We start from the raw sequence: 72,089 nt of genomic DNA, 5'->3' as shown, positions 1-72,089 counted from the left end.
CAGCAGTAAGCTAGATTTAGGAAGAGACTGTTTTGTTCGCACTTCACTGCAGAGGAACATGTACTGCTACTGTTTCACCTGCCTTGCCAAAACAACGTTCTGGTAACTTTCAAAGAGTACTATGTGACAACATTGTTATGATGCTGTTTATCCCTCAAAGAAGAGTAGGGAAGCTTCCGCAGGCGCTAATTGAATTGCTTTCTATAGAAGAATCTGTAGTTCCTTCCACAGAGCACTACGTCAGTGTTTCTCCAAGGTACAGTATTTCACCCAATAAGGGCAGGGAATGAGGTCTTCGTTCCATTTCACTCACTGCACACAAGTGAATTTCCTGCTAATTGTCAATAGTTTCAAGGGAGTGTTTGAATGCCGTGCAGGTTTCCCGGATTCAATGAAGTGAAGCTACCATTGGACGTATTTAACTGATTTTCCAAATCTGATATTCTGGTTTCTTTCAATTACGATAAGGTGACTGATTGCTTATGCGTCTGTTTTTCATGCCAGTAACAGCAAGAAGGCCAAAGGACGTCCCTTTGTGTTCACGTTCCAAACTGAGTGTCCTCCTCATTTCGTATACTTCCATAGACGTTTTTCAGTGAAATAGAAGTTTTCACTGCAATAAGAGCAGGAAGACGAATGATGGGTCTGTTTCACACTCTTTCCCTTATTGATCCTAACCCTAACCCTTACCCTAACACTAACCCTATCCATAACCCTAACCTTAAAGCACACCTACGAACAACAGTAAGTTAGATATAGGAAGAGACTCTTTTGCCCTTACTTCACTGCAGAGTAACTTGTACTGCTATTGTTTCGCCTGCCTTGCCGAAACAATGTTCTGGTAACTTTCAAATAGCACTATGTGAGAACATTGTTATTTATCACTCAAAGAAGAGCAGGGAAGCTACAACTGGTGCTAATTGAGTTGCGTTCTATAAAAGAATTTGTGGTTCCTTCCAGATAGCACTGGTTCTGAGTTTCTCCAAAGTCCAGTATTTCACCAAATAAGGGCAAGAAAGGAGGTCTTGTTTCCATTTCCGTTACTGCACACAGGGGAATTTCGTGCTAATTTTCCATAGCTTCAAGGGAGTGTTTGAATGCAGTGCAGGGTACACGGATTGAACGAAATGAAGTTACCATTGGCTCTGTTTAACTGACTTTCCAAATCTGATATTCTGGATTCTTTCAATTACCACGAAGTGACTGATTGCCCATGCTGCTGTTTTTCATGCCAGGGACGGCAAGAAGGTTAAAGGACGTCCCTTTTACCTAACGTATTAAACTGAATGTCCTCCTCATTCCATATACTTCTCTAGATGTTCTTATGTTCAATAGAAGTTTTCACCCCAATAAGGGCCGGAGGAGGAATGATTGGTCTGTCTCACACTCTTTCCCATATAAATCCTAACCCTACCCTAATCCCAACCGTAACCCTAACCCTAACTTTATCTTTAACCCTAACCCTAATAACCCTAACACTTGCCCTAACCCTTAACCTAGCCCTAATCCTAACCCTAGCCCTAAAGCACACCCACAAACAGCAGTAAGTTCGATTTAGGATGAGACTGCTTTGCACCCACTTCACTGCAGAGTATCTACTACTGCTACTGTTTCACCTGTTTGCCGAAACAACCTTCTGGTAAATTTCAAATAGCACTATGTGAGACCATCGTTTGATGCTGTTTATCACTCAGAGAAGAGCAAGTCAGATACAGCTGGCTCTAATTGACTTACTTTCTATAAAAGACTTTGTGGCTCTTGTCAAAAAGCACTATGTCTGTGTTTCTCCAAGATATGGTATCTGACCAAATAAGGGCAGGGAATGATGTCTTCTTTCCATTTCCTTCACTGCACACAGGTGAATTTCGTGCTAATTTTCGATAGTTTCAAGGGAGTGTTTGAATACAGTGCAGGTTACACCGATTTAAGGAAGTGAAGTTACCATTGGATCTGTTTAACTGATTTGCCAAATCTGATATTCTGGATTCTTTCAGTTACCAAGAAATGTCTGATTGCCCATGCTGCTGTTTTTCATGCCAGGAATAGCAAGAAGGTTAAAGGACGTCCCTTTCACTTAACGTTTAAACTGAATGTCCTCCTCATTCCTTATACTTCTATAGATGTTCTTATGTCCAATAGAAGTTTTCACCCCAATAAGAGCAGGAAGGGGAATGATTGATCTGTCTCACACTCTTTCCCATATAGATCCTAACAGTAACCCTAACCTAACCCACCTAACCCTAACCCTAACCCTAGCCCAAGACTTAACCCAAGCCCTAAGCCTAACCTTCAACCTAATCCTAACCTTAATCCTATCCCACACCCTAACCCTAAAGCACACCAACAAACAGCAGTAAGCTAGATTTAGGAAGAGACTGTTTTGTTCGCACTTCACTGCAGAGTAACTTGTACTGCTACTGTTTCACCTGCCTTGCCAAAACAACGTTCTGGTAACTTTCAAAGAGTACTATGTGACAACATTGTTATGATGCTGTTTATCACTCAAAGAAGAGTAGGGAAGCTTCCGCAGGCGCTACATGTATTGCTTTCTATAGAACAATCTGTAGTTCCTTCCAAAGAGCACTACGTCAGTGTTTCTCCAAGATACAGTATTTCACCCAATAAGGGCAGGGAATGAGGTCTTCGTTCCATTTCACTCACTGCACACAAGTGAATTTCGTGCTAATTGTCAATAGTTTCAAGGGAGTGTTAGAATGCCGTGCAGAGTTCCCGGATTCAATGAAGTGAAGCTACCATTGGACGTATTTTACTGATTTTCCAAATCTGATATTCTGGTTTCTTTCAATTACGATGAGGTGACTGATTGCTTATGCGTCTGTTTTTCATGCCAGTAACAGCAAGAAGGCCAAAGGACGTCCCTTTTTGTTCACGTTCCAAACTGAGTGTCCTCCTCATTTCGTATACTCCCAGAGACGTTTTTCAGTGAAATAGAAGTTTTCACTCCAATAAGAGCAGGAAGACGAATGATGGGTCTGTCTCACACTCTTTCCCTTATTGATCCTAACCCTAACCCTTACCCTAACACTAACCCTATCCCTAACCCTAACCTTAAAGCACACCTACGAACAACAGTAAGTTAGATTTAGGAAGAGACTCTTTTGCCCTTACTTCACTGCAGAGTAACTTGTGCTGCTATTGTTTCGTCTGCCTTGCCGAAACAATGTTCTGGTAACTTTCAAATAGCACTATGTTAGAACATTGTTATTTATCACTCAAAGAAGAGCAGGGAAGCTACAAATGGTGCTAATTGAGTTGCGTTCTATAAAAGACTTTGCAGTTCCTTCCAAATAGCACTGTGTTTGGGTTTCTCCAATGTACAGTATTTCACCAAATAAGGGCAAGAAAGGAGGTCTTCATTCCATTCCGTTACTGCACAAAGGCGAATTTCGTGCTAATTTTTGATAGTTTCAAGGGAGTGTTTGAATGCAGTGCAGGGTACACGGATTAAAGGAAATGAAGTTACCATTGGCTCTGTTTAACTGATTTTCCAAATCTGATATTCTGGATTCTTTCAATTACCAGGAAGTGTCTGATTGCCCATGCTGCTGTTTTTCATGCCAGGAATAGCAAGAAGGTTAAAGGACGTCCCTTTCACTTAACGTTTTAAACTGAATGTCCTCCTCATTCCATATACTTCTATAGATGTTCTTATGTCCAATAGAAGTTTTCACCCCAATAAGAGCCGGAAGGGGAATGATTGCTCTGTCTTACAGTCTTTCCCATTTAGATGCTAACAGTAACCCCAACCTAATCCCAACCCTAACCCTAACCCTAACTTTATCTTTAACCCTAACCCTAAGAACCCTAACACTTGCCCTAACCCTTAACCTAGCCCTAAACCTAACCCTAGCTCTAAAGCACACCAACAAACAGCAGTAAGCTAGATTTATGAAGAGGCTGTTTTGCCCGCACTTCACTGCAGAGAATCTAGTACTGCTACTGTTTCACCAGTTTGCCGAAACAACATTCTGGTTAATTTCAAATAGCACTGTGTGAGACCATTGTTTGATGCTGTTTATCACTCAGAGAAGAGCAAGTCAGATACAGCTGGCTCTAATTGACCTACTTTCTATAAAAGACTTTGTGGCTCTTGTCAAATAGCACTATGTCTGTGTTTCTCCAAGGTACAGTATTTCACCAAATAAGGGCAGGGAAGGAGGTCTTCTTTCCATTTCATTCACTGCACACAGGTGAATTTCGTGCTAATTTTCGATAGTTTCAAGGGAGTGTTTGAATGCAGTGCAGGTTACACCGATTAAAAGGAAGTGAAGTTGCCATTGGATCTGTTTAACTGATTTTCCAAATCAGATATTCTGGATTCTTTGAATTACCAGGAAGTGACTGATTGCCCATGTTGTTGTTTTTCATGCCAGGAACAGCAAGAAGGCAAAAGGACGTCCCTTTCACTTAACGTTTTAAACTGAATGTCCTCTTCATTCCATATACTTCTATAGATGTTCTAAAGTCCAACAGAAGTTTTCACCCCAATAAGAGCCGGAAGCGGTATGATTGGTCTGTCTCACACTCTTTCCCTTATAGATCCTAACAGTAACACTAACCTAACCCCAACCCTAACACTAACACTAACCTTATCCTTAACCCTAACCCTAACCCTAACCCTCGCCCAAGACCTAACCCAAGCCCTAAGCCTAATCCTTTTTTTATTAATTAAAAAAAATTAAAAAAACATTTAGAAATCATTCCATTTTACATATACAATGAGTAATTCCTAATATCATCACATAGTTGCATATTCATCATTTCTTAGTACATTTGCATCGGTTTAGAAAAAGAAATAAAAGACAACAGAATAAGAATTAAAACGATAATAGAGAGAAAAAAAAACCTATACCTCATATGCAGCTTCATACAATGTTTTAACATAATTGCATTACTATTAGGTAGTATTGTGCTGTCCATTTCTGAGTTTTTATATCCAGTCCTGTTGCACAGTCTGTATCCCTTCAGCTCCAATTACCCCTTCTCTTTTTTTTTTAATTAATGGGAAAAAATAAATTAACCCAACATTTAGAAATCATACCATTCTACATATGCAATCAGTAATTCTTAACTGCATCACATAGATGCATGATCATCGTTTCTTAATACATTTGCATCGGTGTAGAAGAACCAGCAACACAACCGAAAAAGATATAGAATGTTAATATAGAGAAAAAAATAAAAGTAATAATAGTAAAAACAAAACAAAACAAAACAAAACAAAACCTATAGCTCAGATGCAGCTTCATTCAGTGTATTAACATGATTACTATACAATTAGGTATTATTGTGCTGTCCATTTTTGAGTTTTTGTATCTAGTCCTGTTGCACAGTCTGTATCCCTTCAGCTCCAATTGCCCATTATCTTACCTTGTTTCTACCTCCTGCTGGACTCTGTTACCAAGGACATATTCAAATTTATTCTCGAATGTCCGTTCACATCAGTGGGACCATACAGTACTTGTCCTTTAGTTTTTGGCTGGACTCACTCAGCATAATGTTCTCTAGGTCCATCCATGTTATTACATGCTTCATAAGTTTATCCTGTCTTAAAGCTGCATAATATTCCATCGTGTGTATATACCACAGTTTGTTTAGCCACTCTTCTGTTGATGGAGATTTTGGCTGTTTCCATCTCTTTGCAATTGTAAATAACGCTGCTATAAACATTGGTGTGCAAATGTCCATTTGTGTCTTTGCCCTTAAGTCCTTTGAGTAGATTCCCAGCAATGGTATTGCTGGGTCGTATGGCAATTCTATATTCAGCTTTTTGAGGAACTGCCAAACTGCCTTCCACAATGGTTGCACCATTTGACATTCCCACCAACAGTGGATAAGTGTGCCTCTTTCTCCGCATCCTCTCCAGCACTTGTCATTTTCTGTTTTGTTGATAATGGCCATTCTGGTGGGTGTGAGATGATATCTCATTGTGGTTTTGATTTGCATTTCTCTAATGGCCAGGGACATTGAGCATCTCTTCATATGCCTTTTGGCCATTTGTATTTCCTCTTCTGATAGGTGTCTGTTCAAGTCTTTTTCCCATTTTGTAATTGGGTTGGCTGTCTTTTTGTTGTTAGGTTGAACAATCTCTTTATAAATTCTGGATACTAGACCTTTATCTGATATGTCATTTCCAAATATTGTCTCCCATTGTGTAGGCTGTCTTTCTATTTTCTTGATGAAGTTCTTTGATGCACAAAAGTGTTTAATTTTGAGAAGCTCCCATTTATTTATTTCCTTCTTCAGTGTTCTGGCTTTAGGTTTAAGGTCCATAAAACCGCCTCCAGTTGTAAGATTCATAAGATATCTCCCAACATTTTCCTCTAACTGTTTTATGGTCTTAGACCTAATGTTTAGATCTTTGATCCATTTTGAGTTAACTTTTGTATAGGGTGTGAGACATGGGTCTTTCATTCTTTTGCATATGGATATCCAGTTCTCTAGGCACCATTTATTGAAGAGACTGGTCTGTCCCAGGTGAGCTGGCTTGACTGTCTTATCAAAGATCAAATGTCCATAGATGAGAGGGTCTATATCTGAGCACTGTATTCGATTTCATTGGTCGATATATCTATCTTTATGCCAATACCATGCTGTTTTGACCACTGTGGCTTCATAATATGCCTTAAACTCAGGCAGCGCGAGACTCCCAGCTTCGTTTTTTTTCCTCAAGATGTTTTTAGCAATTCGGGGCACCCTGCCCTTCCAGATAAATTTGCTTATTGGTTTTTCTATTTCTGAAAAATAAGTTGTTGGGATTTTGATTGGTATTGCATTGAATCTGTAAATCAATTTAGGTAGGATTGACATCTTAACTATATTTAGTCTTCCAATCCATGAACACGGAATGCCCTTCCATCTATTTAGGTCTTCTGTGATTTCTTTTAACAGTTTTTTGTAGTTTTCTTTATATAGGTTTTTTGTCTCTTTAGTTAAATTTATTCCTAGGTATTTTATTCTTTTAGTTGCAATTGTAAATGGGATTCGTTTCTTGATTTCCCCCTCAGCTTGTTCATTACTAGTGTATAGAAATGTTACAGATTTTTGAATGTTGATCTTGTAGCCTGCTACTTTGCTGTACTCATTTATTAGCTCTAGTAGTTTTGTTGTGGATTTTTCCGGGTTTTCGACGTATAGTATCATATCGTCTGCAAACAGTGATAGTTTTACTTCTTCCTTTCCAATTTGATGCCTTGTATTTCTTTTTCTTGTCTAATTGCTCTGGCTAGAACCTCCAACACAATGTTGAATAATAGTGGTGATAGTGGACATCCTTGTGTTGTTCCTGATCTTAGGGGGAAAGTTTTCATTTTTTCCCAATTGAGGATGATATTAGATGTGGGTTTTTCATATATTCCCTCTATCATTTTAAGGAAGTTCCCTTGTATTCCTATCTTTTGTAGTGTTTTCAACAGGAAAGGATGTTGAAACTTGTCAAATGCCTTCTCTGCATCAATTGAGATGATCATGTGATTTTTCTACTTTGATTTGTTGATATGGTGTATTACATTAATTGATTTTCTTATGTTGAACCATGCTTGCATACCTGGGATGACCAAAGCCTAATCTTAACCCTAACTCTAACCTTAACCGTAGCCCTAACACTAGCCCTAAAGCACGCCCACGAACAGCAGTAAGCTAGATTTAGGAAGAGACTGTTTTGCCCGCACTTCACTGAAGAGAATCTAGTACTGCTACTGTTTCACCTGCCTGCCAAAACAATGTTCTGGTAACTTTCATATAGCACTATGTGAGAACATTGTATGATGCTGTATATCACTCAAAGAAGAGCAGGAAAGCCACAGCGGTGCAAATTGAATTGCTTTCTATAGAAGAATTTGTAGTTCTTTCCAAATAGCACTACGTCTGTGTTTCTCCAAGATACAGTATTTCACCCAATAAGGGCAGGGAATGAGGTCTTCGTTCCATTTCACTCGCTGCACACAGGTGAATTTCGTGCTAATTTTCAATAGTTTCAACGGAGTGTTAGAATGCAGTGCAGGTTTCCCAGATTAAATGAAGTGAAGCTACCATTGGACGTATTTAACTAATTTTCCAAATCTGATATTCTGGTTTCTTTCAATTACGATGAGGTGACTGATTGCTTATGCGTCTGTTATTCATGCCAGTAACAGCAAGGAGGCCAAAGGACGTCCCTTTGTGTTCACGTTCCAAACTGAGTGTCCTCCTCATTTCGTATCCTTCCATAGACGTTCTTCAGTGAAATAGAAGTTTTCACTCCAATAAGTTCAGGAAGACGAGTGATGGGTCTGTCTCACACTCTTTCCCTTATAGATCCTAAGCCTAACCCTAACCCTAACCCTAGCCCTAACACTAACCCTATCCCTAACCCTAACCTTAAAGCACACCTACGAACAACAGTAAGTTAGATATAGGAAGAGACTGTTTTGCCCTTACTTCACTGCAGAGTAACTTGTACTACTACTGTTTCGCCTGCCTTGCCGAAACAATGATCTGGTAACTTTCAAATAGCACTATGTGAGAACATTGTTATGATGCTGTTTATCACTCAGAGAAGAGCAAGACAGCTACAGCTGGCTGTAATTGACTTACTCTCTATAAAAGAATTTGTGGCTCTTGTCAAAAAGCACTATGTCTGTGTTTCTCCAAGATATGGTATCTGATCAAATAAGGGCAGGGAATGATGTCTTCTTTCCATTTCATTCACTGCACACAGGTGAATTTCGTGCTAATTTTCGATTGTTTCAAGGGAGTGTTTGAATGCAGTGCAGGGTACACGGATTAAGCGAAATGAAGTTACCACTGGTTCTGTTTAACTGATTGTCCAAATCTGATATTCTGGATTCTTTCAATTGCCAGGAAGTGACTGATTGCCCATGCTGCTGTTTTTCATGCCAGGAAAAGCAAGAAGGCTAAAGGACGTCCCTTTCACTTAACGTTTTAAACTGAATGTCCTCCTCATTCCATATACTTCTATAGATCTTCTAAAGTCCAATAGAAGTTTTCACCCCAATAAGAGCCAGAAGGGGAATGATTGGTCTCTCTCACACTCTTTCCCTTATAGATCCTAACCCTAACCCTATCCCAACCCTAACCCTAACCCTAACTTTATCTTTAACCCTAACCCTAATAACCCTAACACTTGCCCTAACCCTAAACCTAGCCTTAAACCTAACCCTAGCTCTAAAGCACACCCACAAACACCAGTAAGTTCGATTTAGGAAGAGACTATTTTGCCCCCCCCCCTTCACTGTAGAGTATCTACTACTGCTACTTTTTCACCTGCTTTCCCGAAACAGCCTTCTGGTAAGTTTCAAATAGCACTATGTGAGAACATCGTTTGATGCTGTTTATCACTCAGAGAAGAGCAAGTCAGATACAGCTGGCTCTAATTGACTTACTTTCTATAAAAGAATTTGTGGCTCTTGTCAAAAAGCACTATGTCTGTGTTTCTGCAAGATATGGTATCTGACCAAATAAGGGCAGGGAATGATGTCTTCTTTCCATTTCCTTCACTGCACACAGGTGAATTTCGTGCTAATTTTCGATAGTTTCAAGGGAGTGTTTGAATGCAGTGCAGGGTACACGGATTAAACGAAATGAAGTTACCATTGGCTCTGTTTAACTGATTGTCCAAATCTGATATTCTGGATTCTTTCAATTGCCAGGAAGTGACTGATTGCCCATGCTGCTGTTTTTCATGCCAGGAAAAGCAAGAAGGCTAAAGGACGTCCCTTTCACTTAACGTTTTAAACTGAATGTCCTCCTCATTCCATATACTTCTATAGATGTTCTTATGTCCAATAGAATTTTTCACCCCAATAAGAGCCGGAAGGGGAATGATTGGTCTGTCTCACACTCTTTCCCATATAGATCCTAACAGTAACCCTAACCGAACCCCAACCCTAACCCTAACACTAACCTTATCCTTAATCCTAACCCTAATCATAACGTTTGCTCTAACCGTAACCCTAGCCCAAGACCTAATGCAAGCCCTATCCCTATCCTTAACCCTAGCCCTAACCCTAGCCCTAAAGCACACCACGAACAGCAGCAAGCTAGATTTAGGAAGAGACTGTTTTGCCCGCACTTCACTGAAGAGAATCTAGTACTGCTACTGTTTCACCTGCCTTGCCAAAACAACGTTCTGGTAACTTTCATGTAGCACTATGTGAGAACATTGTATGATGCTGTTTATCACTCAAAGAAGAGCAGGGAAGCTACCGCCGGCGCTTATTGAATTGCTTTCTATAGAAGAATTTGTAGTTCCTTCCAAATAGCACTACGTCTGTGTTTCTCCAAGATACAATATTTCACCAAATAAGGGCAGGGAATGAGGTCTTCGTTCCATTTCACTCACTGCACACAGGTGAATTTCGTGCTAATTTTCGATAGTTTCAAGGGAGTGTTTGAATGCCGTGCAGGTTTCCTGGATTCAATGAAGTGAAGCTAACATTGGACGTATTTAACTGATTTTCCAAGTCTGATATTCTGGTTTCTTTCAATTACGATGAGGTGACTGATTGTTTATGGGCCTGTTTTTCATGCCAGTAACAGCAAGAAAGCTAAAGGACGTCCCTTTTTTTTAACTTTCCAAACTGAGTGTCCTCCTCATTTCGTATCCTTCCATAGACGTTTTTCAGTGAAATAGAAGTTTTCACTGCAATAAGAGCAGGAAGACGAATGATGGGTCTGTTTCACACTCTTTCCCTTATTGATCCTAACCCTAACCCTAACCCTAACACTAACCCTATCCATAACCCTAACCTAACCCTAGCCCTAACCCTAAGGCTAAACCATACGCTAGCCCTATCCCTAACACTGACCCTAACGTATACCCAAAGCACACCTACAAACAGCAGTAAGTGAGATTTAGGAAGAGACTGTTTTGCCCTCACTTCACTGCAGAGCATCTTGTACTTCTCTTGTTTCACCTGCCTTGCCGGAACAATGTTCTGGTAATTTTCAAATAGCACTATATGAGAACATTGGTAAGATGCTGTTTAGCTCTCAAAGAAGAGTAGGGAAGCTACAGCTGGCGGTAATTGACTTACTTTCTCTTAATGAATTTGCGGATCCTTCCAAATAGCACTATGTCTGTGTTTCTCCAAGATACAGTATCTCATAAAATAAGGGCAGGGAATGAGGTCATCTTTCCATTTCACTTACTGCACCGAGGTGAATTTCGTGCTAATTTTCAATAGTTTCAAGGGAGTGTTAGAATGCCGTGCAGGTTTCCCGGATTAAACGAAGTGAAGCTACCATTGGATGTATTTAACTGATTTTTCAAATCTGATATTCTGGTTTCTTTCAATAACAATGAGGTGACTGATTGCTTATGCTCCTGTTTTTAATGCCAGACACAGCAAGAAAGCTAAAGGACGTCCTTTTCTTAACGTTCAAAACTGAACCTCTTCCTCATTCCATATACTTCTATAGACGTTCATAAGTGAAATAGAAGTTTTCACTCCAATAAGAGCAGAAAAGCGATTGATGGGTCTGTCTCACACTCTTTCTCTTATAGATCCTAACCCTAACCCTTTACCTAACCGTAGCCCTAGCCCTAGCCCTTACCCTAACCCTAACCCTAACAGTAAACCTAGCCCTAACCCTAACCCTGACCCTAACCTATCCCTAAAGCACACATACAAAGAGCAATAAATGAGATTTAGGAAGAGACTGTTTTGCCCTCACTTCAGTCCAGAGTATCTTGTACTTCTCCTGTTTCACCTGCCTTGCCGGAAAAATGTTCTGGTAATTTTCAAATAGCACTATGTGAGAACATTGGTAAGATGCTGTTTATCACTCAAAGAAGAGCAGGGAAGGTATAGCTGGTGCTAATTGACTTATTTTCTATAAAACAATTTGCGGATCCTTCCAAATAGCACTATTTCTGTGTTTCTCCAAGATAGAGTATCTCACCAAATAAGGGCAGAAAATGAGGTCTTCTTTCTATTTCACTTTCTGCACACAGGTGAATTTCATGCTAATTTTCAATAGTTTCAAGGGAGTGTTTGAATGCAGTCAGGTTTCCCAGATTAAACGAAGTGAAGGTACCATTGAATCTATTTAAATGATTTTTCAAATCTGATAATCTGGATTCCTTCAATTACCAAGAAGAGACTGATTGCACATACTGCTGTTTTTCATGCCAGTATTCATGAAATACTGAAATTCAGAATACTGAAAAAAGCTAGTATTCATGCAGGATGTACATCCAAACCAATGCACCAGAATGTCACACAGTTCTCAAAACCCGTTCAGAGACTTTTTCAGTTAGAACAAAGGGTGATGTGTCGGACAATGCTGTTTTATGCTGAAAATATGTATGGATGTGCGTGAACCAACTACATTCCTCAGTTTCTGAAACCCTTTGTTTTAAGGCTAGGCTCAGTGTTAGGGTTAGGGTTGGGATTAGGTTTAGGTTTAGGGCTGCAGTTGAGTGTAGGGTTGGTATAAAGTTGAGGGTTGGGTTGAGAATTGGGGTTGGGGTTGAGGTTAGGGTTTGAGTTAGTGCTGGTCGTAGTGTTGGGGTTGGGGTTAGGGTTAGGGTTAGCATTAGGGCTGGGGTTAGGGTTATGTTTAGGGTTGCAGTAGGGTGTCGGGTTTGTCTAAAGTTGAGGGCTTGTTTTAGGGTTGGTGTGGGGGTTATGGTTAGGGTTTGGGTTGGGATTGATGGCAGGGTTGGGCTAGGATTAGGGTTAGGCATTGTTTTAGGTTTTTGGTTAGGTTTGGTGTGAGGGTTTGGGTTTAAGTTAGGCTTGGGATTGATTTGGGCTCTGGATTTGGCGGTTGGGATTTGTGCTGATATTGGTTTCTGGAGTTTCTGTTTGTGGTTTTGTTTCTGGTTGCCTTCATGTTCTGTTCATGTTAAGTTAAAGTGGGTGTTCTCTGAAATATTGCAGTTTTAGTAAAAAATCTCATGCCACGGAATGGAATCTGGTCCATTCAAAGATTTAAAAACAGGTTTAGGTAATGCTTTCCTTAGCTGTGGCTGCGTGCTCCACAGAAATGCTGTTTTTCTCTGACAAAATTGCTTGAAAGTGAAAGAAGCTGGTAAATCAATGAGGTCTCAAAACACATTTCCAAACTGTTCTCATATTTTACTAGGAAACATTATTTTGTAATGCTGTTTTCCATTAAGAATACTTGGAAATGCATGCAAATATTATGATTATTCGGTTTTTGAAACACATTATGTTAATGTTAGTGTTAGGTCCAGAGTTAGATTTAGGGTTAATATTGGGATAGCATTTGTGTTTAGTTGTGGGATAGAGTTATTCTTAGAATAAAGTGAGGATTTGGATTCTTCTTAGGGTGGGATTAAGGTTGCTGTGAAGCTTTGCGTTGGTGTCGTTTGTTGTTGGTTTTCAGACTGTTGCAGGTTTAGTGGTAGTGCTAGTGTTACATTTAGGTATGAGTTTAGGATAGTGTTTTCTGCAGAAAGCACGTGGTTTCATTCCAAAAAGTGCATGAAAGTGAATGGATCCAATAAGTCCCTTAGCCTCAAAACAGAATTAAGTAAGGAACATGCGTAGCAATTGTTGAGTTTTCTCTGAAAAAAGCTAGTATTCATGCAGGACGTACATCCAAATGAATGGACCAGAATATCACACAGTTCTCAAAACCCGTTCAGAGACTTTTTCAGTTAGAACAAAGTGCGATGTGTTGGACAATGCTGTTTTATGCTGAAAATATGTATGGACGTGCGTCAACCAACTACATTCCTCAGTTTCTGAAACCCATTATTTTAAGGCTAGGCTCAGTGTTAGGGTCAGGGTTGGGATTAGGTTTAGGTTTAGGGCTGCAATTGAGTGTAGGTTTGGTCTTAAGTTGAGCGTTTGTTTTAGGGTTGGTGTGGGGCTTATGGTTAGGGTTTGGGTTGTGGTTGATGGCAGGATTGGGCTAGGATTAGGGTTTGGCTTTGTTTTACGTTTTGGTTAGGTTTAGTGTGAGGGTTTGGGTTGAAGTTAGGCTTGGGGTGGATTTGGGGACTGGATTTGGAGGTTGGGATTTGTGCCGATATTGGTTTCTGGGGTTTCTGTTTGTGGTTGGCTTCGTGTTCTGTTCACGTTAAGTTAAAGTGGTTTTTCTCTGAAATATTGCTGTTTTAGTAAAAAAATCTCATGCCACGGAATGGAACCTGGTCCATTCAAAGTTTTTAAAACAGGTTTAGGTAATGGTTTGCTTAGCTGTAGCTCGTGCTCCACAGAAATGCTGTTTTTCTCCGACAAAACTGTTTGAAAGTGAAAGAAGCTGGTAAATCAATGAGCTCTCAAAACACATTTCCAAACTGTTCTCATATTTTACTAGAATACACTACTTTGTAATGCTGTTTTCCATTAAAAATACTTGGAAATGCATGCAAATATTATGATTATTCGGTTTTTGAAACAGACTATGTTAATGTAAGGGTTAGGCCCAGAGTGAGATTTAGGGTTAATATTGGGATAGCTTTAGTGTTTAGTTGCAGGATAGAGTTCTTCTTAGAATAAAGTGAGGATCTGGATTCTTCTTAGGGTGGGATTAAGGTTGCTGTGAAGCTTTGAGCAGGTTTGGTTTGTGGTTGGTTTTCAGATTGTTTCAGGTTTAGTGGTAGTGCTAGTGTTACGTTTAGGTATAAGTTTAGGATAGTGTTTTCTGCAGAAAGCACGTGCTTTCATTCCAAAAAAGTGCATGAAAGCGAATGCATCCAATAAGTCCCTTAGCCTCAAAACAGAATTAAGTAAGGAACATGCGTAGCAATTGTTGAGTTTTCTCTGAAAAAAGCTAGTATTCATGCAGGACGTACATCCAAACCAATGCACCAGAATGTCACACAGTTCTCAAAACCCGTTCAGAGACTTTTTCAGTTAGAACAAAATGCAATGTGTTGGACAATGCTGTTTTATGCTGAAAATATGTATGGACGTGCGTGAACCAAGTGCATTCCGCAGTTTCTGAAACCCATTATTTTAAGGCTAGGCTCAGTGTTAGGTTTAGGTTTAGGTCTGCACTTGAGTGTAGGGTTGATATAAAGTTGAGGGTTGGGTTGAGGATTGGGGTTGGGGTTGGGGTTAGGGTTTTAGTTAGTGCTGGTTGTAGTGTTGGGATTAGGGTTAGGGTTAGGATTAGGGCTGGGGTTAGGGTTAGGTTTAGGGTTGCAGTAGGGTGTCGCGTTGGTCTAAAGATTAGGGTTTGTTTTAGGGTTGGTGTGGAGGTTATGGTTATGGTTTGCATTGGGATTGATGGCAGGGTTGGGCTAGGATTAGGGTTAGGCTTTGTTTTAGGTTTTTGGTTAGGTTTAGTGTGAGGGTTTGAGTTGAGGTTAGTCTTGGGGTTGACTTTGGGACTGTGTTTGGAGATCGCCATTTTTGCTGTTATTGGTTTTTGGGGTTTCTGTTTGTGTTTTTGTTTGTTGGAGTTTGCAGAGTGAGAACGGTGGAAGTTCGGGTCTGAAGCCAAGAAACCTCGGCCAGGAGAGTGGACCCACCTGTATGTGTGGAGAGGGTGAGTTTACCCTGAAGGGCGAGGATGAGTCTCCCCTCTCATTGCAGTGGAATAGTTGTGCAGCCTCGGGCCTTGGAAAAGGTGTAGCACGCTCCTTGGGGGACTGGGAGAGCCTGGCTGCCACCATGTGGAGGGGTTGAGCGTGTGCCCCAGAAATGGCAGAGAGCCCAGGGGTGGCCCTGATGCCTGGAGAGAGTGGAGCCCAGAGGTGGTCTCCTCGATGTTCCCCGAGGTTGATTTGGAAAGAGGCCGGCCACTGCATAGGCCCTTGGAAGGGGTGGGACTGCCGCTTTCTACAGCTGAAGGATAAATGACTTTCAGACTTGGAAATCCAATGGTGTTTGCCTGCAGATCTTCCTTCCAATTTCTCCCTATGGAAATGACAATCTATATCCTGTGAATATCCTCCTTTGCATCTTGGCACTAGACAACTTGTTTTGAGATTCACAGGTCCACAGCAAGAATAGAATTTCTTGCATCTGTTTAAGGTGATGCTTGAAGTTGCCAAGTTGACAAGGGGTGGACATGTGTTAGTTAGATTCAGTTGTCAACTTGGCCAGGTGAGCACACCTAATCTTGTTGCTGCGGACATAAGCCAACGGTACGTGAACCTCATCTGTTGCCAATTACATCTGCAGTCAGCTAGGAGGCGTGTCTGCTGCAATGAGTGACATTTGACTTAATTGGCTGGTGCTTAAATGAGAGATCGCAACGTAGCACAGCCTAGCAGCTTGGCATTCCTCATCTCAGCACTTGCAGCTCAGCCCAGGCCCTTGGAGATGCAGAAAGAAGTCACCCCGGGGAAAGTTGTTGGAACCCAGGGGCCTGGAGAGAAGACCAGCAGAGACCATCCTATGCCTTCCACGTAAGAAAGAACCTCAGTGGAAAGTTGGCTGCCTTTCCTCTGAAGAACCAACAAAATAAATCCCCTTTTATTAAAAGCCAATCCGTCTCTGGTGTGTTGCATTCTGGCAGCTAGCAAACTAGAACACTACCTAACTATAATATAATTATGTTAAAACACTGAATGAAGCTGCATGTGAGAATGATAGAGGGAGGAGGGCTGGGGACATAAATAAAATCAGAAAGAAAGATAGATGTTAAAGATCAAGATGGTATAATCTAGGAATGCCTAGAGTGTATAATAATAGTGAAATGTACAATGTACAAATTTTAAAAATGTTTTTGCATGAGGAAGAACAAAGGAATGTCATTATTGCAGGGTGCTGAAAATAGATGGTAATTGATATTTTAAAATGTCACCTTATATGTGAGACTAAAACAAAAAATGTTTGTTACAAAATTTATATTTTGACTAAAGCATTTCCTAATACAACTTATGTAGATAGTTTGATTGAACGTCATAAGTACTTGGAATCTCAGGTAGGACATGAAATTTTGTTGGTTTGTCCAGAGTGATGCCCCGGTGAATCCCAGAGTGATTCGATCAGTGAGTGGAAAAGTATTTGCAACCCCCCTTCGGGGAATGGTGAGAGCAGGGAGAAATTCAACTTCCCTAAGTTGAATTCTTGATATTCTCACAAGCAGTGTGAACAACTAAAGCTACAGGCTGAGCTCCCAGTCTTGGGGTTTGTTCATATGAAACTTAACCCCACAAAGGATAGGTCAAGTTTACTTAAAATTTAGGCCTAAGAGTCACCCCCAAGAGAGTCTCTTTTGTTGCTCAGATGTGGCCTCTCTCTCCAGCCAACAGGACGAGCAGTCTCACCACCCTCCCCCTCTCTGCGTGGGACATGACTCCCAGGGGTGTGGACCTTCCTGGCAACGTGGGACAGAGATCCTAGAATGAGCTGAGACTCAGCATCAACAGACTGAGAAAAACCCTAGAATGAGCTGAGAATGAACATCAAGGGATTGAGAGAAACTTCTCGACCAAAGGGGGAAGAGTGAAGTGAGACTAAGTGTCAATGGCTGAGAGATTCCAAACAGAGTTGAGAGTTATCCTGGAGGTTATTCTTACCCATTAAGTAGATATCACCTTGTTGTTCGAGATGTAGTGGAGAGGCTGGAGGGAACTGCCTGAAAATGTAGAGCTGTGTTCCAGTAGCCATGTTTCTTGATGATGATTGAACAATGATACACCTTTCACAATGAGACTCTGTGAATGTGAAAACCTTGTGTCTGATGCTCTTTTTATCTACTTTATCAACAGAAGAGTAGAACATATGGAATAAAAATAAATAACAGGGGGAACAAATGTTAAAATAAATTTAGTTTGAAATGGTTGTGGTAAATGAAAGCGAGGGGTAAGGGGTGTGGTATGTATAATCTTTTTTTTCTCTGTTATCGTTTTAGTTCTTTTTCTGTTGTCTTTTTATTTCTTTTTCTAAATCGATGCAAATGTTCTAAAAAATGATGAATATGCAACTATGTGATGATATTAAGAATTACTGATTATATATGTAGAATGGAATATCTTAATGTTTTAATTTTTTTAATTAATAAAAAAGTGGATCCATTAAGTCTCTTAGCCTTCAAAACAATATTAGAACAGGGATTTGCATAGCAATTGTTTAGTTTTCTGTGAATATGCTAGTTTTCATGCAAGATATACATCAAAATGAATTGAGCCAGTATGTCACTCAGTTCTCAAAACCCACTCACAGACTTTTTTCAATAGAATTTGGTGAGATTTGTTTGACAATGTTGTTTTATGCTAAAAATATGTATTGACGTGTGTGGACCAAGTACTTACTCAGTTTCTGAATCACATTATGTAAAGGCTAGGCTCACTGTTAGGGTTAGGGTTAGGTTTAGGGTTAGGGTTGGTGTTAGGGTTAGGGTTGGGTAAAGGTTAGGATTGGGTTTAGAGTTGTTATTGGTGTATGGGTTAACATTGAGGTTAAGGCTGGTGTTAGGGTTGGGGATAGGGTTAGGCTTAGAGCTAAGGTTAGGGTTAGGTTTAGAGTTTGGATTAGGGTTGGGTTGAGGTTAGGGTTCGGGTTACGATTAGGGTTACGGTTACATAGGGTTAGTGTTAGGGTTAAAGCTAGGGTCAGGGTAAGGGTTAGGGTTAGGATTTGGGTTAGGTTCAGGTTCTGTTTAGGGTTCGGGTTTGGGTTAAGGTTTGGTTTAGGGGTCAGGTTAGGGTTAGGTATCAGGTTCGGGTTAGGGTTTAGGGTTAGAGTTAGGGGAACGTTAGAGTTAGGGTTAGCGTTAAGGTTAGGGTTTAGGGTTAGATTAGGGTTAGTGTTTAGGTTGGGGTTAGGGTTAGTGTTAGGTAGGGTTACTTTTGGGTTAGGGTTAGGCTTAGGGTTAGTGTTAGGTAGGGTTACCTTTGGGTTAGGGTTAGGGTTCAGTTTAGGAATCAAGTTAGGGTTAGGGTTTCTGTTAGGGTTAGGTGGTGTTAGGTTTTGGTTAGGGTTAGTTTTAGGAAGGGTTAGGGTTTGAGATAGGGTTCGGGTTAGTGCTAGGGTTAGGTTTAGGGTTTGAAATAATGTTAGGGTAAGGCATGGTTATGATAGGGTTTGGGTTAGGGTATGGTTTGTTTTAGGGTTAGGATTAACGTAAGGGTTAGACAGGTTTATTGTTTACTGTTAGATTTAGGGTTTGGGTTATGGTTAGGTCTTAGGGTTAGAGTTAGTGTTAGGTTAGGGTTTAGGGTAAGGGTTGAGTTAGGGTAGGGTTAGGTTTTGGATAGGGTTAGGTTTAGTTTAATGTTAGGGTTAGGGTTAGGGTTTTCGTTTGGGTTAGGTAAGCATTAGGTTTACGGTTTAGGATTAGGGTTAGCATTAGGGTTAATGTTAGATTTAGGTAAGCATGGCAAGGTTTGAGATATTAAATTTAGTGTCTAAACCTTGGAAGGATTTAAAGAAGTGATTCTATCCAGGTTGTTAAGATCCACTAGTGTAATCTGGCCAGATTTATTACCCCTGTTCCTTCTCCACCCATTACAGAAACTAATTAGTATACTCCGAGCATTTTTTTTTTTTTTTGCATACTCTATAGTGGGGGTCACATTTCATTCTTTTTCCATGTGAGTATCCCCTTATGGCAGTACCATTTGCTGAATCTTTGGTTGTTTTCTCATTTGCTTGTTTCCTTCTTTATTGGGAAGTGCATGGGGCCAGGAACTGATTCTGGATCTCTTGTATGACAGGTAGGAATTCTACCACTGAACTACCCTTGCACCCATTCACCACCACCATTTTGACTCCTTTTCAAGCTTAAGGACTTCTCCCCCAGGGGAGAGGCCCAAAACTTTTAAGTCCCTTAACTAAAGCTCAGCACCTGTAATTTCAGCAGCTGTCAGGTTTTTTCTTGTGATAGTTCCAACTACATAAGGAAACTTCAAAAAGTTAATTCAAATAATACCAAAACATTTCACTGTTTCACAGAAAACCCGTATTTTTCTAATCAAAATTATGCTCTTAACTTTCCAACTTAAGTTCCTTAAAAATCAGCCCCAACACTTACCATTAGTTGGCATTTAGTTTGTTCAGTCCTGAGGGCTTTTAAATGTTTTAGAGCTGTCGACTCATTTCCCTAAAAAGGACACACTAAGTCACACTAAGTAGTCACCATTTTGAACATAACTTTTCTGGACTGAGAGTCTGTGTGTGTGTGTGGGGGGGAACAGGGGGTTGCTGTCGAGAGAAAAGGGAGAAATAGGGAGTAGGATAACCTGAAGCCTGTACAGAGACTCCAGAATAAGAAATTCCCAAATTATTTCTCCTTCTCAAAAAGTTATGAGTAAAGTGATTTGGTAACATACATATATTCTAAACTTCGGCCCACTGTATTGCCAATGCATAAAAAATTGTTTTGAGTGGGACATTTCTAGCAAATTCCAGTTAGATTCTCAGCATGGTATGCAAGTATAAACAATACCATGCAATGTACAAAAGTACTTTGGGACAGCAGCATATATAATGACATAAAAGCAGCAGCAGCTTAGCATTAATGCTCTTTTTTTTAGTTCTTACATGAAATTTCTAATAGTCTTATCATTAAACTTTTGGACAAGGGTTTTAGAAATGTACAACAGTGAGATTTATTAATGAGATGTATTCCAATAGAAAAGTGTGAAATAAAGATAATACTTAAATATGTAGATACTAGTTAAAAATAACTTACTGTACTTATAGAACACAGTTTTCTTAGGGGGAATACCATATTTTACTTTTACTTAGAAGAAATATACCCAATATTGGTAATGCCTGACTACTTTCATTAAACACTTACTGTAAAAATTTTTTCCACACATCGACCTCGTGACACTGGTCTCCTAATTTTAAAAACTGCAAAACAGGTACAAAGATTAGCCTGTCTTGGTTCACACAGTATAGTCAAAACTGCCGATGACCTGATTCTAACATGTTCACATATTATCCCCAATATTAAGGAAGGGTCATGATTCATAGAGAGGTTTTCTGAGATAACTATTAATTATAATCCATAGTGAAGGAATATTTATAAATTTATAAAGGTATAAATTTATAAATTAAAGCCTGTAAATTCATACAGAACTGTTGAAGCAAGAAGTTTCCTTTCAAATGAGAACTATAAACAATGCAAATTTGCTACATATATGATTTCAAATGACAATATAAATTATACTCATGTTTAAGTATCATTGGTACATTTTGATACTTAAATTATCCTGAAAGCTGTTGAGTGTAAACATTATCAACCTTTTTCTTTGTGATCATTCTTCTGGCTGAGAATGGAAGAAAGGACCAAGGCTCAAAGTGATCGAAAAATCCTTTCCCTGGTTTCTTGTGAACACGTGTAGAATGGAAGGTCTTTCTTGCTTGAGTCCAAAGACAAAACAAAGAGTCTCTGAGTTGAAATCAGAATCGATCTGCTGCTCTGCTAGCAACAGCTCGAATATTGCCATAAACCTTTGATGGAGGATTTCCTGCAAAGACAGAGAAAAAAAGCTAATCTATATATACAAGTATACTCACATATAGAGATTAGTGGGAATTAGTCTACAACCCTAAAAAGAAGAGGAACATTTTTCCTTTGGCTCTATCCTAAGTTACCAAAAGAAACTCAGAGGAACTCATACTCAAACATTCTCCAAAAGCAAACAAACAAATAAAAAACATTTTAAACTCCCAAGAGCCAAACGCACTGAGTTGTCAAAATATTTCAAAAAGAAATTAGTTTATTTTAGGGCATAAAAGGAGAATTCCAAGAGTTTCTGAGTAAACTGCTGCAATGATATAACTTTTATCAGAAAGTACTGATTTTGCTCTACAATTGTGAAAATAAATGGAGATAACTGTGTGAGCCAACTGAAGCATCACAGCAACAATTTTTGTTAGATCTTTTCTGTTAGACCTAAAACATGATATTTCCTGCTGGAATGACTTTTCTATCTGCTTCAAAAGGGGAAAGCAGCAAAAATGTAAGCAATATTACCCAATAAATCCCTTCTCCTCTTCAGGAGACAGATGGAATCTAAAAAATATTCCTTTTTTCTCTTGGCTCATGTTTGCCAATCCCCAAGGTTTTCTACTTACTCTCTTTAACACGACCCTTAATGTAAACTGATTTGCACTTGGAGGTTTTCATTCCTAAATTCCCTTTTTTAAAAAAATCATTTTTTAATTAATTAGTTAATTTTTTTAAAATCCCCTTTTCTTTTCTTCCCAAAGAAATACCAAAGAAATAAATTATTACCTAGGATAAGGTTGCAGATTGCAGTTCTTGCCATCTTGATGTTTTGGAAAGAACCAAGAATGTGAACTTTCCTGAAAGAGATAGTGATACAACTTAGCAACAAGAAACATTTCTTTAGCCTGTAATTCAGAACTCTATGTTACAAATTCCTAAATGAAGGCAGAACTGTCTTATCCACTCTGCATTTGCTACTGCCCTAGTGAGGGAAGTATGACTACTGCTGAGGCAACAACCTTCCTGAGTTGCTAAGGTTAACAGAGAACTCTGATGATTACCAGGGTTTTGGTTTCTGAGAACCATAGCCTCCAAAGAAATGCCTCACTTTTTTTAATTAAAAAAAAAAAAGCATACAACCATCTCCAAAAATAAAACAATGAGATTTGTTTCCCAAAATATTAGGAAGAAAGCAAATCCCCAAAATGGATTTATACCAAAACCTAATTTTGTTTACCATACCTCTGGATGGTGGGGTTGTTTTTAATTTTTCTCTTTAAGTTTACCTGCACTTTGTAATTTTTAACAATAACAATGTGTTTCTTGCATATTAAATGGAACCCTCATTCATTGTGGGAGGAATTGTGAAATAGTACTGCTGCTTTGGAAACAATCCGGGAGTTCCTCAAGTGGTTAAACTATTACCATGTGACCAAGTAATTCCATTCCTAGGTACATACACAAAGAAATGAGAACATATATCTACAAAAAAACTTGGTCATGAATGTTCTCAATAGCATTACTCACGATAGCCAAAAGTGGAAACAACTAAGTGTCCATCATGTGATGAATGGATAAACAAAATGTGGTATAACCATATAATGGAATATTATCCAGCCATAAAAAGGAATGAAATACTGATTCATGCTTGTGCTGGTTTGAGAGGATTATGCACCCCTTGAACAGCTATGTTTTAATCCTGATCCCATCATGTGGAGGCAGCCTTCTTTTAATCCCTATTCAGCATTTAAGGATGGGGATTTGATTAGATTATTTCCATGGAGATGTGGCTCACTTAATTTGGTATTAATTAGAGAGAGAAGTGGCTCCATCATTCCAGGTGGGTCCTGATTAGTTTACTGGAATCCTTTAAAAGAGGAAGACTTTTGGAGAAAGCTTCAGAATGACAAAGAATGACGGAAGAGCAACAGAGCACAGTCATGAGAACCACAAGAGCCCACACAGCCAGAGACCTTTCACCCTGGTGGAGCTTCATGAAAGATTCCTGGAGGGAAAGCTAGCAGACATCCCCATGTTCACCATGTGCCTTTCAGGTTGAGAGGGAATCCCTGAACTTCATTGGCCTTAAGATCTTGAGTGAAGGTAACCTCTTGAGGGTGCCTTAATTTGGACATTTTTATAGACTTGCTTTAATTTGGAGATTTTCATGGCCTTAGAGCTGTAAACTTGAAACTTTTTAAATTCCCCTTTTGAAAAGCCATTCTGTTTCTGGTATACTGCATTCTGGCAGCTAGCAAACTAGAACAATGCTACAACACGGATGTACCTTAAAAACACTATATTAAGTGAAAGAAGCAAAACACAAAAGGCCACCATTATTAGACTCCACTTATATATAATATTCCCAATCTAGTGACAGAAAGTAGGTTGGTGGTTGCCAGGGGACAGGGACAAAAATAGGGGGAACTGAGAACTTGAATGTGGTTTCTATTTGGGGTAATGGAAATGTTCTGGAGCTAGACATTCTTGATGGTACACAATTCTGTGAATATACTAAAAACCACTCCTAAAAGGTACATTTTATGAGATGTGAATATAGTTTAATAAAAAAAATTAGAGAAGACAAAAACGAAAAAGAAGACACTCTTAAGATTCTCAGGAATGCTTACCCCCCAGTGAGTGCTTTCTGTGTTCTAGGGCTTAAATACATGTTCTCATTTTATTTTCACATTGTCTTTATTAGGTAGACCTTATTCCATTTTACAAATTTGTACATTGTACAATGTACAAATACATTAGCCTGCCCAAGATCACACTCTCAGAGGTGAATACCCAGAAATGCAAGGAATATTGTACTTAATTAAAACATATGTGGATTTAATGTCAAACTTTTTAAAAACATTTTTCATTGTGAAATATAAAATATACAGAAAAATGATAAATTTCAAAGTACAATTTAACAGGTAGTTATAGAGCACATTTGAAAGTACACTATACTTTCAAATGTGCTCTGTAACTACGTACTCTATAATACTGTACTATCAAATGTGCTCTATAACCCTGTATTGTGGTTACAGTTCCACAATTTGAGGTATTTCCTTCTGGGCTATTCTAACACACCAGACTAAAAAGAAATATCTATATGATTCAGCAATTAAAACTATTGTTAAACTATTGTTAAATACTAATTTCTGTAACAACCCCTCCCTCTCATTTGGTCATTCTCTCAATCTTTAGGGATATTTCGGCAATGACCATTCCAATTTCTTCATGTTGAAAAGGGGTGTTGACCTTATGGGGTAGGGAATGTAACTGATTAATGTTCTTAGACAGACTGGTACCTCTAAGTTCCTGGGCTTATCTGGCCTAGGAACAATCTGGAGGTTTTAAATTTCTGAAAGATAAACTTAATAAGTAAAACTTATATAGAGACTTAGAGCCCTGGGTTTTCAGGAATACTGTTGGTTGGGGTATGGCATACTGTGGCAATTTGTAATATTTGGCTGAAGTTTGCATAAGAGTAATCTCCAGGATGACCACTCAACTCAGCCACTGAAACTTTATTTTGTTACATTTCTTTTCCCTCTTTTGGTCAGGAAAGCATTCTCAATCCCATGACTCCAGGGCCACACTCATCCTTGGGAGTCACATCCCATGTTGCCAGGGAGATTTACATCCCTAAAAATCATGTCCTCTGCATAGGGGAGGGTAATGAGTTTACCTGGCTAAGAGCACAGTTTGGCAAAGACAGAGAGAGAGAGAGACAGACCACATCTGAGCAACATTCTCTGAAGGTGACTCTTAGGCACATAAGCTTAGTTTTACCATTACAGAAATAAGTTTCATAGGAGCTAGCCTCAAGATGGAGGGCTTAAACGGCACAACTTTTTAAAGATTACCTAAATTTCTTCAGTACTCTGAGAATCTCCAGACTCTTAAGAGATATTCCTTACTGAATGACTCAAGTAAGATCAACATTATAGAATTTTACTTCTTCTGACCCCATCTTATAAAATGCTTCACTTGTGCCCTCTACAATAATCAGCTCTGACCTAAATCCTCTAAATCTTCAAGTTCTGTTAACTGTCCCTTTGCCTTCTTGCTCTAACTAAAATCCAGCTCTCCTCTCAAGGGATGGTTGGTTTTTAATTCACAGACCATGTCCCACTGGGCCTGGTGAGAGGGCTGGTGCTTCCTTGACTCCTCAAGCCACATCTAGCCCACATGCCCTCCTTCCTTCCTCCCTAAAAAACCCGCAGCTTGAATGTGCTCACTTCAGACCATGCTGTCTTCTACTCCTCCTTCCTACTGACAGGGGCTGCCCCTGGGGATCATGGCCATTCATCCATGAAGTTTTTTTGCTCCTGGCTCACTGTCTATTTCTTTCTTCTCCCATCCTAACTCTTGGTAATCTCAATACCCACACAGATGACATTTCCAATTCCCTGGCCTCTCAGTAATGGAGTGGCAGATGGAAGGGAATGTAATTCATAGGACACAGAGGTAACATTATTTCCTGTCTGGTATACTTTTATATTCTGTTCACCTTATATTGCATCTTTCCAAGTCATTAGCAACTCATCAAAAACAATATGTATAGCTGTATAATAGTCCATCTTAAGACTATACCATAATGAATACAAATTGTTGACCATGGGAATTGGGAAGTTAGGTTATTTACAGTAACAACTACCAGATAGTACATTAATTTAAAGTAGTCTTTAACTGAATGTGTAAAAATACTTAAAAATTCAATAGCACCATTATTTAATAGCCCAAAACTGGAAATGATCCATCAATTTGTGAATGAATAAAAAAAAAGCAATATATACATTCAATGGGACATACCCAGCAATAAAAGACAAACTACTGAAACACCCGACAAAATGGATGGAACTCAATCATACTAACTGAAAGAAGTTATACACAAAAGACTACATAATATGTATTCCCATTTATTTGAATTTCTAAAACAGACAAAATCACAGTGACAGAAAGAAACTCAGTGTTTGCCTTGAGAAAAGGGTAGGGATGGAGGCCTGACTGCAAAGATACACAAGAAGACAGAAAAGTGGGAGGGAGGTGGGATTACAGAACTATATATATTTGTCCCAAATTCCCTGAACTGCATACTTAAAACAGGTACGTTTTATTGTATGTAAATTATAACAAGCTGTTAAAAAATTAGTTCAACTACCAAATTTTAAGTTAACACTAAAAATATATGTACAAATTCATAAATTATAAACTCAACATGACAAATTAACCATAACTAAATAAGCAAATGACTGACATTTTTAGACTTCTAAATTAACAAAAGCTTATAGGTCTATATATATTTTCAAAATGTGTTGTACATTTTTATAATTTTGAATTTCAAAACTTTGAGTTCAAAAAAGCTTTTCCCTTGGTTTCAAGTTTCTTGACTATTTTCTAATTCCAGGCACAATCCACAGAAATTTAGAAATATAATACAAACTAGTTTCAAGTAAAGAGGGCCATCAGCACATAGTTTCATTTTTTAAAGTATAAAGATAGGTTAAAATTTAGATTCTATATAATGATGAGCCTTTCAATTTAAAATAAAGATGAAATAATTTAAAATAAAATTATTTCTGGATTTAGTAGCAGACATATACCTCCTCCTCCCAGTCAACTGCTTTACTTCCCAACTTCATGACAGTACATAATCTCTGAACCAACCGCCATAAGATTTCTAAACCTGGCAACAGAGCAACTTCAAACACAGACACGAGTAATCTGAGTTTCACTTCTGGCACCCTTTAAAATCTTATTTATGTTCACATATAATTGCTTTCTAGTTTTCACCTAACCTGCAATACTCAATTTTCTTTTATCAAAGGTCTTTATATTTCCCTTAAAATGGAAAGCTTCACAGTGACTTTTCAAACACCCTCTTTCCCCAATATGGTATTCACATCCTCATCTGTAATACAAATTTTTTTTCTTCTTTTTATAATTTAACTTTTTAACTACAGAAGTTGTAAGTTTACAGAAAAATCACGCAGTGATTCACCCCATATACCCCACCCACACATGCAGTTTTTCCCTAACACTGCGTTAGGTTTCATTACAACAGATGAAACATTATTATTATAATTACCCCTTTCAATGGTGTTAACCACATTCACAATGTTATGCTACCATCACAACCACCCATTACCAAAACTTTTCCATCACTCCAGACTGACAGTATGGCCCAATTAGGCATTAACTCCCTATTTCCTAAATCCCATCCATCTCTCATAACAGGTATTGCAGTTTTTTTACTATGAATTTGCATGTAAGTGAACTCATACAATATTTGCTCTTTTACATCTGGCTTATTTCACACATGTACTCAAGGTTCAAACATGTTTTAGAATGTATCAGAACTTCATTTTATGGCTGAAAAATGTTTCATTATATGTATTTGGCATATAAGCCAAATGTAGACACGGGTTGCTTCTACCATTTGGCAACTGTGAATCACGCCACTGTGAACACCAGTGTACAAATATGTGTTTGAGCCCCTGCTTTCAATTCTTTTGAGTATATACTTAAAAGTGGGATTCATGGGTCATATGGTAATTCTCTACTTAATTTTCTGACCACTGTTTTCCACAGTGACTGTATGATTTTATGTTTCCACAAACAATGAATATGTGTTCCTATTTCCCTATACCATCTGACACTGGTTCTTTTCTTTTCTTTTTTCAAGAGTAGCTATTTTAGTGTATATGAAAAGATATCTCATGGCATTTCTCTAAAGACTAATGATGTCGAGCACTTTCTCATGTGCTTACTGGTCATCTGTCTATTTTATTTGGAGAAATGTCTATTGAAGTCTTTTGCCCATTTTTAAATTGGATTGTTTGTTGTTGAGTTGTAGGAGTTCTTTCTACATTATGGATTTTAAACTACTACCACATATCTGGTGTCCAAATCTTTTCTCCCATTCTGTAGGTGGTCTTTTTGCTTTCATGATGAAGTCCTTCAATGTACAAAAGTTTTTAATTTTGATGACCTATTTACCTATTTTTTCTTTTGTTGCTTGTGCTTTTGGTATAAAATCTAAGAAACACTAACAGAAGATCCTAAACACTTCCCTAGGTTTTCTTCTAGGAGTTTTAGTTTTAGTTCTTACATTTAGGTCTTTGACCCTTTTTGAGTTCATTTTTGTATATGGTATAAGACAGGAGGTCACTTTATTCTTTTACATATGGATATCCAGTTTTAAAAGCACCATTTCTTGAAGACACTATTCTTTCCCCATTGAGTGGATGTGACACCCTTGTCAAAAATCAATTGGCCAAAGGGGTAAAAGTATAACAAAGGCATCAGTGGCTCAGTGTTCAAACAGAATTCAGAGGCTATCCTAAGGTCACTCTTATGCAAGCTTCGGTTAGGCACTGCTACCTATCACAGTTTGTCAACTCCAACCAAAACCATTCCTGCCAATCCTAAAGAACACCTAGGGCTTTATAAGATTCTACAAAGGTTCCATGCAGTAGGGTTACTTTCCCAAAACCTACAACCTCCAGATAGGACCAGATATGTCCTGAAATGCAAAGGGGCCAGCCTCTCAAGAACATCAACTAGTTCCATCCCCTTATCCAACATTATCAACAGCCCCTTCCAACATGAAGAAGTTAGAATGGACATAGCCCAAAACCCCATAAAGAGTGGGAGAAAGATCAAAGGAGATGGTGGAGTTATGTAGAGAAGGTTGGGTTTAAGAAATGAGTATGATAGCTGAATCATTATGTTGATTTTAGTCTCCAGTATCTTAGAGTAGCTAGAAGTAAAAACCAAAAATTGTGGAATTGTAACCTTATCAAATTCTGAAATCTGTGAAATTTATTGTTTTGTATATATATTTCACAAAAAAAGAAAACAAGTTGATTGTGATGATAAAATCACAGCTATATGATATTGTGAACCACTGATGGCACACTTTGGATTATATGATATGTGGATATATAATATATATCAATAAAAATTTTTTTTTAATCAATTGGTCATGGTCATGGATATATCGTTTATTATTTTTTGGTATGCTGTATGGTAGGGTCACATTTCATTCTTTCTACATGTGAGTATTCCACTTCTGCAGCACCATTTGTTGAATTTTTTGTTTGTTTTTGTTGGTTTCTTTTGTTTTTGGGAAGTACATGGGCCAGGAATCAAACCTGGGTCTCACACATGGAGGTGGTATGGATTTTTGAACTCGAAATTCAATTCCATTGGTCTATAAGTTTATTCTTGCGCTGGTACCATGCTTTTTTCACTGCTGTAAGCTTTGTAATAAGTTTTTTTTTTTGGGTGGGGGTGGGGGGATGCATGGTCTGGGAATCAAACCTGGGTTTCCCACATGAAAGGGAAGCATTCTACCATGAACCACTATAATTTTTTAAATCAGGAAGTGTGAGTCCTCCAACTTCATTTTTTTCCAGGATGGCTTTGGATATTTTAGGCCCATTACCCATCCATATAAATTTGATAAGTGGCTTTTCCATTTCTGCAAAGAAGGCTGTTGGAATTTTCATTGGGAGTACACTGAATCTATAAGTGACTTTGGGTAAAACTGACACATTAACAATATTTAGTCTTCCAATCCATGAGCAAAGGGTGTCCTTCCATTTATTCAGATCTTTGATGACTTTTAGCAGTACAGTTTTTCACGTACAAGTCCTTTAGATCCTTTAGTCAAACTTACTCCTAGATATTAAATCCTTTTAGTTGCTATGATCAATGGAATTTTTTTCTTCATTTTCTCTTCACACTGTTAATTACTAGTGTATAGAAACACTACTGATGTTTGCATGTTGATCTTATACCCCACCACTTTTTGGAATTTATTAGCTCTAGTAGCTTTGTTGTGGATTTTTCAGGAATTTCTACTACAGGGAAGGTTTACTTTTACAAATAGAGAAGGTTTTACTTCTTTCTTTCCAATTTGGATGACTTTTATTCCTTTTTCTTACCTAATTTCTCTAGTTAGAACTTCCAGTACAATGCTGAATTAATAGTGGTATTAGTGGGCAACCTTTTCTTTTTCCTCATCTTAGGAATATACACCATTAAGTATGATGTTAACTGTGGATTTTTCATAAATGTCCTTGTCATGTTGAGAAGTTTTCTTCTATTCCTAGGTTTCTGAGTGTTATTAAGAAAGGGTGCTGGATTTTGTCAAATGCCTTTTCTACATCAACTGAGATGACAATGTAGTTTTGTCTTCCATTCTATTTATGTGGTGTATTATATTAATTGATTTTCATAACGCTGAATCTTCCTTGCCTATCAAGGATAAATCCCACTTGATCACATAATTCTGTTGTATTTGGTTTGCTAGTATTTTGTTGATGATTCTTGTGTCTATATTCATGAAGAATATCGGTCTGTAATTTTCATTTCTTATGTTATCTTTATCTGGCTTTGGTATTAGGGTGATGTTGGTCTCATAGAATTAGGAAATATTCCACCCTAATTTTCTGTAAGAGGTTGAGAGGGTTTAGAGTTAATTCTTGGAATGTTTGGTAAAATTTGCCAGAAAAGCCATCTGGTCTTGGGCTTTTGTCGTTGGATGTTTGTGATTAGTGCTTTGGTCTCTTTTCTTGTCTGTGGTCTATTGAAATTTTCTATTTCTTCTTGAGTCAGTGTAGCAGTTTGTACTGCTAGGAATTTATCCATATCATCTAGGCTATCCGTTTTGATAAGTCATAGTATTCTCTTACAATCCTCTTATTTCGTAGGGTCAGTAGTAATGTCCATCCTTTCATTTCTGATTTTTGGTATTTGCATCCTCTTTTATTTTCTGTCAGTCTAGCCTAAGATTTGTTGATTTCATTGTTCATTTCCAAGAACCATTTTTCAGTTTTGCTGATTCTCTGTTTATTTACTGTCTATTTCATTTATCTCCATTCTAATCTTTATTTCCTTTCTTTTGCTCGATTTGATTTTAGTTTGCTCTTCTTTTTCTAGATCCTTCAGGTATGAGGTTAGATCTCTGATTTGAAATCTTCATCTTTAAGCATTTAGAGCTATACATTTCCCTTTCAGCTTTGTCTATGGTGCTGGGCACAGATCATATGTTTTGGTATGCTGTGTTTTTGTTTTCATTTGCCTCAAGATGTTTCCTAGTTTCTGTTGTATTTTCTCTCTGACCCACTGGTTATTAAATTGTGTGTTTAATTTCCATACATTTGTGAACTTTTCAGTTCTTTCTCTGTCAATGCTTTCTTGGAAAAGTCACACTGTAAGATTTCAGTATTTCTATATTTATTGAGACCTATCTCGTGACTTAACATATGGTCTATCCTAGAGAATGACTCATGTGCACTGGAGAAGAATGTGTGTCCTGCTGCTGCTGGGTGAAGTGTTCTATACATGCATGTAAGGTCTAGTTTTGTTACATAACTTCCTTTAAAAGTAACTCTAAACATTTCCCTCATTGCTAACTTAGGAAAACAAGCTATAATTTCTGAAATTTTCTCAACTAAATTAATCTTTCAAAGAAGCTGAATATCTATTTATCCATAACCATATACTAACATTGATTTAGTGGTGATATTATCGATAAAATACAATTTAGTACATTTGCATCGATTTATAAAAAGAAATAAAAAGACAACAGAAAAAGAAATAAAACGATAATAGAGAGAATAAAAAACTATACCTCACATGCAGCTTCATTCAATATTTTAACATAATTACATTACAATTAGGTAGTATTGTGCTGTCCATTTCTGAGTTTTTGTATCCAGTCCTGTTGCACAAATGATGAATATGCAACTATGTGATAATATTAAAATTACTGATTGTATATGTAGAATGGAATGATTTCTAAATGTTGTTAGTTAATTTTTTTTAATTAATAAAAAAATGAAATTATAAGGAGATATTTAAAAATAACTTAGAGGGCAGTGCAATGATGGCTCAGTGGCAGAATAATTGCCTGCCATGCTGGAGACCTGAGTTCAATTCCCAGTGCCTGCCCATGCAACAAAAACAAACAAGAAAAAAACAACTTAGAATTATAAGTCAGAAAAATAGAAATGCAAGTTAACTGAAATGACATGACTACAAAAAGATTAAATTGTTTAAAAGGGAGAATAGTAGAGATAATTCACCAAAATTTTTAGCAGTCATGAAACAATACGCTCATAACTTTATAACTAAAGCAAATTAAAACAGATGGGGAAATTAAATATTTTTCATTCTTGACAGAGTATTAAATTACACAATTTCCCCCTTCTTTCAAAAATCAACAGATAATTTTCTGGTTCTTAACTCAAAGGGCTCAATGTTCTCTGCCCCTCTCAATTCCCATATGCCACCCTAAACTTAACACTAAGCATTGGTGTAGAACAATTGCTACAACTGATGACAGCATATTTTTATAAATGCATTGTCAAACATGTAGCTCATGGTTGAGCCTATAGTTTACTGTTGTATAGTGCACGTCAATGGCTTTTCCTTTAAAATTTTTGTTCTATTACTGCATACATAGTTTAATATTTCCCCTTTATTCATTATTCTTATATAAAAAGTCATGTAAATATATTCACAATGTTAGGCTACCATCACCACCACTCATTACCAATAAATTTCCATTGTTCCAATTAAGAACCCTGCATGTTTTTTTTCCTTTTTGCATGGGCAGGCACTGGGAAATGAAAGAGCCCTGTGCTTTTTATGCTTAACTTTCCGTTTCCTATCTCCATGTCATCCCCTAATAACCTACATTTTATATTCGAGCAATATGAATTGGCTTTTCCTAATTATTTCATTTTAGTGAAATCAGATCATACACACTCTTTATCATTTTGTGTCTGGCTTATTTCAGTGAAGATAATGTGTTGATGGCTCATCTGTTATCACATGTATCAGAACTTCATCCCATTTTATGACCACAAAATATTCCATTGTAGGTATACACCACTGTTCTAGTTTGCTGGTTGCTGGAATGCAACACACCAGAGATGGATTGGCTTTCAATAAAAGGGGATTTATTTAGCTAATGTATAGTTCTTCAGAGGAAAGGCAGCTAACTTTCAACTGAGATTCTTTCTTATGTGGGAAGGCACAGGGCGATCTCTGCTGGCCTTCTCTCCAGACCTCAGGGTTCCAACAACTTTCCCTGGGGTGATTCCTTTCTGCATTTCCAAAGGCCTGGGCTGAGTTGTGAGTGCCAAGTATGCTAAGCTGCTTGGGCTGTGCTACACTGAGGTCTCTCATTTAAGCACCAGCCAATTAAATCAAACATCATGCATTGCAGCAGGCATGCCTCCTAGCCAACTGCAGATGTAATCAGCAGCAGATAAGGTTCATGTACCATTGGCTCATGTCCACAGCAATAGAACTAGGCACCTTCACCTGGCCAAGTTGACACCTGAATCTAACTGCCACGACCACATTGTATTTATTCGTTTATTGACTGATGGACACCTGGGCAGCTTCCATGTTTTCACAGTTGTGATAAATGCTGCTATAAACATCAACGTGCAAATATCGGTTCAAGCATCCACTTTCAGTTATTTTGGGTATATACCTGGTAGCGGGATTGCAAACAATTCTATAACTAACTTTCTGAGGAATTGCCTTCCACAGTAGTACAATCTTTCACAGTAACTGTATTAGATTGCCACCAGCAAGGAATGAGGAATGTTCTTATTTTCCACATTCTCTCTAAAACTGGTAATACTTTTTTTTAAAAAGGAGCCATTCTAAGTAGTGTGAAATATTATCTCATTATGATTTTGATATGCATTTTCCTGATGACTAATGATTTTGATATCTTTCAATGTGTTTTTGGACCCTTTATATAAGTTCTTTGGAAAAGTGTTTTATCAAGCCTTTTGTCCATTTTTTCCCCATTCTTAATAAAGCCATAAATGGAATATAAAGACTTTTTGGTCTTAAATTGAGGAATTTCATTATATCTTCTGGACATTAAAACCTTATCAAACATGATTTCCAAATATGTTCTTTGATTATTTAGGATGCTGTTTTACTTTCATAATAAAATCCTTTGGTGTATAAAAGTTAAAAAAAAAAAAAACAATTTAAATGAGTTTTTCCCAACCAGTAAAAGACCAAATATAAATTATGACAATTTTCTCAAGACTGAATACTTACAAATCAGCCAAAACTATCCGTGTTCTGGTCACATTCTCTATGGTGAACTTGGTCTTTCCTCCTTTGCCGGCAATTCTTCCTATTGCCCTTGAAAGGTGGTCTCCCTTTAAAGGCTTAACTAAACAAGAAAATTAATACTTCAAGAGCACATTCATTCCAGGGCACCATCCACATCCACAGAACAAGTTTAATCAACTAAATTTTCCTACTAAATGATACAATATTTACACTTTTTGCAAGTTGTTAATAATATAGCATATCTGATGTTATTAGAAAATCAAGAGTCACAACTCAACAATATGAAAAGACCTATTTTCCCAGGAAAAGACTACCATATACTTACCATCTGTAATTTCAAAAGACTCTAGGAAGAGGTCGTCCAACCTGATGAGGGCAAGTGCATCCTATAATATAAAAAGTAAATACTATGAAGGCCTTTGTATTCGGATACCTGAGAATGAGTGAAGTGGAGAGCATAAACTAAAAACTGCAAACTGTAGGGCTAGAAAACTCAAATTTTAAAAAATGCCCATAGTCACTGAAACATTCATACTGAATATTTTTCAAGTTTCCATTTTAGTCACTCACCTCCACCTGAAATCCAAGAATAAAGGCTTTTACAAAATCAGCTGCTTTTGTCAGAGCACTAACATCCTTGGTTTCTTTACAAGTCTGTTAAAACAAACAAACAAAAACGTACAAACTACAATTAGAGGTACGTAAAAGATAATACTCTAATAAAAATACTAGGAATGATCTTTACCATTACTATAATTTTCTTCACCACCATCCCTTCCCAATATATTCAGTATGACTCAGTTTTCTAGGATAAGCAATGTCTTTAATTTGTAAAACAAAACCTTCCTAGCTCCAATGCTAGGTAGTTCCACCCAAAGACTGGTAATGCCTGTACTACTTAACTGCTCTGACTCTTGGACTTAGTAAGATTTTCTGGCACAACCTAATCACTCATATTCTGATGGGACTTCATCTTCTGCCCCTCCCTTCAACTCCCAAGCTGGTCCTCTTCTTTCTCCCTCAATTCAATCTTCTTTAGGAGTCCTATTCTAATTTCATGCCTTCAGAGATCACTGATATGACGTTTCTCAAAGCAATAACAATGGCTTGTATGTTGGGTACTGAAGGGGAAACTAGGAATGGTTTAAGCAGGGAGTGTGCCCTCAGAGTTTATTCACTAATAACAGCAATAGCCATCGTTTGTAAAATAGTTACCACTGTAAATGACATGCACTGCACAGGTGCTTTACATACTTTAACTCTAATCTTCAGGACAAACATGCATGTTAAGTGTTATAAGCCCATTTTTTATTTGAGGAAACTAGCGTACTAAAAAATAAAAAACGTAAGATTCAACAACAGGTCTGATTCTAAAACTGTTACTTCTACTCTCCCACATAGACTCATGATCTGGTTAAGGAGATCATACACACACTAGACAAATTTAAAACCACAGAGAACTGTGTAGAGGGAAAGTACCTTGGACTTTCACATTTAAAACTAAAACTCCAGTTCCAATTCTGTATGTGACCTTGGGAAAGTTCCATGGATTCTCTAAGTTTAAGTTTTCTTATCTATAAAAAAGGAGACCAGAGTAGAAGATCCTGAGAGGTTCATAATAGCATCAAGATTCTCTTATTAGCATAAAGACTTTGGACAAAATACCCAACTCTTTTGATACTTTATTTCCTCACGTCTATGAGATGGGGCTGTATCTTATTGGGCTATACTAAAGATCAAATGTTACAGTACATGTCAAAGTACCACTATGTGCTTGGTAGATAGCAGAATCATCAAATGTGAGTGGAATCCCATTAGATGATGTTTAAACACATAAGATAACAATCACAACAAAAGCTAGGCACTGAAAAAATAACTGAAAAACAGAACAATTACAAAAAAGGAAGAAGTTGAGCTAGACCTTGAGGGATACAAGGACTGAAGTAAGAAGGAAATACAGAGAGAACCTTCTTCAGAGGTCAAAGTCACCCTGAAGTATGGGCACAGAAACATTCAAGGAGATAATGTAACACCAACTTGGGACAGGAGTCTACTACTTGAAAGGTGGGTTCTGGTTAATCTTTGTCTTTAACAGACATTAACAGATATTAGGACATCATTATAAAACAGCATGAGCTGGGAAAATTAATCCGGCACTGGTATAGAGTATGGATTTGAGGAAAAAGAGACCAAGCAACAAAGCAAAGGAAATAAGGACACAAGAAGTGTTGGCAAGAAACAATAAAAACCTGAGAGCAGCTATGGGAACAAATAGTCATTATGTCAAGTTTCACAACATTTTAAACTTTACCAACTATTTAGAGTGGTGTCTCTCTGTTTTGTTCCCTCATCATAGTCTATCAAGAGAGATGAGTCTTCTGCTGATTTGAAAGGAAGTATGCCCCCTAGAAAAGCCATGTTCTAATCAAAATATCATTTCGTAAAGGTAGAATAATCTCTATTCAACATGGTATGTTTGAAACTGTAATCAGATCATCTCACTGGATGATGTGATTTAGTCAAGAATGGTTGTTAAACTAGATTAGGGGATGACATGTCTCCACCCATTTGGGTGGGTCTTGATTGGTTTACTGGAGTCCTATAAAAGAGGAAATATTTTGGAGAATGAGAGATTCAGAAAGAGCAGAGAATGCTGCAGCACCATGAAGCAGAGAGTCCACCAGCCAACGACCTTTGGAGATGAAGAAGGAAAATGCCTCCCGGGTAGCTTCATGAAACAGGAAGCCAGGAGAGAAAGCTAGCAGATGATGCCATGTTCACCATGTGCCCTTCCAGCTGAGAGAGAAGCCCTGAACTTCATTGGCCTTCTTGAACCAAGGTATCTTTCCCTGGATGCCTTTGACTGGACATTCTATAGACTTGTTTTAATTGGACATTTTCTCGGCCTTAGAACTGTAAACTAGCAACTTATTAAATTTCCCTTTTTAAAAGCCATCCTGTCTCTGGCATATGGCATTCCGGCAGCTAGCAAACTAGAACAAGTCTATACTAATCATAATGAAGGCATAAGAATCCTCAAAAAAGAAGATATAATTAATTTTGGTCATCAATTCTGATACAAAATAGGTACCCAGAAAAAGAGGCCCAGAGTCAATTAATTTTAAATGCCTAACTCTTGGACTGACACCATAGAATGAACATATGTTTATTTATATTTATTCTCAAGAGAATACATTTTATTTCCAAGAAAACAGCATTTATATAGTGCCTAAACTGATGCATCCAGTACCTAAATGACTGCTTATACCAATGTATGTTATTCACATATTTTTGCTCAGGACTACCCTCTCCTCACAGCCCTTTCTCAACTCAATTCAATACTATAAAACATATGCACAATCAGGGAGAACAAATGAATATCATTGCCAAGGGTTGAAAATGGATGATATATAAGAAAAGGTACAATCAATTCAAGCTACGATCTATAGTTAACGGTAACACTGTAATAAGCTTTCACTGAATGTAAGAAAGGCATTACGCCAAAACTAAATGTCAACAGTGAGGGGCATAGGGGTGGAGTACGGATTCTGTGGCAACAAAAAGGAAATGTCTTCATATAGATTATGGTGGCAAAGGCATGTCTATCTACTTAGACTGGATTGTATGATGTGCAAATAAAATTGTTTAAAAATGAACAGAGAAAAACAAGTGCTAGAGAAAATGTGGACAAAGAAATGTACCTCTTCACCGCTGGTAGGGAAGCTGAGAAGTGCAGCTTTTTTGGAGGGCAGTGTGATGGTTTCATAGGAGGCTAGGGGTGGGGTTGCTATATGATCTTAGAGAAACTGAGTGTGGGGACATGGATGGACATTTGCACACTGGTGTTTATGGAGGCAGTGTTCGGCATTTGTGATGCATGGAGATGGCCTAAGGATACAACAAATGAGGAATGGAAGGATGGACTGTGGTGTTTATATACAACAGACAACTGAGGACTACTGAGCGCTGCAAGAAGAAATGAAGTTGTGAGGCATGCAACTAGGTGAATGAATCTTAAGGACAGTATGTCAAATAAAATGTCAGAAACAAAAAGGCAAATATTATCATGCCTCACTCTTACGGATGAACAAATACAGAGAACTGAAGTTGAGAGCACAGATTATCAGGTTGGGGCCTATTGCAAAGGTTCCTAGATTGTAAACTCTTAAAGCAGTCACATGTATTTCGGAGCTGTAACTGATATTTTTAAATTTTCAGATACTGAGCTATTTGTATATAACCTGGTCATACCCTGAAACTCTGGGTATTTATGTGATACCTGAGAGAGAGAGCACTGAAGTTATGAAAGTCATTACCCCATTCGGCAACTGTGAAAAAAGAGATCAGACTTTGTCTAGAGATACGAATGAAGCTGATCTGGATAGGACTAAGGTAAACAGAATACTGGGTAAAGGATGATATGGCCCATATTTTCAAATTTCAACCTCTGTGTGAGACCAAAGGGAGAGATTTTTATTTGGTACAAAATTTGTGTTTTGGGTAGCATATCAACTAATTAAAATTTTATGGTCAGTTTACTTGAACACCATAATTACATGGAATCTTGAATAGGGTGTTGGAAGATCTTGCTGGTTTGCACAGGTTAGTGTGATACCTGGATATATCCCAGAGTAAATTGGGCAGAGAATAAAAAAGTATTTGCAGAACAGGCCACTGTGGCTCAGCAGGCACAGTCCTCACCTATAGACAAGCTGGAGACCTGGGTTCAATTCCTGGTGCCTGCCCATGCAAAAAAAAAAAAAAGTATTGGGGAGAAAGCAGGAAATACTTAACATCCCCCTCTGGGGAATTTCTGCAGTGGAGACAAATAATTCAATAAGCTGAGCTCTCAATCTTAGGGCTTGCCCCTATGAAGCTTATTTCTGCAAAGGAGAAGCTAAGCCTACTGAGAATTATACCTAAGTCAATTCGGCAGGTGAACTCAATGTCCTCCCCGCTATGTGGGACATAATTCCCAGGGATGTAAATCTCCCTGGCAACACGGGACCTGACTTCCAGGGATGAGCAAGGATCCAGCATCAATAGAATGAGAAAGGCTTCTTGACCAAAAGGGGGAAGAGTGAAACGAGACAAAATAAAATCTCAGAGGCTAAGAGATTTCAAGCAGAGTTGAGAGGTTATCCTGGAGGTTATTCTTATGCATTATACAGATACCCCTTCTAGTTCATGGTGTATTCAAGTGGTTAGAGAGAAGTATCTGAAATTGTTGAACAGTGTTTCAGTAGCCTTGATTCTTGGAGAAGACTGTATAACTACATAACTTTTACCATGTGACTGTGTAATTGTAAAAGCCTTGCGTGTGACGCTCCTTTTATCCAGGGTATGGACAGATGAGTAAAAAAATAAGGATAAAAATAAACAACTACGGGTAGTTAAAGGGTAAAAACTGGGTACACTGAAATACTGTGGGTCAAAGAGAGGGAGAGGTAAGGGGTACAGGATGTAGGAGCTATCTTATGTTTTTATTTCTTTTTTTGGAGTGATGCAAATGTTCTAAAAATGACCATGGTAATGAATACACAACTATATATCATATATTGCATAATACGGTTGGCCTATATGTGTATGGATATTTCTCAATAAAAATATTAAAACTAGAGGAAAACCACTTAAAGTAAGTTCTATTAAGAAAAGTCTATTCATCCTTGATTCCTGTAGGAGAAACCCTAGTCTATTTGTAAATAATTGACATTCTCCTTACCCTGATTTCTACATTCCTCGATTTCAAATTAAAGCGTATCTGAAGTCCCAAATGCTCTACAACAGGCGTAAATATCTTCATCCAGTTTTCTTTTAACGGCGTATATCTGTTAGCTGGTACTGGAATTTTCCTAGTTTCTTCTTTTCCACCCTACAATGAAAGAACACACAACTCAGGAGTCGTCTGGAGGGTGAGAATGGAGTTGTAAAATGACAGATGATTCACAAAAATCTTTTAACCGAACGAGTTAAACTTCGGCAGTCATTTCTCTACGAGGAGCTCTCACACCAGAAGAGCCCCCGCAGCTTCAACATCACCCACAGGCCACCGGCTTCACCGGCCACTGGCCGCAGCCTCGCTCCAGTCCCACAGCCCCCTCCAGTACCAGGAGCCCGTCCCCAGAGAGGGGCGGGAAGACGGGCCTCTTCGCGGGCCGGGACTCCTCTGTGTCCATGCGTCCCGGGTCCCCGCCGTCCTCCGCCACAGAAAGCTGCTCAGCCTGTCGTTTCTTCACCCGCCGGCCACTCTTGCGGGTGACCTGGGTGAAGCCATTCTCCACCCCAGCGCTCTGTGCCTCCATCTTGGTTTCCACCCTCAGATATGTGCAGGGCAGGCAGGCTGTTCCAGTTGAAACACGTGCGCCGCCCCACTGCGCAGGCGTACCTCCGAGGATCCAGCCACTGCCGACCAGGCCTAAGGCTCCACCCCCTGCCTTAAGAAGGCCCACGTAGAGGACCTGAAGCGGTATTTTTTTTTGAAGGACCTATCCTAAAATATGCCTAATTCTTAATGCCCACACTACTGCTGCATAACCTACAGCCAAAATACCTTGTAGTATCTAATATGTATATGTGCGAACGTCAGTAAGTAACGACGATAAACAAGTTAATGCCGTTGGTGAAAGAGAATCTTGTGTGATCTCGGTAGCACATCTGGCATTTTGTTGGATAACTAAATCCAACTTCCTAGGACGTTAGGGAGCGAGGTACGGCAAGCGGGGGGGGACAAACTAGTTAAGTTTGGCGTCTGCCAGCCAGGTTAGTTTTTTCTTAAGAGTCGGGGGTGGCCGTTGCTGTAAGTGAAATCTGCTCGGCCATGTCGGCCTTTGAGAAGCCTCAGATCATCTCTCACATCCAGAAAAGCCTCAACTACACGGTGTTTGACTGTAAATGGGTGCCCTGCAGCGCCAAATTTGTGACGCTGGGCAACTTCCCACGGGGTACCGGCGTCATTCAGCTGTACGAGATCCAGCACGGAGACCTGAAGCTGCTTCGGGAGGTGGGTGCCGGGTGGAGACTGCCCAGGTCTGCCCTTGGGGGGCGAGTGCCGATCCTGAGGTCTGCATCCCTCTTTGCTTAAAGCCTTCGTCCAGCGTCCCCCCAAAATACAGCTCGAGCTGCGCGGGACTTGCGAAGCTAACCGCAGACTGAGGAATGCTTCAGTGTTAAAATTCTTTCGTTCGAGTCCTGAATTCTCATCCGCGGGCCATTTCATCCGCGCCCTGCAGGCCCCTTCTTCCAGCACCCTCGGCGCAGTCCAGCGCGAGGCCTCTGGGAAGCGAAGTTAGGAATTCTTGTATAAGTTCGAGGCCTTAAGGGGCATTTGGCAGTTGTTCTGGAGAGTCCGTTGCGAAGCCCTTGTTAGTATATTGCTTTTTCATACAAGCATAGCCACAGCGGCCCCTTCCCCCAGGAAGCCTACAGTAGTTGAAGCATTCAACCTAACACATCTATTCATTCTTTCAACAAGTATTAATTGATTATCTGGTATCCGCCGGCAAGTGATTAGCAAGGTCCTCGATCTCATGGAGTTTCTTTTCTAGTGAGGGTGATAATCGGTTAAATAATCAAAGATGCATAAAATGCAACGGTTTTATGAAAGTAAAAACAGATTTGGGACAAGTAGAAGTTGTTAATAGGCCAAACTGGGAGTGGAAAAGGAGGTTTTCAGAAGAAACAGAAGCCCAGTGGTGGGAGAGAGTTTTAAGAAGCAAAAGAAGGTCGCAGGGACCAGACCTTGCAATATTTATAGGCCATTTAAAGGATTTATGCCTTTACTCTTAAGAGAAATGGGACATCAAGCAGAATGTGGCAAAATCAGATTCATATGTTTTGTAATGAATACTAGTGAAAGAATTAGAGAATAATGGTGGATAACAAATTTTTATCACTCTTTGCAAATTAAAAAATGACGATTTGGATTGCCTGAAAAAAGTGATCAGGTATAATCAGGTGGTTAGGGTTCTATACAAAGGCAGTAAAGATTGAGAACTCCATGGATACTTGGAAGAGATGGGGGTTCAACCTATATTAAAGTATGAACACAATTTAGATAGGCAAGGTTAGATTAGAAGATATATAAGGCTCCATCCACGTTAAATTTCTGTAATTGCCTGTGTTATTGTTCAGTTTGTCTTCTCAAGCCAGGCAGTCTATTTAGAATGCCTAGGCATGGCCTGTACTTTTCCACCTTTGCTTATGTTGTTTACCATTTGGTCTTCAGTCACCTGTTGCTATTGTAACATTCAATTCCGATTACATGACTTAAAAGGAAACTTTTCCTGAGCGTCACACGAATGAACTTTCCTTTTTGTTGTTTTCCTAAAGTACGTTTTATGTGTGCCAGGAATATATGTTCTGTCCTTTTTATCTCTAGATTGTAAGCTCCTAAGGAGTAAGGTCAGTGTCTTCTTAAGTGTGGTTTGTAAGAGGTAGCCACTCAATAAATATTTGTTAAAAGAATGAGTGAATGTATGTCTGTAAATAGGATATAACTTGGGAAATTTCCAATATTGGTTTATTAAATATTGTTCGGGGTTGAACAAATGGGAAGCATTGGAATAGCAGAGAAAAACATAAAGCTGAAGTTTTAGGAACAGATGCCAGTTGAAGCTGAACCACAGAGAATCTGCAGACTTCTGCTTTTCAATAAGAAAATTTGTACACATTTCAGAAATACACTTACTCATAGATTGAAATACCGCTCTTTCTTTTTTGTAGAGATTGTAGAGAATTCTAGCAAATTTGTTTTGTTTGTTTTTTAGCAAGCTTGCTTTATAACAAGAGTAAAATATGTTCGTGATAGGATATTTAGAAAATATAGATAGGATTAAGCAGAAATTTAATGTTACCCACAATCTCAACCACAAAAATAGCCACTTTTAAATTTCACCTGTATCCTTAGAGGTCTTTTTTTCTACCATAAACTATCCATAGAGAATCTGCTAATCCAAGACACAGTTAGTTCTAAGGAACGACCAAAGGTATTTGAAAGATGACCCCCTTCCTCTAAGGAGCCTAGAGGCTCAAAAGATGGTAAAACATAACAAAAACACAGCTAAGAACTTACGTTGAATTTGGCATGTTAGTCCAATGGAAAAGAATATGGGTGAAATACAGTCTCGGTGATTCTCGACCCTCACTGCACATCAGGCCCACCTGAACGTGTTTTGTTGCTGTGGTTTTTGTATTTTAAAGTTTTCATGCCTTGGTCCCCGCCCCTCCTAGAAATTCTGCCTCAGTGAATCTAGACTAGATGGAGGCCTGGACGTCAGTCTTTTTTAAGCTCCTCCCAAGGGATTTTAATGAGTACCAGAGGTGAAAACCATTGGGATCAATGAATATTTTATAAATATAGTATGAAACATACTTGATTTGATTATTGAGGAACTTCCTCCAATCATTTGCTCAAAGGCCCATGAATAAGAGATAAAAACGTGAAGAAAGCCATCAGTCTTTTATTGACATCTTCCTTTTCTTGTTGGTAAGAGGGTAAATAGGGACTAGAGAGCAGGGCTTTCACATATGGGTGAGCAGTTTGCTTCTCCAAGTGGGGTTGAAATTCATCCCTTTGCCCAACATCAAGTCCTAAATGTGTGAAACTTCATCAGCCTATGAGGGACAACTTTTTTGATTGGTTCAAAGGTACCATATGGCCTAGTGGTGGCCCTCAAAGATGGGATCATGCTAATGGATGTTTATACTATAAAAATTAGTAATAAACTAATAAAATGCTGCCTTTTTTTAGCCCCTGTAACACTGAATTCACTGCTTGTTAGCATTTGGTTGACTAAACCTTTTAATGTTAACGACTACCAGGATGTGGGGGAGGAAATACTGACAGGCTGTGCTATACCCACCCACAGACAGAACAAAAATAGTTCTCAGGGGAATTATCCATCATGGGCTTTTTTATAATGTTAATTTATTGTTGTAGCGAAGACCTAATAGCTAAAACCCAATCATCATTGTGGTCATTTTCAGTGTCACATAACAAACCTCATTAATATGTACTAATTTTCTTTGTGGAATAAATTCTGCAAAAAATATGTGTGTGTGTGTGTGTGTGTGTGTGTGTGTCTATTAACCAATCAGTTTTCTAGTAAGAAAAATTTAAATTAACCACCTAATTCTTTTCATCTTTTCTTTCCAAAGGTAAAATATTTAACAGGGGCAGGGAGGGAACCTTTTTATGAACTTTAAAAATTAGCATCACTCTGGTGTCCTTTCTTAATTTTGTTACTATTATGATTTCCATAAATGTCTGAGGACAGAGAAAACACTCCTACTTTTATAAGTCTCTTGGCTCACATAGCTCAGTCCTTCTAAGTGGACAAAGTGCAGTCCTCTCCGCCATGCAGATTACAATGTGTTCATTCATATGAGTTCATTTATAATATGTTTATATACTTTGCGTTTTATTTGATTTTTGCAAAATAGCCCACACGTATCTATAAATCTCTTTATGTTCCTTTGATTTAGGGACAGAGAAAAGAGATGATGAGGGAAGCATTATACATATATTTATATCTTGTAAAGATATGAATAGGTAAAAAACAAAAGGAAGAAATCTCAGAGTTATTCTTGCCTGTCCCATTTACCTCACCAGCCATTTCAGGATTGGAATATTTGTTTGGTACTTCTTATTAATGACTCTCAGGTTTATAGAATGGGGGTAGTAATAACATGTTTATTTAATTGATTTGCTTGTGGGCCTGGAGGCAGCTTAGTTTAGTGGAGTTTGAAGTCTTCCTGCTCTTGAGACCTTGGGCAAGTTGGTCTTCTGAACTCCAGGTTCCTCATCTTGAATGTGGCGTTCCAAATACTTATTTTGCAGTGTTGTATGTTTTAGAAAGAAAAGGGCTGTTCTAGTCTAGAAGATCCTCTAGGTCAGTATCTGGTGTGTAGGTATTTGATATATGGATACTATTTTCATTAATACATGTAGATGACCCAGTAACTGTAAAGGTTATGTCAGCCTTGGGACATGAAAAAGTAGAGGTTTCTCTCTCCCTAGGACTAGCGCTGAAAGATTCATAAATGTCACTTACCTTCATTTGACAAATGTTGAGCCGGTACTGTGTGCTGAACAAATTAACCAAGGATCCCGCGCTCATGATATTCACAGTCTAGAAAAGGAGAAGACAGATAATTGAATGAATAAATAATTTTGTTGGTTGGCACAGTAAAGAGATTAAATAGGGTGAGATTACAGTGATTGGGAGAGCATGGGGGTTCCACTGCAGATTGGAGAGGTAGGGAAGACCTCTTTGAGGAGGTGATATTTGAACCAAATGAGAATAAAGGAAGCATGACGATATAGAGGAAGAGCAGTCCAAGCATTGGAAAGAGCAAGTGTAGAAGTCCTGAGGTGGAAATGGTCTTGATATGTCTGAAAAGCGAAAAGAAAGCAGGTGTGGCAGGGGTGTAGTAAAGAGAAGAGGAGTAGCAGGTAGTGTGGTCAGAGAGACAAGTAAGGCAGATTTCATGAGGCTTTGTACCTTTCGAATAGCACATACCTTGGTGCCACTCCATTGAGTCTGGGGGTGTCTCTGAGTGTAGATACATTTTACTTCACTCCTTTATATTTGTAATAAAGTACCATTCTTACATCTATACAGTGGCAAATGGGAAATATCTAGTAGAGGGCCCATCAAACCAAACTAGCCTCATTCTTAGTTTGGTTTCCTCTAATATTAGGAGTTCTCAGATCTGTTCAGATGTCAGAGTGTCTGGACATTGTAGTCCTGTTTTTAGAACACCATGAAATATGGGAGTAGTCAATTCCATCTGTGCACAAGGAATAGTTTTTTGAGTACAAAATTTAACTCTATTACTTATTTTTATCTTTACATCACAAAAATTAATTATACATAAATTTTTTAGTCTTCATATCTAGCTTTTCACTCATTTACTAGTATTTTCTACAGATAAGCCAAAAAAATTCAAGAAAACTTAAGTTTGAGAAAAACATATCCATTGGCTATTTGTGTGTATATCCATTGGCTATTTGTGTGTATGTGTCAATTTTCTAATTTCCCTATTAGTTTATGTTAGTACTGTAAGATTCATGCGTTCAGGAAGCATAATTTGAGATTCTCTATCCTAGAGGGGAAAGTATGGTAAAAAGAATAGCATAGGGATGAAAGTTTTTGCTTCCAGTTTATTATTACTAGAGGAAAACCTTTTAGAAAATCTTAAGAGTTGTGTGCTTACTATAGTGATTGAAAAGTAGGGGTTAGCTTTTAGCTCTGCCATGGCCTAGGGAGAATTGAAATCCTCATTAGAGGTTTTAGGTCATAACATGGAATTATGGGAAGCAGAAAGTCCTATCTGATGGAAGAGAAGAAAATGGGCAACCAGTTTTCCCAATGCCTGAGAAGACTTTTCCCAGAGGGTTGTATCAGAATGATGATGCAAGTCCCACTTTTTACTGCCCGCAGCTCCTCATTCCATGGTCTCCTAGAACCATATCCCAGACCATCAGAGTCATCATCAAAGGTTTAGATCTGGGGCAAACCTAGTGTGAAAATGAGAAAAAGGAGAGGGTAGCTATTTCATCGGTTGGAATAAGTTGGAATTTTGAATTAATTTAATCATGAAATCTGTATCCTAATAGTAATTAAGTACTATATAATTTCAGCATAGTATTTCAGATACTTTATTTGGGAAGGGGAAGAGGAAAGGAGGATACAATGATTTGGAGTTGGAGACTGTGTTGTTAAAGTGACAAAATTTTGATCCTCAGTGTTATCCCATTTTAAGAACTCTTTTTCATAAAATTGGAAAAATAACTGAAATAAATAAAAAAAATTTTTCTGATGTCGTACATTAACTGATGCCATCTTAGATCATCTATGCATTAAAAAGAAAAAAACTCTGGTTTTTTGTTCATCAATATCGATCTTTTACAATCAGGTAATTGCAGGTGACTGGTTGGGTTTACAAGATAATTCCAAGGAAGGCTGTGAATGTTTTTCTTTTAAGCCTGGCTACGTGGTATACTTGCTCGTTTATTCAGTCCCAAAGAGTGAGAATGCTCGATAAGCTGAGTTTCCTAAGCCCTATACCATACAGTAAAATATTTTAATTCTGAAAAAAAAAGTTCAGTTATAGTTTCAGTATTAAGTGAACTTTGTTTTTTTCTTCTTTGAAAATTATGTATGCTCTACATGGAAATGCTCCACCAAACATTTAAGGTGGTAGGAGAATTATTCTTTTAATTATTTGAAATAGCTCTAGTGTCAGGAATGAAGATTGGCTCAGAAGCTGAAGGGTTACAAGGGGAGATGTCCCAAAACCGGAAAATTCTACAGAGGGAAGAAAGTTTATCTGGATGTATTGTTGCAGGAAAAAATCAAGTCAAAGAACAATATACTGATATCCCTTGACTTAAACAAACCCATGTGTGCTTGTAAACGTGTAAAGCAAGGTCTAGAATGTTGAGGATCACTTCTTGGGAGTAGTTAAAAGGACTAGCTTTTACCCTTCATTCTTTTGTTTTGTTCGAACTTTCACAGGGAGCGTATATTACTTTTGTAAACTTTAAGAATAAAAAATTTTAAAGATTAGAAGAGAGTAAATAAGGAGTAGCTTTGCCCAGTTCAAGCTGAAAGTAATGGGAGGTGATATCAAAGGGCTAAAGTGTGGCCAAAGAACAATATGCTGGGGCAGATATAAGTAGTGGCCTCTTCTTCTTCCAGATTCCAGAGTTTCTAGGAACCAAAGCAGCAGAAAGAGCAGTTGGACTTAAGGAGGAATTCAGTGACCTGGGCAGGTGGAGTTGTGGGCAAGTGGGGGTAGAGGGGAAATTGGAAGACATCAAGAAGTAAAAGGAGAAGAAAGGAAGGTGGAGGAGGTGAGGGAGAAGATATGATGAATATGTATATATGGGAGGGGTCAAATATGAACAGATATTTGGAAGGTAAACTCCTTGAGAAAGGCCATCTCATTTGTCTTTGTATCCTCTTCTTTCTACTTCAGTACCTTGCATGTAGTAGGAATTCATTAAATGAATACATGCATGTTGGGTAAATTAGTGAAGTTCAGGGCTTCAGTTACCTCGTCAATGACAGAATATTATAATAGATCATTTTCAAGGACTCTTGCAGTGATTCATTTCTCTTCCTGTGATTTCTCCATATGTCCATATCTTTTTTTTTCCTTTTGCATGGGCAGGCACCAGACCCGGGCATAAGACCATATCTTAAACAGGATATTTATGTGTGGTAGTTTTGTGAATATGACTATATACAATGTTATGAGTGGCAGTCTTTCAAATTAAAGAAACTTTAAAAGATTGGCTGGAAGAAAAAAAGGTTGTCTAATCCATACTAATAGCAGTACCTTTGGTAGTCAGAGGTAGATAGATATATGGAGAAATTTCGCATATTTTCAGTTTATAGAGTGCTGCAGGAAAGAATATGAGAGACTTAAACTTTTGTTCCCATAGCCATCAGAAGAGATAATATCTTCATTATGTTCCCATTTCTACTGAGGATCTCAAGGAAGAATTCCACATTAAAATGCTGAAATTTTCATATTTTCAAAATCAGTGGGGATGGTAAAGTTGTCAGCATTTCAATGTCTCGTTGGTGAGATGAGAGGGAAAGATGAATATAAGCATGGTTTCAAAAATTTAATTAAAATTCTCCCTTTTTGGCCGTTATATACTTTTAAACTCTAGAAAAATAAGCAAAGGAAAGACATGATCACTTTTATCAGAAAACATTTTAATTGCCTTGTGTAATATGTGTCTTATTAAATCCCAAAACAGAGCCATAAATATGGTCTTGAAATAGCTGCTTACATAAATAATATATCCTCTCTCTTCCGTTCTCTCAAGATTGAAAAGGCCAAACCCATTAAATGTGGAACATTTGGTGCAACATCTTTACAGCAGAGATATTTAGCTACTGGAGATTTTGATGGAAACCTTCATATATGGTAAGATTTTTAAATCAGCATTTCGACAGATGAGATCATTTCTCGTTACTGCTCTTCCTGTGATAGAAAATTCTAATTTTAAAATGTTTCCTTGTTCAATTTTAACATTTTATAAATATGTAAGTTATCTTTTAATTATGTTTCTAGATTTCATATTCAGTATCCATTTGAAAATGCTAATCTATTTTTCTTTATTTCAAATAATGTTAACAGTATTTATTTTCACACGTATTGTTTGAGTGCTAGCATTTAATGTCATGCATTATAAATAAAAGTATATTCTGCTTACACCTTTAAGGACACAATATATGCAAACGCCCATTTATAATGCTAAAAAAATAGTATTATTTACATTTCAGAAAGAGATTTTGTGTTACAGAATATTACACTGCAATGTGTTTCTGTTTATTTGTTTTAATTTTTAAATGTAGAATTCCCCAACTCATTTAAAGGTTGTTTTTCATTTATATTTTAATGATTTAACTAATATCTAAGCACAATTTTTAGGAAAGCATTGTTGAACAAACCAATATGAATCTATTTTGAGTGAACAAACTGACAAGTATGTCAAATCCTTTTAATTTTCATGTTTTAGAGTTATTTCATATTTAAATTACAATTGGATGAATTGAAATTCCTCTTTAATTACTTTTCAAGAATATCACATATTAATTATTTAAAGTATACAGTAATATCATGATTTCTAATATGACCTTTCCTGATTCTCACTTAGAATGTGCTACTTTAATTAATCTCTATGTATTCATCTGTTTTAGAATCATAGTATAAAACAGAATGAAGGTATTTTAATTTCCTGTTGTTTAACTGATTAATAGTTAAATTAGCATTTGTTAGAATGCATCAGTTCTTACATGCTATGTCATATACTTTCAGAGAAGTTGGACAGGAAGCTGTCAGAATTTTACTTTAAAAACTAAATGTACAATCAACACAAATAGTGAACCTCTAATATAAACCATGGACTATAGTTAACAGTACAATTATAATATTCTTTTATTAGATTGTAACCAATGTGCCACACTAATACAAGATGTTAATAATGGTGGTGTGGGAGATATGGGAACTCTGTATTTTCTATATGATTTTCCTGTAAACTTATATAACTTCTTTAATAAAAAAATAGTAAGTATACTTTATTTCAACACAAAAATGTGCAACAACTATAACTGTTGATCATCTTCCTAATAGAATTTCTTAGTATAGTGCAGGTTTTATGGACTTATTTTAATTGATAAATCCTATAATTTCATGTGAAAAGAAAAGGAATGTTTTAAAGTCTGTAAAAACAGTAAAACAGTTTATTCTTTTAACTAGAACCACTTGATCCTTTCACAATGTTGGTACAAATATAAGCATCATTTCTAAACTAGGCTGAACTATCTCAAATTTTGATTAGTGAGACTTTCCCTGATAAATTTTGGGCCAGAAATAAGTTGAGATTGCATTTTATGGATAGTCACATTCTTTAAAAAAAGGGAGGATATATTAAAAACTGACTTATTAAAGAGAAATGTAGATAGAGACTCCAAACAAAGAACAAAAGATGAAGGAAAATGGAGCAAGGCAAGAAAAGTGATGTATTAATATAACCTGTTTGAACCATTCAATACCCAAACATCATCTAGCATAGACTGGAACACACATAGTAAGAGGTACTTTTCTACTTACCTTCCCCTTTACTAATGTAGAAATAGACAAACGTCGGTCAGTTTGGCTATATTTGTTATGACTAGTATGATGATATACTGAAAAAATATATGACTTGATGGAAGTTGGCATGAAGTTCAGTAGGAAATAATACATTGTAAAATAAGAAATGTATACAAAGTAAACACTACTCATATTTTATCCTTCAGAAAGGTATCAAGGTCAGATTATCAAGGCCTACTTCAAAAGCATTTGAAATCACTTTGAATTTATTCCATATGTAAAGCAGGGTTATCAGATTCAGTGCACCAAAGAGTCAACAGATTTGGGACCCCATCCCAGAAATCCTGATTCATTATATCTGTGGAAAGCCTATGCGTCTGCATTTATTAACAAGACAAGCACCCGTAGTAATTGATGTGCAGAGGTCCTACACAGATCATATTTGAGGAACGCTGGAGGAAAGTGGGCTCAGGAATTAGAATTCCAAGTTGAATGAAGACAGTTCCCATTGGGAGCATGAAAGAAGCTGGTATGGAGAAAAAAAAATGTTAAAATAAATATATAAGTAGCTTCATAGCAAAAACCTGTATTATTGAACAAATATCTAAATATGATGTGTTTTTATACTGGACTTGAATGTTTGGGATATGTAGTGGATGTGAGAATCTGTTTTCTGTTTGTTCAGGAATTTGGAAGCTCCGGACATGCCAGTATATTCTGTAAAGGGCCATAAGGAAATTATAAATACTCTAGATGGTGTAGGTGGACTAGGAATTGGAGAAGGAGCACCTGAAATTGTGACTGGCAGCCGAGATGGTGAGTCAGAGTATTCTGTGTATTTTTTAAATTTTTTAGGAAAATCTGTATAATGATGTGTCCTTTCTGTGGAAATCTTCTTCAGTTGTCTTGACGTCCCAAATCTAACAATCTTGTCTCTACTTTTAATAGGCGAGTTTAATTACGTATACCTCAGTTGTTTCAGACTTTTGGATATTTTGAAATAGAGACAAAAGACTTCCTATTTTAATGTTGAGCTAGTTCAGCTACTGAGGATGATAGTTTCCTGGGAACCTTGAAGATTAAAAATTTCTTCACAGATTTTTGAGGCAGTTGACAATATAAAAGTGGGTAGCAGCTTTTCATTTTCTTTTTTTAAAAGCAGAATTGGTACTTGTGAGAATTGTCATATTGACAGCTGGTTGAAAACCGAGATTCTGTGTTCCACCTGCTGAGCATTGTCGAGCGAGAGCTCCAACTCTGCTTTTCCACCTTGTGGTGACTAAGAAGGGAGAGGCCAGTAGGTGTCCAAAGCTGTCCTGAATGGCTATACCAAGGCAGAGTTCTTTGTTGCTTCATTAGGGGTGCAGGAAAGGTTTGGTACTTTAGTTGGTTCGACTAGTTTTTTTAATGGTTGCTCATGACCAGGAAGAGATTGTTTTTAAAAAAAAAGTGAGATGTGATTTTTTTGATAGTTGTTCAAGAGCTGGCTATGTTCTAGAAATAAATTTTTTTCCCATTATAAAAGCAACACAGAATATAGAAGGAAAAAAAGCATTCTACCACACCAATGCAAACCACTATATTTCTGTTTTCCTTTGCAATTTTGCATAGTTATTATCAGTGTGAATTTGCATTTCCCATAGACATGAAACTTGTTTGTTACTAGTCCAGTACTTTGAATTAAAAACAAAGGGGTTGAAATTAAATTGAGAAAAATTGTTTGTTAATTTTACTTAATATTTCCCTCTTCTCTGTTGCAACAGGGAAATTATACTTAATTATATATAACATAGTATTTTAAAACCTTGTGTAAGAAACCATAGATATAAAAATTAGAGTTTGTTCATCTGTAAAGAAAAATACCCGTGGTTATGTGGATAGTAAAGAAAAAAATTAAAGTTATAATGATACTTTTACTGTTCTAAATAAATTAGACAAGATATTAGTTGTTTTAAAATGCAGTTTTATTGAGATACATTCATATGCCCTATAATCATCCAAAAGTGTACAGTCAGTGGTTCATAGTATCATCAGACTTGGACATTCATCACCACAATCAATTTAACATTTTCATCACTCTAAAAAAAAAAATAAGAAGAATAAGGATAAAAAATAAAGATGAAAATAAAAAAAGAACACCCAGAACATTCAATACCCCTTATCCCCCCCAATTATTTGTTTTTTGTCTTTATTTTCTTACACATCAAAACATTAGTTTTAAGCTCAAACGAAGAAAATAAGGCATGATATGAGTTATATAACCTTTGCATTTGCCTTGTCAGTCATGCCTTGTGGATAATATGGGATCAGTGTGTTGGCTTTTCTGTATCTATTAATTTGGAAATCAAGTCAGATAGTAACATGAGTTATTTCTCTGGTATTAAGTACAATTTAGCCAATCTATAATATCACCATAGACACAGGAAGCCACAGAAAAGCAATGCTGCAGTGAAACACTGTGATCATTCACTGTTAAATTTTGCTAACTCACTTTTATTCATGACAGGAACTGTGAAGGTGTGGGACCCAAGACAAAAAGATGATCCTGTTGCTAATATGGAACCTGTGCAAGGAGAAAACAAGAGAGACTGTTGGACTGTTGCATTTGGTAAATTGTCGAAGAATTCTTGTATTTGAAGTATCAGATGGCAAAAAGCACAGTGCTGCAAGAAAGCCTGATAAACAGTCTCTTTGTAGTCTGTTTTGGAGACTTTTCTTACAATTCAGTGAAGCAGATATACATGGGTATTGAATGTCGGTTGCTGGGGCTTAAGTTTGAATTCTGACTCTGCTACTTATTGACTGTGTGACTTGGGGCAAGTTATGAAATATCTCTGTGCCTTGATTGTTTCATTTATAAAATGGACCTAATAATAGAACCCATTTGTTTTAGTTTCCTAGGCTGCTCAAACAAATGCCATGAGATGGGTCGGGTTAAACGATGGGAATTAATTCACTCACAGCTTCAGGCTGGGAAAAAGTCCAAATCAAGGTGTCATCAAAGTAATGCTTTCTTTCCCACCACTGTGGTGTTCTGGGACAGGCTGCCAGCAACTCTTGCCTCCTCTGTTATATGGCAGGGCACAAGGCAACATCTCCTGGTCTCTCCCTTCTCCTCTGAGTTCCATTGATGTCCAACCTCTTGCTTCCTGTGGCTTTCTCTCCTTCCTGACTGCTTCCTCAGTGGCTTTCTCTGAGTGAATTTTATTCTCTTATAAAGGGTTCCATAAATAGGATTAAGCCCCATTCAGATTGAAGTGGGTTGTACTTTAACTGAAGTAACCTCATCAAAATGTCCTACGTACGATGACTTTACACCCACAGGAATGAATTGAAGAACATGTTTTTCGGGCCTACATACAACTTTAAACCATCACACCACTTAATAGTGTTATTAATAGTATTCAGTGAATTAACGCATGTTAGGTGCTTAGAATATTTAGTACACAACAGCGTATGCTATTATTATTAATATTACTTCTGTTTAATTATATAATATTGACCTAGATTAAAGCCTAATGCCATTAACGTAGCAAAGGCCTTAAATAAAACTGGTAACCTAGCAAATCTTACATTGTACTCTAGATTGAATATGTTTATTTTGTAGAAAATAGTTTGGGGGTTATAAAATTACTTCATATAAATTAGAAAATTGTGTTCCTCTATTAATATTTTTTAAATGAATATTGATTTTGTTGGGCTAATTGGATCTCTTGCTGAGCACCAAAGTTGAACTTATTTTTTCTAGTAAAGTATATGAGCCATATTTAGTTTTGTTGTTGTTGTTATAACTTTTTTATTGTATAATATAACATATATACAAAGCAAAGAAATAAAAAAGCAATAGTTTTGAAAGCACTCTTCAACAAGTAGTTACAGGACAGATTCCAGAGTTTATCATGGGCTGCCATACAGTCCTCTGAGGTTTTTCATTCTAGCTTCTCCAGCATATAGGAGGCTAGGAGGCATAAATATATTTTTATGATCACAATCGACTTTTTTTTTTCTTTTTTGTGGCAAATAACATATATACAAAAAAGCAATAAATTTGAAAGCACCGCACCGTGATTAGTTGTAGAACATATTTCAGGGTTTGGCATGGGTTACAATTCCACCATTTTAGGTTTTTACTTCTAGCTGCTCTGAGATACTGGAGACTAAAAGAAATATCAATTCAGTGATTCAGTGATCATGTTCATTTATTAACTCCTGTCTTCCCTGTATGACTCTACCATCATCTTTGATCTTTCTATCCCTCACTTTAGGGGTGTTTAAGCTATGGCCATTCTAACTTTTACATGTTGGAAAGGTCTGTCAATAATATGAGGTAAGAAGATGCAACTCTCTGATGTTCCGGAAAGGCTGGGCCCTCTAGATTTCAGGACTTATCTGGTCCAGGGACCCATCTGGAGGTTGTAGGTTTCTGAAAAGTTACTCTAGTGCCTGGAACCCTTGCGGAATCTTATATATTACCCTACGTGTTCTTTAGGATCAGCTGGAATGGTCCTGGTTGGGGTTTGGCAGGTTATGATAGGTAGCAAGGTCTAACTGAAGCTTATATAAGAGCAATCTCCAGAGTAGCCTCACGACTCTATTTAAACTCTCCCTACCACTGATACCTTATTTGTTATACTTCTTTTCCCCCTTTTGGTCAGGATGGAATTGTTGATCCCATGGTGCCAGGGCCAGATTCATCCCTGGGAGCCATCTCCCACATCGTCAGGGAGACTTTCACCCCTGGATGTCATGTCCATGTAGGGGAGAGGGCAATAATTTCACTTTCTTCCCCCTTTTAATTAGTATAATGTTGTGTAGATAACAGGCACTGAAAGGTGGGATTTGAAGATATACATGAGCTGTTTACCTCATGTTCTTTTTAAATTGGACTTTTATTTAGTAAGAGGAAAGTTTTGATTTCCAATTGTAAAAAAATTATTGTATGGGATTTCTATATGTTTGTATATTGTAAGCAATAATATAAACTTAAGACATGTATGTGTTGGGAGAAATTTCATGATTAGTATTTAGAATAATATTTAAAATGGAGATAATAATTAGATAGCAATTATCTTTGCATCCATTAAAGGTTTTTCATCATTGATCTCAGGAACAATGTTGAGGAAGCACCGTGGAGCACACAAAGGTGAAACAGACTCATTCTGGCCTCAAAAAGCTTATGGTTTAGCAAAGAGGGCATGATCTCTACATTTATCATTGTACTACAATGTGGGAATAATAAAGGTCACAAGAGACACAGCTAAATGTGGAAGGAATCCAGATGGGGAGATGGCCAAGGAGGAGAGGAGCATTTGGGGATTTGAACCACTGAAATTGGGAGGAAATTTTAAGCATAAGGAGTAACTTGAAAAGTGTCTGGGTAGGTATGGAGAGGTGAATAGTTTTAGGAAAAGCCTTAAATATGGCCTGGGACCATGGACAGTGGTGTTTAGTTGGTCTGAAGGCAGTGGTAAATCTTTGAAGGTTTTTGCAAAGATGAAGTGTGATCAGAGTTTTAGAAAAATTACACTAGTAGTGTGTAGTGGAGAGACATAAGTGGCAGAAAGTATACAAGTTCCGTTTCTCTGTAATATTCCAGGTAAAGCATAGGTTTGAAGCGATGGGAATGGAGCAGAGGGGACAGATTTGAAAGATAATTTTCTGGCAAAATAAATAAAATCTGGCAGTTTTTTTTATATATGAAAAACAAGGGACAAGGTTGTGTTGTGTTTAAGATGACTAAGTTTTGAAGCTAATTATGGAGTGAATGATGTTAAGTGAAAAAGTCCCATAAACGTGGGGGTGGTTTGTCAGGAAAGATAGTGAGGTTAGTTTTGAACATCATGAATTAAGATGCTGGGACACCATCTAGGCAGAGCCCACTGACAGAAATGCAGGGCAGGAGTTTATGAAAAAGAGAGAGCCAGAGGCAGTAGAGAGTGAAAACATTGAGATAAGATGCTCAGACAGCCTAGCACAGTTACGAGAGACTGCCCTCTCACTCAGTACTTTTTCTTCAGCAAGAGGTACTAAGAAAAGTAAGCCCAAGATCCAAGCAGGATGAATTGACTTTAAAAAAAAAAAGAACATTTTTGTTTATTTATTTTTATTAATTTAAAAATTTTTTTTAAAATACCAAAAAAACACCAAACGCAATTGTTCGTAGCTTTTGATCATTCCGTAGAAACAGAACATTTTTAATTATGAAATATAATGTACATACAAAAAAGCAATAGTATAACAAGTAGTTATGAGCACATTTCAGAATTTGGTATGGGTTACTGTTCCACAATTTTAGATTTTTTTTTTTCCTTCTGGCTGCTCCAAGACACTGGAGACTAAAAGAAATATAGATATAATGATTCAGGAGTCCTACTCATTTGTTAAATCCTATCTTCTCTGTTATAACTCCTCCTCCTCTGACCCTTCTCCCGATCTTTAGGGGTATTTGGGCTCTTTTGGAAAGGAAAGGGGATGGAACTAGTTGATCTTCTTGTAGTGGCTGGCCCTCTGGATTTCAGGACTTATCTGGTCTAGGAACACATCTGGAGGTTGTGGGTTTCTGGAGAGTAATCATAGTGCATGAAACTTTTGTAGAACCTCAGATAAAGCTGAGCCCTAAGGTTAACAGGAATGGTTTTGGTTGGAGTTTGGCAAATTATAGTCATTAGCAATACCTAGATAAAGCTTGCTTGAAAGTAGCCTCCAAAATAGCCCCTTAACTCTGTTTGAACTCTGTTAACCACTGATACCTTATTTTCTTACATTTCTTTTCCCCCTTTTGGACAGAAAGGCATTGTCAGTCCCATGGTGCCAGGGCCAGGCTTATCCCTGAGAGTCATGTCCCACATTGCCAGGAAGACTTTCGTCCCCTGATGTCATGTCTCACGTAGGGGGGAGGGTAATGATTTTACTTGCAGAGTTGGGCTTAGAGAGAGAGAGAGAGGCCACATCTGAGCAACAGAAGAGGTTTTCTAGAAGTTACTCTTAGGCATAACTATAAGTAGGCTTAGGATCTCTGCTACAGATATAAGCTTCACAAAAGTAAGCTTTAAGATCAAAGGCTTGGCCTCTTGACTTGGAGTCCCTAATATTTGAGACAGAATCAGATGTTTCCCTGGTGGTAAAGCTTAATAATTCCATATTTTTTCTTCTGTCCCTCAAGGAACTTTTTAATGAACTGCCCAACATACTCTGGGATGTGTCTGGGTATTACCTTAAACTATATAGAATTACAAGCCCTCATTCCCATTCTGGTCTCCATGTGTTTGGGTTGTTTAAGTGAACTATCTATATAGGTTGAGTTATCTGCTACAGAAATTTTAGATTTTGGACAAAATAAACAAACTTCTCTTGCTTTGGTCCCATATAGCAGGTGAAGTTCTAAAATAGTGTCATCCTTATCCCTGTATTCTGATTCACCTTAGTCCCAACCTGATTGGTTTCATTCTTATCTCTAATTGAAGCTTGATCTTGTTTTTGGTTTCTTTAATAGTTGTTGTATATAGCAATGCTGACTTTCAGAGCTGCATAACTCCAACTCTGAATCTAAGATGTCATACAGGTAGTCAAAGTTCCAGGGAGATACTAGGTTATACTTATGTAGCATAGCATCTCAAAATCTAGAAATAACATTAGCAGCTCTGGACTAAATGTGACTGCTATAAGATGAATTGACTTTTAAACTAGAGATTATAAACTTATTTTAGGTGTTATCATGGCCATAGAACTAAAAACATGTGCTACAACTTGTATCAAGTTTCCCTTCAAAAACGGACTAGCGATGTTTTAAAGTCATTTATTTTTACATACAGACATAATTACTGCCAAAAAAAGCAATAGGCGCATAACTTTATTCCTTCTTTGTACTGTTTGAAATGTAGTTAGCCTTCACAGTTTTTGCAGATACAGTATAGAGAGAAAGCATTTGCTTTCTGTGTAGAATTCAGTAAACATTTTCACAGATCTCTTTAGTATCCCCTCTCAATGAATGTACTTCTTTTTTAAAAAAAACAGTTGTTCTAGTCTGCTAGCTGCCAGAATGCAACACACCAGAGATGGATTGGCTTTCAATGAAAGGGAATTTATTTCGTTAGTTTTTCAGAGGAAAGACAGCTAACTTTCAACTGAGGTTCTTTCTTATGTGGGAAGGCACAGGGTAATCTCTGCTGGCCTTCTCTCCAGGCCTCTGGGTTCCAACAACTTTCCCTGGGGTGATTTCTTTCTGCACTTCCAAAGCCCTGGGCTGAGCTGCAAGTGCTGAGATGAGGTATACTGAGCTGCTTAGACTGTGCCACGTTGCACCTTTCTCATTTATGCACCAGCCAATTAGATCAAACATCATTCATTGCAACAGGCACGCCTCCTAGCCAACTGCATATATAATCAGCAACAGATGAGGTTCAGGTACCATTGACTCATGTCCGCAGCAACAGAACTAGGTGCCTTCACCTGGCCAAATTGACAACTGAATCTAATTACCATAACAATACTAGATAGCAAATAAATAATCTTGACATCCTATTAGGATTGTAAAAGTGGTATTTTACCTATTATGTTTTCTTTATGGTATGTGGTGTGAGTTAACATGTTTATTTTCATTAAGATTTTTTTAGCAGCCTTCAAATTAACATTAAAAAAGATCTAAAATATTGTATCTTGATTTCCAGGCAATGCTTATAATCAAGAGGAACGTGTTGTTTGTGCTGGCTATGACAATGGGGATATTAAACTGTTTGATCTCAGAAGTATGTCATTGCGGTGGGAGACAAACATAAAAAATGGGGTAAGCTGAAATCTGTTCTACAAGTAAGTGTTGTGATGTGCTTTGAAATATATTGCTTTTCTGTATGTATGTTTTCACACAAAAGAAGAAAATAGAAAAAAGAAAAGTTAGAATGGTCAGAGCCCAAATACCCCTAAATATTGACAGAGGGTCAAAGGAGAAGGAGGAGTTATAACAGAGAAGATAGGATTTAACAAATGAGTATCAGTTCTGAATCATTATATTGATATTTCTTTTAGTCTCCAATGTCTTGGAGCAGCTAGAAGGGAAAACATAAAATTGTGGAACAGTAAGCCATACCAAACTAAAATCTGTTATAACTATTTGTTACAATGTACTTGAAGTTTATTGTTTTTTTGTATATATATTATATTTCATAATAAAAATGTTTAAGAAAAAATGGGATAAGGTACATTTTGATGCTTTTTATTTTCTTTGAGCATTTTCATCAACCTCTGAACTACTATAAAGAAGATTTCCTCTAATAACCCATCTCAATACATCCCCTCTGCAAATTGTGCTTCACCTTTTGGGTTCATGAACCCCTTGAGAATCTAATGAAAACCATGGATCCGCTCCTCAGAAAGTAAACACACACCCAGATATGGTGTGTGCAATGTCAGGTGTGTCACTGGCTCCTGAGGTCTAACTGTAGACCTCCGTGAGCCATGCAGTCTACTTTCAAAACCAGCAAGAGGCCTTTTTCCCTGTTAATATTAGAATGCCTCAAACTGTAAGAGCCTCAGATTTTTGATTCTTGAATTGTGCCCTTTTTTCCCTCCTATTTTGTAAAGTCAGCCTTAATATAACTGTATTAAATAATTTAAAAATTAGGTTATGTCTTTCTAAATGCACCTACTGGGAGTGGGAAACATAGATGGTTTTGTTGATCTTATTAACAAAGAAGAATTTTTTTTTATGGGTGAAAATACTTGATGTGTTGATTCAAAGGAAAAAAAATGACTGTTGGTCAGTGTTTTCACATGAACCTCCTGAATAATAATCATGAATCCATGAATAATAAATATTCTCTGTTTTCAGGTGTGTAGTGTGGAGTTTGACAGAAAAGATATAAGTATGAATAAGTTAGTAGCTACATCACTGGAAGGAAAATTCCATGTTTTTGACATGAGAACACAACATCCAACTAAAGGTTTTGCCTCTGTTTCAGAAAAGGTAAATATGAGGAAAATGTCTTTCTATGAAGAGGAATGATAACTTGGTTTAGTCTAATAGGATTAGTCATCAGGGTTCCTTCCAGGTCTTTATATGAGGGGAACTATTTTTGGTATAGTCTTGTGGGATCTTGACAGGTTTTTCTATGCAGAGAGTTACTTTCCAAAGTTTATAAATTGTAGGTTTCTTGATTATAATAAAGACCTCAGTTAGCTGGAAATCTTAATCTTATTTTGTTGTGTAAGAGCAATCACAAGAAAGCTAACTGATGTTAAGAGAACTTGATCAATGAAACCCAGCCTGGTGTTTTTAAATAAATATGTAATATTTGTATCAATACCAAATTATATACTTTCAAAATACATCCACACACACATATACACACATATACACACATAATGTTATTTTTATCGCATTTTAGTTAATGTTCCAGTTTGCTATAGTAAATGAAATAATTTACTTAAAGGGCTGATCATTATGATTGGTACATAGAAGATGCTCAGAAAGATTTTGCTCCTTTATTTATACTTTGCTGTGTTTCAAGAAAGTACTTGAGGTAGCTTAGTATGAAGTATATGGTATTATGGGATTAGAAAAATAAACAAGGAAAGCAAGGTGAAGAAAATACTAGTTAAAAAAATAAGATGATGTTGCAAGTAAGGGGATTACATAAAATTCATGCTGATACTCCTGTCATTTACAAGAGATTTTGACTCGGAGTTTTCTTTGGATCAAATAAAGACAGTAAGATCAGTAACAGATTCATAGTTTCCATTAAATTAAAATGTATATAAATTGCTCAAGAAATAAAAAGTCACTCTCATGGATTCAGTAGCATTTCCCAGACTTTCCTATTTTGTATTAATGCAGTAATTATTATTATTACTTGTAAATTAATATTGCTGCCTGACAAACTAAATTCTTAACAAGATAGTTATAGATTGTAAAACTGTTTTGCCTTTGTCGTTTCAGAATGTACTGAGATTCAACGACATACAGCACTTTACTAAATTCTTCCATATACAGCCAGCACTACATTTCTCATCTGTAAATATTAGTGTTGTCTCCAAAATTTTTGTTATAGTGAATCTAGTAATTGCTAAATCTATAAAATAATTACCCTTATATATTTAAAGAAAGTCATTTCCCCTTGTTTTTTGTTTATTTATCAGCTTTGTTTCCAGAAGAAAAAAAGAAGTTTAAGGTGCAAACAAATTTAATGCATTTTAGCAGTTTGAAACCTAATCACTTGGGGGCTTACACACTCTTAAATTAAAGTGTGTCTTTTGAGATATATTTTTGTCTGCTAATAGCTATTCTCTTAAAAGACTATTAAATGTCAAGACTAAGAACTCATTAACATATGAAGTGTGCGAGTGTGGCTTAGATCTAGTTAACCACAGTTTTGCTGCTCCCCTTTCCCCTCCCTCCTCCAGTTCTCCCACAGTGAATATTAGGCTGCTAGGATGGATTTACTGGCTCTTGTTGAGATGCTAGCAAGCTATTAATTTATTTGAGTTACTATTTTTATCTTTTAGTTTAACATGACTTATCTAGGCCTTGGCTGATTACGACAGTAAACATCTATGATTCCTCATGGTCCTTATTCTAAAGACTAACTAACTGGCTGGCAGTAAATTGAGGATGGGGTTTGGGGAGCTTTAAGTTAAAATTCAGTCTGTACTTTTTTTTTTCCCTCTTAGGAAAAAGTATGTTTTTGTTTTTTGATCCTTCTCTTTTCTCTGAGAATGAGCTAGACATATTTAAATATACAAGATCTATGTTCATAATTGATATGGTACTATAAACTTAAATGGATTTTTAATCTGATAACATCTTTCTTTTGGTAAAATCCAGTTGCGCTGTATTTCTTAAAGCAATTAAAGGAAAGTGATGCTTTTTCTAATTTGTCTTCTGTGAATCTCAGTAGCCGTTTTCAAGACATGTGCCAGAAAAGAACCTTCATTATTTTCTTAGAATTATTTCCTTAAAAATTGTTGAAATTCAAGTTGTAAAAATTTTTTATTTACAGACTTTCTCTTCTAGGGCAATTTTTATCATGTTAGCTTATAACCCAGTTGTACACCTCTGGTTCCTCTGTAGGCTCATAAGTCTACCGTGTGGCAGGTCCGACACCTGCCACAGAACAGAGAGCTCTTTCTGACTGCTGGAGGAGCTGGTGGCCTTCACCTCTGGAAATAGTAAGTTCCTACCAATGTATATTGTTTTAAATTTCATGATATTGTAAAACTGTTATTTTCTTGAAATTTTATTTTTCTTTACTAATGTATTTCCATTTTACTAAGTAAATAAATGTTAGTCTCCTTTTGTCACACTTTATGTATTTGTCAGTTTAGTTTTGTCTTTTTTATTTTTTTATTTTTTGCATGGGCAGACATTGGGAAATAAAGTTTTGTCTTCTTTATATTTGAGTAGCTTAGGCACTGTTCTTTTCATAGATTAGAAGTCATAGTTTTTACTAGTTTAAAAAAAATTTTTTTTTGGCCAAAGACTTTTTTCAAATAATATCTTCTAGTCATCTCTAGAAACAGGAAAAGGGTTGGAATTTGAATTTCTAGATCCTGATAATTCACTTACCCATATTCAGATAACACATTATAATAGACCCAAAACAGAACTGAGGCTCCTGATTGGTCTCCAGGAAAAGCCTTATTTTTGAGTTTGCTTTCTGCATTCTGTAGGCAAGGTGAGTTACACCAAGAGCTGTGCTATGCACACTGAACTTAGAGTCTCTAAGGCTCTAAACAGGCAGATACCTGGTCAGCTTCTCTTTTAAAAGCCAGAAGCCAAAACTTTCCAGTTCACAGTTTTTCTGAATGCCATAGCTAAGCAATATAAACTTGGAGGGGAAAAAAATAAAATCTTTCTCTAAAACATCACTTGGGAAAAAAAGAAAAAATACAAGCCCAAAATGGAAAGATATTTCAAAAATAAAATTTGATTAATAATGTAAGAAGAAAAATACCTTCTTTACTATATCTGAGACTATGGCATTTATAAAATACTTCTCTGTTAGTGCCTTTTAAAGCTATAAGGGGTTCTGAAAAATAGGGCTACAATTAGAAGTACTTGGTTAAGTATTATAGATATAGTTGACAAAAAAAAAGAGAATGAATATTTTAGATCAAAACTATATGGTTTCTGTGAATAAAAAGTAGAGGAAGAGTCTTTGGGGTTCTGGGAGAATGCCAAGTAGAACGATGATTTGGTAATTTCCCTTTTCCCAGCACATTTACTCGTTGTTCATCCCTGGTTCTTCAACCTGGTTTCTCTACTCCACCTTAGGCTTTGGCAGTCCCCTTGGTTAAGCCATGCAGAGGGTCATCACATTTTTTTGATGATCACACTTTTTAAGGCTGCTTTTTTTTTGTAATCCACGTATGGTGTGTATTCCATGTGATGTGCATATACATTTGCAGCTACAATTTTTGGCTAACTAGTCCCTCTGTATTCTAACCCATGCCCATGATAATGATGCAGTAATGAATTTAGTTATATCAGTAAAGTTGACCTGTGTGCAATTGGAAATTTGAATTTTATCTCAATGTGAACTTAATCTATACCATAATAGAGCTCTAGTCTAACCTTCAAATTGGTTTGGAGCTTTGCTTTCAAGTAGTATACCAGCAAAAAACAATCAGTTTAAATAAAATGATATATAGCTGTATCTCCATTTGCCAGTATCCCAGGTAGTGATGTCATTAAATTCTATATGTTTATTGAGCAATTAACCGAGAGTTCTTAGAACTATTTTTTTAATGAATTAATCTCAACATGCTGATTTTTCTTTTTTAGTGTTTGAATCACAAACACACACATATTCTTAAAACTTTAATGGATAATGTGGAGGGTTTAACAAATATTCATATTATCTTTTAAATAGTAAATAACTGCAACCTTTGCCAAGAGGCATATGAATAAAGTTCTGTACTTCAACTGCTTATTTGTTTGAATGTTTTATTCGTTTTAATTGAAATATTTTGATCTGTGAGAAAAAAAGAAATAGATTACTACCTATAGTTTCTTTTATTTCTACTCTGCTTCTGAGTTGCTTTGTAACTCTTAGACTCCTTGGCCTTTATTAGCCTTTATGAAATAAGGATAGTGTAATAGTCGATACCTAATAGGCTTTAAAAAGACTTATGAGGAGAGGTATGTTTCTATTTACTAGTAACACATCTCCATGTATAGGGTGTTTAGGAAAGGAGTCCTTTTTTCTTTTTCTTCTCTTGAATCTCGTCTAAGTAGTATCTATGAGTTGTTAACCTTCAGCCCTTCTAACTTTATAAATTTGATATTTTCAGTGGAAAGAAAATCAGATGCTCAAAGAATTGCTTTTTTCTTTTCTAAAGCAATGATGATTAGATCTGAAATCTCCTCTAAGGGCCTTCCCGTTGAAATGATACCCAAAAGGCCCTTAGGCTTGGATCTGTATAATGGAGTTGTGTGGTTAGAATCTGGTATCAGTTCTCCATTCTGGAAGTGTTTAGATGAAGTTCTGCAAACATTATGTACAGCTTTTGCCTTTTACTTGCTTTTTGCCCATGGCATCTAGTGACCTGAAACAAGAAAAATTATGATGAAAGATTATCAAGAGCACAAGTAAATTTATTAAAGAATACTAGATCAACCCATATTAAAAGAGAAAATATTGACACAGCCTGAACAGAAATGAAGTTAAAAAAACTTGTACTAGATCTGATATTTCTTTATGACCTGTTTTGGGGATGAGTTGAGGTTGAACCAATGTCTCTTTATTTGTATACAACTCAACATTAGAAATATTCTTTAAGTATTTGTCAATTCCACTTATTACCTGAGAAATAAAAAAAGTAAGCATTGAGGTGTACATATGAAAATAAAATGGTGATGTTAAGATTTAGCTCCTCTTTCCACTTTGATCTCGTTTTCAGCGAATATCCTATTCAGCGGTCAAAAAAAGATTCTGAGGGAATGGAGATGGGAGTTGCAGGTTCTGTCAGCCTACTGCAAAATGTTACACTGTCTACCCAGCCCATTTCAAGTTTGGACTGGAGTCCTGATAAAAGGGGTCTCTGCATCTGTAGTTCATTTGACCAAATGGTGAGAGTACTGATTGTTACGAAACTCCACAAAATTTGATCTGAAGACTTTGGACTTGAGATCATCCTGAGGAAAACTCATAGAATTTAAGATATGTCCTTGGATCCTCTGATTCTCACTGAACAAAGTTGGACTTGACTATTTAAAAAAAAAAGACCCCAGATGCAAGCCCACGTGCCAGCTTCTCTCTGAGTGTGAAATGCTGAGGGATGTGTTTGTTATGTGTCCTGACTCTACACTCACCTGCTGCTGTGCGTTGGGGCATCATTATCTCCAGAGCCAGCTCTTTCTTCTCTCTCATTTCTAATAAAGAGACAATAATTGCCTGTATTTAAATATTTTAAGTTTGTTTTACATCCCCCAAATTCCATATTTTTATCCTTACACTTGTGTCGCATTTTAGTGTTTGCAAAGTTGTGGTAGGGATCATTTGATTTGGTTTAAAAGAGTTTGCCTTGATAAAACTACTATGAATTCATAAATATATTTTGAGAGAGTTCTGTGTCAGTTACTGTATAGAATATTATTTTATATAATAGAAAAATGGCACTTGATTGCCATCGGACTTGATCTGGATAACTGTTTTCAGTGGTATAACTCATAAAATGAAATACTATAATTACAAAGACTTCTTTTCCCCCCAAAGTACAAGAAGTTGAATTGAGACTTTTGTTTGTTGACTGCGGTGATATTGTTGAGGTGTTCAAGATTGTGAGGGTTTTCTTATTTTTTTGTTAAGCCTTTGTTTTATATATTTTATGAATAAACTTCTGATTTTGAAATCTATGGAAGTTTTGGTTCTGTTAACAGTGGTAAATAAAACCAACATCCTCTCCTCTCTTAGCTTTGTAAGTGCTTAATAAGTACTTCTTAATTCACTTTTTTTCATTGATGCTCATCGTATCTTATGCTAAGCCTTCAGAGGTGGGTCCTTTATCACACTTTCATTAAGCCAGCTCCCCCACCTCATGTGATTTCAGGAGTTCATGGATGGTTCATAGATGGTTACTTGTTTGGAATATTAAGTTCAGAAAATTAACTTTTAAGAAAACTCCTAAAATGTTTTATAGAATAATGCTGTGAATATAATTTTGAAAGTATAAATTAGATTGAACTTAAAAAAAAAAAAGCCTATTCCTGCTGGCTTTTTTTTTTTTTCACGTTTCAAAGAAAAGTGAAAATTTGGCTGTAAAATTTTCTCTTTTCTGAAAATGCTTGTTTTGGTGGTATAATTAGAGAGGCTTAAGTCATAAATAATAAATACCTGTGCTTCATTAAATCTAAGATATCGTTACAAGATTATCTTACTCTACTAAGAAAGAAAAATGTTGCAATTAAACTATGATACAATACTTTATCACTTAGTGTTTGTTTTATAGTCTTTAAAGTTTATTTAGACAGATTTTTTCACAATATATAATTATTGTACATCTTTAAAAAGGAAAATATAAGGCAAAATAAATTTGATATGGTATTCCTAGATTTCTTCATATTCAGAATCTGACCCTTTTAAATCATTTTTAAATTCAAAGTCAGAGATATTTATGTCTTCCTTTACAATACTGTCCTTTGTGTTACCAAGAGTATTAGTGCTCCAGCATTTCATTAAAGAAGTACTCCACTGTTGTCTTAAGGATTTTCTTTCAAATAACTGATACTTATTCTGCAAGTTTTAGTGGACACATACAGGCAGTGACAACTGTGCAAGACTGCTAACCCGGCCTACCATAATTTTTTCCATTTTCGATTGCTGTACAACAAGCCACTGTAAAGCCTAGTATATTAAAACAAGGGCGATTATTTACTACATTTACCTACAAATCTACATTTTGGGAACCTTAGCTATGCTCCATAGATGATCAGCAGTCAATTGCGCAGCTCTGCTGAAGGAGGAGCTTCTTTAAGATGGTGCTCACACACATGGCTTGCATGTTGCAGCCAGGACCTCATCTAGGATTGAAAACCTCTCCATGTGGCCTGGGCTTCCTTATGGCGTGGTGGTGGAATTCCAAGGGTGAGCCTCCCCAAAGTGAAAGACAGGAAGAAACTATTTTTTTTGTGACCTAGCTTTATAATTCTCTTAGCATTGTTTTTGCCATATTCTATTAGTTGAGAAAGTCACCTCAGACTCCTTCAGGTTCAAAGGGAGGGGACATACATTCCATTTCTTGATGGGGTTTGGCAAGGTTCTGGAAGATCACACAGGACTGAAAATATTGTGGCCAGTTTGGGTAAATACAACCCAACATAGAGATTACAAGATGCATCCTAACCTCAAAGATATAAAATTATAGAGGAAAATGTGCTTCTTAGAATTGATGAATTGATGAAATATATTACTTGGGATATAGTTAACTTTATCCCACTCATCTACCTACACCCCTCCCTGCCCCTAATCTTTTATTTTATTTTTTATTTTTTACATGGGCAGGCACCTGGAATTGAACCGGGTCTCCTGCATGGCAGATGAGAATTCTGCCACTGAACAACTGTTGCATCACCTGCCCCTAATCTTTTGCAGGCATTACTATTCTCTGAGCCTCACAAGCTTTATCACACTCTACTGGGAGACACTACCAACTGTTAGCAGTTAAGCTAAAACTTATTTACTGTTCTGAGTCTATGGAGTGATGCCCATGGAAACCAGTTAGCCTCCTGGACTGGGCATTATTGCTTTGATGTGAACCCCCCAGTCCTTGGCTTTGTTTTTCAGTATGCTAAAAAGGGCTGAGGTTCTCCAACACTAGACCATGTTCATCAAAATGATGAAAAGACCGGCACTTCATCAAATACAATAAGGGGTGAGTCTCTTAATCCTTAAATTTGCCAACCGATACATTCTCTTCATCTCAGTTTACCTAAGGTGCAGTGTAGTTATTTAGAAGGCTTCGTGTGAGCATGGAATTAGAAACAGATGTGGACAGTATTTAGAAATAATTCATCCATCCAGGCTTAAGTGAAGTCTGAAAAAAGCCATTTCAGGGCAGAGAGACTCTTAATATGTACACATTTACACTACAAATTTGTTTTCGTTTGTGGCAGATTGAATTATGTACCCCAGAAAAATAAGTTCTTGATCTTAATCGATTCATGCAGGTGTGAACTATTGTAATTAGAATCTTTTGATGAGGTTATTTTTAGTTAAGGTTTAGCCAAATGAATCAGGATGGGTCTAATCCTATTCCTGGAGGCCTTAAAGAGAAGACCACAGAGAGAAAGTATGGCGGAGAAGCTAGAAGCCAGACGCCAATGAAACTCAAAAGTAAAAGGAGAGGACATTACCATGTGACTGAAAAGCCAAGCAACCTCAAGGATCGTGGACAGCCAGCCCCAGAACACCCCAGTCTTTGGGGAGAAAACGTTGCCTTGCTGATGCCTCAATTTTGGAATTCTCCTAACCTCAAAATGTAAGCCAATAAATTCCCATTGTTTAAGCCAATCCATTGTGTGGCATTTGTTTGATCAGCTGGGAAGTTAAAGCACCGTCTTTTTTTAGCATAAACACGGATGCTAGATGTGGTGGTATGTTGTCTCACTAAGAGATCCCTGGAAAAATTCTCATCCTGGGACCCAGGACCTTCCAGACAAATGCTGCTTTGTAAAGAGATGTTTATTAACCACCACCACCTTGCTCTTCCTCCCGCTTTGGTCACCAGACTATACCTCTAAAGTAGGTGAAACATGTAGACTTTGGATATAAAGCTGACTTGTGCAACCTGATTATAATATGGCAATCTGCATTCAGGTGCTATGGCTAGTTTGAAAAATAAGTGGGTGATTGTTATTTTTGCCCAGGAAGCCCCAGTTCCTGAATATCTGGCCAACCACATTGTGTTGTGCAATCCCACCTCATTGCTTTTGATGGGACTAAGCTGTCAGGTTCCTATTACGCAGAACATTCCATTAGAACTGGGCCTAATAGTGTTCTCTTGGGAAACTGAGGCACTGGGCCCATGCTGATTTCAGATCTGTTGGGACCTGCTGACAGAATTTCTGTCCCTCTTCCCAGCAAGGAGAGAATTCAGAGCTGCCAGGACAATGGCCTCCACCCCACCCCAACCTACATCCTTGAACACTGCCTGGAATGGTGAGAAGTTATTTGGCCAGTGGACTCCCATTCTACCTCCCCTGGTGGGTCTAGGGTGGACAAGGGGCAGCGTGAAAACTGTTTTATCCTGACCCTGTGAATCTCTGTCATTGGGTAGAGATCTAGAGGGAAAAGAACCTGCTCTATCCTCAACCCCATAACCAGAAAAGTGGTTCCTAACCAACACAGGGGGAGCAGATATAGATTGTCCCCACAATGCCATAACCTCTGGTTAATTCAGTTGTCTATAGGCTTTGTATATTTGCATCAAACATCAAGCCTGAATGAAGTAACAGGATTTTTACTGTATAAATGTATTTGTAAATTATAAAGGGAGATTCATGATAAACACAGCTTCTCTGCTCTCAGGAAAAACAGATATCGGAATCAACAATGACTATGCCCAAATATACTGAATTTATACAGCAGTGCTAGAACAATTTTCATGAAGAATTCTTTAACAATTGAACTTTTTGTGGTGTCCTGATCCAACACTGTATCCTTAAACCAATTTAAAACCAGATTATCCAGCGGCAGTCTTCATAGAAGAGTTGTTCAGTACATGTTAATTGGTGATTAAATAATGAAATAATGGTACGTAAAGAGAAAAACAGTACATCTTACTAGTGGCATGTTTTCTCAACCTATCTCTTGATTAGGATTAGTTCAGCTGTAGGTAATAAAAAACCTTAAGTATAGATTTTTGATTTTCTCTCCTGTAAAAGTCTAGATAGGCAGTCAAAGCTGTTTTGGTGACTCCACAATGAATACAGTCTCCCTCTGTCTTGTTTCTCCACCATCCTCAATATGTATCTTCCACCTCATCATCCAGTATGGCTGCTCCATGTCTAACAATCACATCCACATTCTAGCCATCAGGAAGGTAGGAAAGGTAAGACAAAAGACATCTTACCCCCTTAAAAAATACATTTCTGCTTTCATCCCATCATAGTCATAGTTTGGTCCTGTGGCCACATTTAGTGTAAGAGAGGCTGAGAAAGATAGATTTTATTCTGTGCAATTGTATGCTTGGCTAACATCCAGGAGTTCTAGTACTAAGGAAGATAGGGAAATGGATATTCAGAGACATAAGTGGATTCTGCCATGGTGTGACAGAATAGTCAAGCATAAAGTGTCCTGGGGCAAGTTCTCCCATGAGGTAAAAACTATTTAGTGATTAATTTATGCTTCTTTAGGCTGGATCTGGACCTTGGCACCCAATATTCACTTTTGGCAATGGATCTTCTCCATTTACTAGTATAGACATGATACAATATACTCATTTGCTTCTCTTACCCTTTGGATCACTTACGTTCTCTTTATGTACATTCAATGAGAGCCTAGCCTGGTACAAAAATATGAAAGGGAAATTCCATGCATCTTCCCCTAAGAAGTTGAATTGGTCTTCTAAATTTCCTTTCTTTGGAATGTATTTTTATTTAAAAATAATCTGTTTCAAATCCTAAGCATTATTTCCATTCAGGTACAGTCCAAGACTGGTAAAATATGAAAGGAGTGCTTTACCTTATACATTTCTTTAAACTCACAAAAGAAACTTGAAAGGGAGAACAGTATACTTATGACTCAGCGTGTATGCGTGCGTGCTTAAAATCACTTTTGTCAGTGATTTAGATGGATAGATATTGTATTTATACAGGAATAATTATTTGTTTCTGTTAGTAGTATCTAAGGACTGCCCAACACATACAAAAAAATTGTTTCATGCTTTTTCTGTAAGAGAAGAACCAAAGTTTCTGGCAAATATTTAGTGCTTCTTGAGACACAAAATTCAGTTACGCTCAAGGCACTAACACATCTGCCTCTTAACATTTAGAGAACTGTCTCCCT

At 37.3% G+C, this 72,089-nt stretch overlaps 2 protein-coding genes across 2 annotated transcripts; one reads left to right on the top strand and one right to left on the bottom strand.

The window, feature by feature from the left end:
- Positions 1-21,204: 21,204 nt before the first annotated feature.
- PNO1 (partner of NOB1 homolog) lies at positions 21,205-40,973 on the bottom strand. Its single transcript, XM_077134422.1, has 7 exons — positions 40,584-40,973; positions 40,199-40,348; positions 35,047-35,130; positions 34,802-34,862; positions 34,459-34,576; positions 22,144-22,214; positions 21,205-21,373 (listed from the first exon to the last, which is right to left on the bottom strand). Exons 1-7 carry the CDS (start codon positions 40,776-40,778, stop codon positions 21,306-21,308), a joined length of 747 nt encoding a protein of 248 aa, XP_076990537.1. The 5' UTR covers positions 40,779-40,973; the 3' UTR covers positions 21,205-21,305.
- Positions 40,959-66,940, top strand: DNAAF10 (dynein axonemal assembly factor 10). The gene is made up of 8 exons (XM_077134421.1): positions 40,959-41,476; positions 49,322-49,422; positions 51,779-51,909; positions 53,600-53,701; positions 59,760-59,875; positions 60,917-61,051; positions 63,155-63,252; positions 65,986-66,940. The coding sequence occupies exons 1-8, from the start codon at positions 41,294-41,296 to the stop codon at positions 66,191-66,193; spliced, it is 1,074 nt and encodes a 357-aa protein (XP_076990536.1). The 5' UTR covers positions 40,959-41,293; the 3' UTR covers positions 66,194-66,940.
- The last annotated feature ends 5,149 nt before the right edge of the window (positions 66,941-72,089 follow it).

Source organism: Tamandua tetradactyla, chromosome 17, assembly GCF_023851605.1.
Source record: "Tamandua tetradactyla isolate mTamTet1 chromosome 17, mTamTet1.pri, whole genome shotgun sequence".
Classification (NCBI taxonomy): domain Eukaryota; kingdom Metazoa; phylum Chordata; class Mammalia; order Pilosa; family Myrmecophagidae; genus Tamandua; species Tamandua tetradactyla.
The sequence above is the reverse complement of the archived record's forward strand: the minus strand, read 5'-3'. Positions and strand labels throughout refer to the sequence as shown.

What these genes read in the sequence shown, in the direction of transcription:
- PNO1 (XM_077134422.1), bottom strand. Translation starts at nt 40,778, where the DNA reads ATGGAGGCACAGAGCGCTGGGGTGGAGAATGGCTTCACCCAGGTCACC. An exon ending in TCTCTGGGGACGGGCTCCTG is followed by an intron (nt 40,349 to 40,583) that starts GTACTGGAGGGG and finishes CTTTCATTGTAG; the next exon opens with GGTGGAAAAGAAGAAACTAG. An exon ending in AATCTGCAACCTTATCCTAG is followed by an intron (nt 21,374 to 22,143) that starts GTAATAATTTAT and finishes CTGTCTTTGCAG; the next exon opens with GAAATCCTCCATCAAAGGTT.
- DNAAF10 (XM_077134421.1), top strand. Translation starts at nt 41,294, where the DNA reads ATGTCGGCCTTTGAGAAGCCTCAGATCATCTCTCACATCCAGAAAAGC. An exon ending in ACCTGAAGCTGCTTCGGGAG is followed by an intron (nt 41,477 to 49,321) that starts GTGGGTGCCGGG and finishes CGTTCTCTCAAG; the next exon opens with ATTGAAAAGGCCAAACCCAT. An exon ending in GATGGAAACCTTCATATATG is followed by an intron (nt 49,423 to 51,778) that starts GTAAGATTTTTA and finishes CTGTTTGTTCAG; the next exon opens with GAATTTGGAAGCTCCGGACA.